Source organism: Garra rufa, chromosome 13 (assembly GCF_049309525.1).
Source record: "Garra rufa chromosome 13, GarRuf1.0, whole genome shotgun sequence".
NCBI classification, from domain to species: domain Eukaryota; kingdom Metazoa; phylum Chordata; class Actinopteri; order Cypriniformes; family Cyprinidae; genus Garra; species Garra rufa.
In genome coordinates this window covers 10,098,529-10,170,617 of record NC_133373.1, presented here as the reverse complement: position 1 = coordinate 10,170,617, position 72,089 = coordinate 10,098,529, and the positions used below count along the sequence as shown (strand labels likewise).

The window sequence follows — 72,089 nt, the reverse complement described above, 5'->3', positions numbered from 1 at the left end:
GTACGTTTCACTAAACTGAAACTAACCTGAACAAACTGTGCTTCAGCGCTGATAGTGAGGAGCTGGCTCTGCCTGATGATCGCTGCTTCATTCCACTTTGCACGTAACGTTATTTTTCGTTGTGAAGAGTCGCTTGATAACGTGCATCATTACTACAACACTGCCTTTAGGTTCTGGCTTTGGTTCACACAGTTCCCGTAATTTTCCAGAATCAGCGCGCATTGTGAAAGGGGCTTTACTAAAGCAACAGTTATGTAGCCTACTGCATTCGGTGTTTGTAAAAGAAAAAACATTAATGATCATTCTAAAATATCCCGTTGAGTATCAGCTCTCTCTATTGCTCTGAGCTCGCTTACGCTTACAGCATACATGACCGTAGTTACCTGTGATTGGCCTGGTTGTGCGTCACTCAGAAAACAACAGGCCAATCAGAAGAGAGGCTCATGAATATTAATTAGATGGGCCAAAATCGACCTGTTTTTGACAGAGCTCCTAAAAAAGGAGCTGTAAAAATATATTGAGATGGATTTTGGCACTTATACCGCAAATATATATTCTTAAGGACATCAACAAATAAAATAAACCTCCAGAAATGTGTACGATATAGGACCTTTAATTAATTGTATAAAGGCCAACTTAAACACTGTAGGAAACCAGCCGACCAGGATCGGGTTTGGACACCATGGTATAGGATCTAGTGCAAGCATAAGATTTCTATGATGCCAGTTGCTTTGTGCCATTAAACTGGGGTTAACGTTTATTTCTTTGTTTTTCCACCGTAGACCTAACAACGCTGAAAGAGGAGAAGGAAGTACTGAATGAAACCGAAGAGAAAGATCAGTTTGAGAATCTTCATGATTTTGTATCTGGAGAAAAATCAGTTTGTTCCTTAGAGTCTGCAAATACTTCTAAACAAAAAAGAGCACAAAATACAGGAACTAGGAGTAATTTCACTTGCTTTCAGTGTGGACACAGTTTCACTCTAAAAGAAAACCTTAAAAGGCACATGAGAATTCACACTGGAGAAAAGCCTTACACATGCAAACAGTGTGGAAAAAGTTTCAGTCAAAAAGGACACTTTAACATTCACATGAGAGTTCACACTGGAGAGAAGCCTTACACATGCAAACAGTGTGGAAAAAGTTTCAGTCAAAAAGGACACTTTAACATTCACATGAGAGTTCACACTGGAGAGAAGCCTTACACCTGGAGAAAATGTGGAAAAAGTTTCTGCAGAAAATTGAAACTTAAAAACCACATGTGTATTCACACTTTGGAGAGCCTTTTTAACTGCCAACAGTGTGGAGAAAATTTCACTCGTAAAGGAAACCTTAACACACACATGAGAATTCACACTGGAGAGAAGCCTTACACGTGCCAACAGTGTGGAAAGAGTTTCGCTCGTAAAGGATGCCTTAACAGACACATGAGAATTCACACTGGAGAGAAGCCTTCTACATGCAAACTGTGTGGAAAGAGTTTCACTCAAAAAGGACACCTTAACATCCACATGAGAGTTCACACTAGAGAGAAGCCTTACACCTGGAGAAAATGTGGAAAAAGTTTCTGCAGAAAATTAAAACTTAAATACCACATGCGTATTCACACTTTGGAGAGCTTTTTTACCTGCCAACAGTGTGGAGAAAATTTCACTCGTAAAGAAAGCCTTAACAAACACATGAGAATTCACACTGGAGAGAAGCCTTACATGTGCAAACAGTGTGGAAAGAGTTTTGCTTGTAAAGATAACCTTAACAGACACATGAGAATCCACACTGGAGAGAAGCCTTACACGTGCAAACAGTGTGGAAAGAGTTTTGCTTTTAAAGAAAACCTTAACAGACACATGAGAATTCACACTGGAGAGAAGCCTTACACGTGCAAACAGTGTGGAAAGAGTTTCATTCAAAAAGTAAGCCTTGGCAAGCACATGAAGATTCATAATAAAAAGAAGCCTTATTAAGGGTTCCAAATGGAATCCTATACAGGGCTTCTACAATGCAATTCTAATTCACATTTTAAAGCAATGTGTTTTGTCCATGGTACACTTTACCGTGTCAACTTGAAATATGGACTATGGACAAATGGACTCTTGTCTACGGTGTAAGAACTTCACATTTGAATGTCATGAATTGAAGAGAGATCTTACAGGAAGTACACAGTTTTTTTGGTTGAAGCATATAAAAGGACACTGTTAGCATTTTAACATCAGTGTGTATGGATTTAATTTGCACACATCAGTTACTTGCTCATTTCTACTACCAACATTGGCGGTTTTGAGGAAGGCTTTAATAATCATATTTTGGAACCATTCCTAAAGGACTGTATTAGGAATTGTCTTTTAGGATTGTCTTGTAGACCTTTTTTCTGAACGCGGAAGTCACGCCTGACTAAATTTTTAGCATTTCCGGTCTTCTATGTCTCATGTCAAAGTAGCGTATAATCCGAGCTGTTAATCTAATGTTAAACCTATAAAAAAAAAATAAAAAAGCACATGGCTCCCTAGCACCATCACTTTGCCATGTCGCAATGACCGTCATTTGTCAGTGCCTCAATTTAGGTTTAAACTTTATTGTAAAACAATCGTTGTTGAAGAATAAAAAACTGTTACAAATTATTGTCCTATTTTTCTTACAAAAAAAGAAACAAGAGTAATAATAATAGTCGGGTATACGTACATACAAAGATACCTCTGAATATACACTGTAAAAATGTTGGCTTGTTTTTTTAACCCAACTGCTGGGTTAAGCCTGTTGGGTCATTTATTTGGGTTGTTTTACTCAGTGTTGGGTTGTTTTTGTGTAACCCAACATTGGGTTACTGATTTTATCCAATCAAGTGACAGTTAAGAGAGTAAGCCACTCCCCCTACTCGACGATCCAAGCGCTACCTTTGGGGCCATTTTGAATCACCTAAGGAACAACCGTCCTTCAGCGACGACAGAAAAGGTATGTTTGTGGGTTTTTAATGTATGAAACTAATACTGTACATCAACAAATGCTAAAATATACCAAATTTGGCGTTTCACATTACATTAACAGTATTAAAAAGTATAATCTATCTCGGTTCGTTTTGGTTTGCTAATCGGTAAAGGTATGCCTGTTGTAATTACGTTACAGCCTTTTCCTGTCTAAGTTATATTCAATTTTTAGTGAAAATGTCTTTTTGGTCAACATTTCCTCTGGAATATGTGAATTGGTGAGTCGTGTAATTAACGTGTCTTTATATATTATATGTAATTAGATGTTTTAGCTGATGTGAGTTAAATGTAGCATGTCTGTTCACTTCGACGCAATTCTTGTGTAAACAAAAAGTTTAAACATTGCATTTGCAGGGAGTTTGATTTTTTAAAACAACACTGCTTCATCAGTAACTGATCTGACAGGAATATTCAGTGTTTTAATGTGAGTAATGAGTATGTGTCAATATTGCACTGCAAAAGACCGCTTGATCCTGATTACTCGTAGCCTGCGTGTCTATTCACAGAAACTCTAACGTAACTTACTACGCAAAACTCTTATGGTGCGTTCACACCGGAAAAAACATTTGAGTTTATTCGCGCACGTGACATTTTCTTCACAACAGACGCGAATTCGCGTCATGGGAGGGGCTTCTGCCACTCGTCAGCGGGAAAGTAGTTGTAAAATAGTTGAATGAGCTCAATTTGCCAGCTTTAGCTTGCTTGTGGTCTCAATATGTATGTATATGTAGGTCAAATTGAGTAAAGAGCGTTTTTTAAAACTAACCAGATTGTCCGACCACTTCACTCACTTTCTTCCTAGCCAAATCCTTTTTATTCCTGTTTATACAGAAGTCCAAAGATGTATTGTACAGCTCCGAGTAACCACAGACAGCAACGGTGATTCTGTCCTCCATTGTTGTTTCGGGATTTCTGCCTCCGTCACTACTAGAGCAAGCTCCTGATTGGTTAACGCGGCTCGGATTTTCGCCAAAGTTCAGATTTTTGAACTCGCGCGAATGGCGTGGCAATCGCTTGAAACGCTCAATACGCGCCGCTGGACGGCTATTCGCGTCTTTGCATTGACTTAACATGTAAATCACTAGTGCTTGCCGCTTCATTCGCATCCGGTGTGAACGCACTGTTATCCAATCACAGAGCTGTAGGCGTTTACTTCAAAGTCTTCAGTGCAAGACGCCCATTAAAATCGATCGTTTCTGGAGCCTACCTCAAAACCAGGGTATAAAATAACATATAACTTATTGGTTCTTATGATTTTTTTATGTAAAAACCACACAAATATCATAACTAGACATCAGACTACAGTATTAATTAAGAAAAACATCAGCTCAGGAGAGATTTAAATTAATTATTTGTCATGGATTGGATTTTGTTTAATGCTGCATTGTGTGTGTAAAGTGATTTGTATGTTTTTAACGTTCTTCTGTTTTTAACAGGTTGGCACTAATGGTTGAGTACCTAAAGGAGGCTGATCTCGCAAAACTTGCAGTAACTGCCATCAAGCCTTTGTTGTTGTCGGCAAGCAGGCACTTCTGCGAAACACACTTATCTGTGCTGTGGACACATGCTTTAAACTTTTTTACGTGTTGGACGTCCATTTTCCGAAGCAGTGCGCACCAGTGTGGGAATTTTTGCAGTCTATTGTCTACAAACTACCAGGAACAGAATCCCCTTCATGTTAAGTGTTACTGGACAACAACTAACCCTCTCTAAAATGTTGTTTACATGAAGAGGAAAGTTGTCAGATTAATATATACAGGTCCTTTTCCGAAAATTAGCATATTGTGATAAAGTTCATTATTCTCTGTAATGTAGGTAGATAGGAATTTTGGGTTTTCATGAGCTGTATGCTCAAAATCATCCATATTAAAACAATAAAAGGCTTGAACTACTTCAGTTGTGTGTAATGAATCTAAAATATATGAAAGTCTAATGTTTATCAGTACATTACAGAAAATAATGAACTTTATCACAATATGCAAATTTTTGGAAAAGGACCCTACATATAGAACCCTTTCTGAAATGTTGTGACTTGATATTTACATATATTTATGTGCATCTACAATGTGAGTTTATAAAGTTAATATGGGTTTATATGAATTGAAAAGTTGTCATTTAAATGTATAGAACCCTTTCTAAATGTTGTGACTTTATAGGGGGTTGTTAGAGTTAAGTTGTCAGACTTACATATATGTATATATATATAATATGTATATATAAAAATGTATATCTTAAATGTTATGTGAGTTTCAAATTAATATAGGTTTATATGAAGAGGAAATAAGTCAGACTACTTAGATTAGAATCTTTACTCGTGCCACTTTGTTAAACATACTTCTAAAATTTATGAGTTTATAAAGAAGAAAGTTGTCTTACTACACACACACACACACACACACACACACACACACAAACAAACACATACATGTATATTTTAACATTTATTAATGCAAATTGTATTTTTTATTTTGCATTAAAATAGCCTTTTATAAATTCATTTTGTCTCTTTTTTTGTTGTCTTAAAGGGATAGTTCACCCAAAAATGAAAATTTGATGAATGGTGATGCAATGCATCAGACTTACGTTAATGATTATTTAATTTACATTTATAGAAAGCATAGAAAAACACTTAAAGCAAAATGTATTAAACACGTTTTATTATTAATTAAAAGGAACAATTCTTGAATGAAAAAACTAATAAAAAATGTAACAATTAATAAGTGATAAAACAATTAATAAAAAATTATAATATATATATATATATATATATATATATATATATATATATATATATATATATATATATATATATATATATTGTGGACTGTGTACTCCTCATACGCATCAGACAGCAGAACTGTGGCACCTCCGTCTCCCTCCAACACCCCGATGAAGGTGAGCTCCACCTTTACTGGCTCAGCTACAGTCTTCTGAAATATAATAACATGAACGGAAGTCTCAGCAAAGGAATGTCATTACATGAACACTATTAATGTTTGTTGACCACATGATCAAGAAAGAAAAATGATTCTGAAGAATATATTATTTATCTTTGTTAATTTCAACATTAACTAAAACGTTATGAAATGGAAAGTTTTGGAACTGTTGTATTTTATTAACTAACATTATGTGTAACAGATTGACAAGTTCTGTACTTGGTCAATGCATTGATATTAACTAATAGTGCCTAATTCTAAAGTGTTACCAATATAAGTTATTACCAATGAATACACACTCAGGAGTGTAGGAAGATGCAGAAAGATCAATTAGAGAATAATTAGGTTACATGATGCATAATGTTGTGTACCTCCACAGCTGAATGGCTGGATGAGTTCAGCTTGGGATAAGGTTTGAGGCACGAAATCTCAATGTGATCTCCCAGGCTGAGCTCCACCAGGGCACCGTCACGCCACAGGGACACCTCCATCACCACCTGGCCACACCATGGGGACCTCTCCATCAGCCACTCGGGTCATCCTGGGGACCTGCAACTGCATGATCACAAGGGTAGGATTGTTAATGCAATGCAAGTGAATACAGTTACTAGTGCTTAGACATAATCAAAATAACATTGGCTGTTAATCTGATTAAAATGCGTCTTTAAACAAAACATTACCTTAATTCAACCTGTATTAAAACCTTAATCACTTAATCGCACAAAAATGCAATGAAATGATTGCAGAGAATATCTTAATATTAATAAAAAATAACGTATTTGTGGCTATAGAAATACAGTTTGGGAGAGGCACTCTTTAAAAAAAAGAAAGTTGAATTTATTAAATAATGTTGGTAAATTTGCTTACTTTTTTCAATTTCTCCCTTCAGCGAGATGAACCCTCCCCTTGTGAATAGGTCCTGCTCTTCCCCAGACAGCAGGGCAGTTGGTGGATTCAGGAGGTATTTCGCTGACCTTTCTGCCTCCTCTGGCAACTCGAAGGAAGCAGTTTGGAATTTCTTCGAGTTGGGTTTGAGAAATATACACTCCCGTCCAAATTTGTGGGACAGGGTGTAATTTATGATGTACGCCCTCCCGGTCCCAAACAGTGAGATTTTCCTCATCCACAGGAGCAACAAATGCCCTCACGCCATCGCTGAGGGCACTTATTGTAGTGGTTTTGTATGACGCTATTTTAATTTCATTTTTGGACACCTCGTATGACTTAGCCTGACGGTTTGTGCGATTGTCCACACAGGTGATCCGGGTGGGTGTAGGCCTGCTGTATGGTGAACTTGCCTGTGATATTGCTCTTTTAGTCAGGCAGCACACCAGCAGGGAGAGAGTATGAACTCGCAGGAACAATTCTTCTTAGAAGTCGGCTCGAGCATGTAGAGGCTCTGAAAGCGAAAATCTGACTGACTGGCTGCATGCCGCCCTCTTATATACCCGTATGTACTCGGGAGTGGCTTGGCATGCAAATGCTACTCGCCAATTTTCATTGGCCTTTTGAATAAGGCTCAGAGATGATTGGTCTCTCAGGCGATTCCCAATGTAACGTCTCCGTTCCCTCCTTCAGAGAACGAGGGTTACCTTCGTAACCTAGACGTTCCCTGACCTGAACCATGTAGAAAATGAGCGGGGTGAACAGAGGAGGAGAAGCACCAACATAGAGCTGGAAATCTGAAGGCTCTGGAGAGATTCTATGTGAAGGAATAGCCTCTGATCTCTGATCTCAGAGCTGTCATCGTGGCAAATGGAGGCTGCTAAATCAATGAATATGAGGGTGTAATTAATTGTGGCCAATGTGAGGAAATTAGAGGGAAAAACTCAATGAGATTTCTCTCTTATTTTAAATTGTTTTTCTACAATGAAAGATTACATTTTTGTACATTTTTAAAATAAAAGATCAAAAGGATTAATGATACAGATTTATTTTCACAGCCTACTTCTACCATATTCACCAAGGGTATGAATAATTGAGCACAACTGTATATTAAATGCATGCAGCTCTAAAGTGACAGTAGACCAATATAACTAACTTTAATGTTAATTAAACAACAAAACACAAAGAAAAATCACACACTGCTCTTGATTGAAGAATGTTAATACATGCTTTATTAAGAACCAGTTGATAATTTATAGTTATGTTTATATTGTGTTTTATTTTTATACTCATTCAATTTCTTCAATGTTACTGCTAAACACACCTCCTGTACCTGAAAAATAAAGCACTATTTGTTTTATTTGTATATTATGTGTATTTGTATGTTTCTTTGTAAAAAGCGTTAGCAATATAACAAAATAAACTAAATGCACAGTTTAGGGGACTCTAGGGCAAATACTGAGGCTTGTATATATTTTATTTTTTTTTATTTTGTTTTTTGTAACTTATGAGTGTGAATAATGACACAGTGGCTTATTCTCTTCAGATTATCCAAATGTTGCATTGTAATTTCTAGTGGTAGGAAAAATAGTTGTCACGTATCTGGTCTATCCTTTCATCATGAACTCTTGCACCACACTTAATGGACTTCATTCCCCACAAGCCACTGCACTAATCACTGCATTCACCTGCTCTCACTTTACTGATTACCGCTCACAGCTGCACCTCATCACACTGACTGCATTTAAGCTTCTCACACACACAGCCACTCTGCGAAGTCTTATTGTTCCGTATGGTCTGTATTTCCGAGCGTTTCTTCCCGAGTTTGTTTTCCCTGTGTTTGATTCCTGGACTCCCTCCCGTGTTTGATTCTTGCTGCCAGCCCCGACCTGCCCGGCCTTCCAGAGCCTGCGCTGGTCCAGCCCAGCTTTCCAGAGCCTCCGCTGGTTCAGCCCAGCCTTCCAGAGCCTCCGCTGGTTCAGCCCAGCCTTCCAGAGCCTCCGCTGGTTCAGCCCAGTCTTCCAGAGCCTCCGCTGGTTCAGCCCGGCCTTCCAGAGCCTCCGCTGGTTCAGCCCGGCCTTCCAGAGCCTCCGCTGGTTCCGCCCGGCCTTCCAGAGCCTCCGCTGGTCCCGCCCGACCTTCCAGAGCCTCCGCTGGTCCCGCCGGGCCCTCCAGAGTCTCCGCTGGTCCCGCCCGGCCTTCCAGAGCCTCCGCTGGTCCCGCCCGACCTTCCAGAGCCTCCGCTGGTCCCGCCGGGCCCTCCAGAGTCTCCGCTGGTCCCGCCCGGCCTTCCAGAGCCTCCGCTGGTTCCGCCCAGCCTTCCAGAGCCTCCGCTGGTTCCATCCAGTCGTCCTGAGATTCCTGTCTGCCCGGTTCTGGTCACGGAGCTCATGCATGGACTGTTCCCACCCACCCTCCCTGCTGCTCCAGTCCCGCCACCTCTGTCTCCTGACAGTCCCTCTGCTCACCCACATCCCACCTTCGGTGCAGAGGACTTGCCGTGGGACTGCCAGTCTCCATTGGTGTCCAGACTGAAGGGACCCTCACCATCACCTCCAGTCTCAGAGTCCTGGACTCCACCTCGGCCCTCCTTCCCTGCGGTTCCACCCCGGCTTTGTGCTCCCTCGTCTCCGTTGTCGGCCGTCGGCCCACCAGCTCCTCCGGGCTCCATCGTCTCTCCGGCTCCGCCCCGGTCAGTCGTCGCCCCACCTTCGCCTCTGGACTCTACTCCTCCGGCTGCGCCTCGTCACTCCGTCCTGCCGGCTTGGTGGACTTCCTCCCTCCCGTGGTCACAGCCTCGATCCTCTGTCACTCCGGCTCCGCTGCGTACCTCCGGACCTCCATCTCCGCCGGGGTCGCCAGAGCCTTGGGTTCCGCCTTGGTCCTCCGGATCCTCTGTGTCGCCCAGGACCATCGACTCTCCAGTTTCGCCTCGGGCTCCACCGGCTCCATCTCCGTCGGTCGGCCCTAGGCAGGAGCCAACCCTTCCTCCACCATGGCTTCTCCCTCTGTCGGCTCCTCCTCAGTTCATGGTTCCAGTACCCCTACATGGACCTGGCCCTCCATCCCTCCCCCTGTTCTGCCTCCGCTCCACCACCCTCCAGGTTGTATTAGGTGGTTAGAGCGTCTGGAAGCCGCTCCTTGGGGAGGGGCTCTGTCACATATCTGGTCTATCCTGTCATCATGAACTCTTGCACCACACTTCATGGACTTCATTCCCCACAAGCCACTGCACTAATCACTGCATTCACCTGCTCACACTTTACTGATTACCGCTCACAGCTGCACCTCATCACACTGACTGCATTTAAGCTTCTCACACACACAGCCACTCTGCGAAGTCTTATTGTTCCGTATGGTCTTTATTTCCGAGCGTTTCTTCCCGAGTTTGTTTTCCCTGTGTTTGATTCCTGGACTCCCTCCCGTGTTTGATTCTTGCTGCCAGCCCCGACCTTTCTGCCTGTTTTTTGACGACAATTTCTGCCTGCCCCTTTGTGTTTGTTTGGTGTTACCTAATAAATGCTGCAAATGGATCCGCACGTCTCTGACCCTCCTCGTGACAATAGTTTTAAATTCTGTAGGAAAGTTAGTAAAGAATTAAATTGTCTGTTGCTTATAGGGATACTTAAACCAAAAATGAAAATTGCCACCATTTACTTTCCCTCATTTCTTTCCAAACCCATAAGACATTGGTAAATAGATGAGAAATTAATGGTAAAGAAAACAACTACTGTGAAGCACACAGAATTATATTTTTATTGTTAACAAACAGTTAATATTCTTTACAACAAACAATATACAAACTAAACAAGAATAGACAAAAGCAGAGCTTTACACATACATCAACAATATCAACTGTTAAACACAAACTAAACAGGTAGCAAGATGCAGACATAGCTATTTACATTTTAGTCCTTGAATTTCTAAAATACAGCGGTTAATATATTTTAGGATCAGCCTCATGGGCAGCCTTGAGATCAGGTTTTCCACATTACCAACATAGAGATATTGGAGAATGACCACAGAGTCACTGGCCAAGAAAGGGCATGTGTCATGGATATCCGAGACACTGATTATTTGTTCTTCGGTTTCTTGGACCCTCCCTTCAGCAATCTTTAAGTTTTACAGAGAAAAAAAAGGAAATATAAAATAGTATAATATAAAGTTATACTGTATCCCAATTCACCTACTTATACTATGCCCTAAAAGTATGTACTCTTTTTGTGAACAAAAAGTACATGCTTTAGAGTGTGTAGCAGAAGATTAGGCAAGTTTTGGGACATACTACTTTTGTCATAAATGCCTCTTTAATGGACTACTCTGCCACTTTGTTACTGTTTAAACTGCCATTTATATGTAATCCAGTGAGATTTTTGTCTCATCATCATCCATTCTGTCTGAATGACATGATGAAACAACAAACTGAGACGGACTATAATAGGTCTAGCCCAGCCTAGGGATTTTGGAGACTAGCTAAAACCAGGTGTTTCCAGCTTAAACCAGCTAAAACCAGACAATCTGTATTTGTCACGTTGAGCAAGGAAGGTCAGGGTCCAAAATGCAGGGAAGTATTTTTAATTTAAACAAAACACAAAAGAACACAAACAAATCAAAACCAAAAGGCCAACACGGCACACACAACAGGAACTGAGCAGGAGCAGGAACAATCAAACATGAACACAATACCTGAGACAGACATGGAAGACAATGCAGACACGATGAAGAGTGGGAAATGAGAGTTCTTATAGTCCTTATCCTTAATAGTGAGCAGGTGGAAGTGATAATGACATCTAGACAGGTGATAACAATTAGCAGTGCAGGGAAAAGCGACCTCATGTGGCTGAGGGAAGCCCCACAGCCCAGATCATGACATTACCCCCCCTCAAGGGAACGGCTTCCAGACGTTCCCAAACAAAACCCTGGAGGGAGGAGGAAAGGTGGAAGGTGAATCAGGGGGAGGGACGGCGGGCCAGGCCCGTGCAGCGGAGGATCGTGATCGGAAACCTCCGCCAGAGGAACGTGAGCTGGTCTCGCCGCCAGAGGAACGTCAGTGGTCACCGCTGCGTCAGGAACAGAGAGCGCGGTCACCGCCGCGTCCGGAACAGAGAGCGTGGTCACTGCCGCGTCCGGAACAGAGCGAGCTGGCCTCGCTGCTAGAGGAACGTCAGCGGTCACCGCCGCATCAGGAACAGAGAGCGCGGTCACCGCCGCGTCCGGAACAAAGAGCGCGGTCACCGCCGCGTCCGGAACAGAGAGAGCGGTCACCGCCGCGCCCGGAACAGAGAGAGCGGTCACCGCCGCGCTCGGAACAGAGAGAGCGGTCACCGCCGCGTCCGGAACAGAGAGAGCAGTCACCGCCGCGTCCGGAACAGAGAGAGAGCGGTCACCGCCGCGTCCGGAACAGAGAGAGCGGTCACCGCCGCGTCCGGAACAGAGAGAGCGGTCACCGCCGCGTCCGGAACAGAGAGAGCGGTCACCGCCGCGTCCGGAACTGAGAGCGCGGTCACCGCCGCGTCCGGAACAGAGAGAGCGGTCGTCCCCCCCCCCACTGCAAAGCAGGGGCGCTTCTGCATAGCCTCGGCGATACGAGCATCCACCGCCAGGCAGGCGTAGATGTATTCGAACCTTGCGGCCGACGCCGCCTCGAAAGACATCCCCTCCGTCTTGGGAGCAGAGGGAATGGTCGCCGCCCCCAAGCGGGGGAATGCCGCCTCAAAAAAAAATTTCTTCCCCGCTGGACCCATTTGTGGTGTCTGCATTCTGTCACGTTGAGCAAGGAAGGTCAGGGTCCAAAATGCAAGGAAGTATTTTTAATTTAAACAAAACACAAAAGAACACAAACAAATCAAAACCAAAAGGCCAACACGGCACACACAACAGGAACTGAGCAGGAGCAGGAACAATCAAACATGAACACAATACTTGAGACAGACATGGAAGACAATGCAGACACGATGAAGAGTGGGAAATGAGAGTTCTTATAGTCCTTATCCTTAATAGTGAGCAGGTGGAAGTGATAATGACATCTAGACAGGTGATAACAATTAGCAGTGCAGGGAAAAGCGACCTCATGTGGCTGAGGGAAGCCCCACAGCCCAGATCATGACAGTATTGTTACAAGCGCTATATAAATAAAGGTGACTTGACAACCAGCCTTTCAGCAGGGACACTGAGTCAATCACATTTACACATTGCCTCCGAAACGTTCATCTGTCATAATTTTTTTTAAATCAGGTTCAATTATCTGAATTTTAGCATCCATAGGAACTATTTTGATAGGAAAGTGTGACGAATACGAAAAAACACATACGAAAATTTCTAACTCAGTGTGCAATGTCCTCAAATCCAGAAGAACTGTGGCAACATCTCCAAGATGCTTCAAGAGACCTACTACCAAAGCTACCTGAAAAACTATGCGCAGGTGCACCTAGGACAGAAGCTGCTTTAAACGCAAAGGATCTTCACACCAAGTTCAGTTAATAGAAGTGACATTGTTTTTGACAGTGTCCTCATTTTACAGCATTTTTTCACAAGTGAAAAAACAGTACTTTGCAGGTAGGTCTCTTGAAGCGTCTTGGAGACATTGCCATGGTTCTAATGGATTCAGTCGGTCTCAGTTTGTTCTGTTTCTTCATGTCATTTCAGACAGACCAGATGATGATTAGATCACATCTCTGACTGTGTGGAGCTCTGGCTGTTGGCAGACTCCTGGTGCAAACAAAAATCTGACTGGATTATTACAATTAATAGCAAAAGGAATGTTTGGAAATGTAAACTGATATTTCCAACCCACCATCGATCAGCTGGTGAAAATACTAGAGTTCTAATAATTTGTCGACAATTCTGTTACATTCTTGTTTATTGACCTGTTGTTTTACAACAAAGATGGGAACATCAGATTATATTTGTGTCCATATTCTGAACAGCTGCACTGTTGATGTGATATTTATTAATGGATATTTGGAGTAACAGCTCCAAAATGCATGTTTTATGGCACAGCAAAATATATTTGTTGTGCATTATGTACCTTCACAGTGGTGTACATCGAGGAGTGACATTTTCCTCAGCCGTCGTTGAGGATGCAGGAATGAAGATAAGTAATGATCACCTCGTCGCCTACATACAGGTCTGTTAGCGCCTCGTCCCTCCACAATGAAATGTCAAAAACATTTTGACCACAGATCATGTTTAGATCCAGGATAAGAACTTGAGTGTGTGTCATCCTCATCACACGCATCTGGAAATTTGAATTCAAGTGAGTGTAGGATTTCTCACATTTATTCTGAATTATCCAAAAATCTAAATCTTTACAAATAGTGTTGAAGATGCCCTGCTGGAAAAAAAAAACTGCTAAAACCAGCCGAGACTGGTTGGCTAAGACCAGCCTGACCAGCCTGGCTAGGCTGGGAAAGTGGCCAAAACCCCTCTAAAACCAGCCTGGTTGATCAGCTAAAACCAGCTAATCACCCTAGGCTGGTTTTAGCTGTTTTTTTTTTTTTTTTTTTTCATCAGGATTTGCCTTTTCCATCATTCACTTTACTCTGTTAAATGTAAAATATGTAATGTGTCTTTACATCTTAGTCTTTCACAATCACTTGAGGATATTATTATTTGTAAATCGTGCATTTCTACAAACCCCATAACACCATTAAATAGGAGTAGATTCAAAGTAATAATAACAAAAATAGGTAGCAATAATAATATGATATTATAGTGTTTTTGGTTTTGGTTTGATCTTATCTTTATTACAGTCTGAGTTATTCTGAGTTTTCACTCTCAAGCATCAATCTTGACACAACAATGTAATTTAAGCTAGCAGTTATTTTTTAGCTAATTATTCTACGCAAGTTAAAACTGGTAGAGGTAACACTACTTAACTGGTAAGTTACTTAAAGCTAGGCTCTTGACAGAATGAATTTAATACTGAAAAATGTACCAGATCGAAGAAAACGGATAGACATTTTTACTCACTTTTTTGATCTGCTCTTAGAGGATGAGGGTAGCCTGTCACACTTGCTGAAGGTGGACAGAGCAGCTCATGCAGCATTATGTGCCTCTTCACTGATGTCCTGTGGCACAGTTTTGAATTTTAGCATTCCAGGTCCGACAAACAAATACATTTGTCCATATTTGTGTAGTTATGGAGGATGTAACTCACCCCTTCCTCAAATTCAGGGCTGAGGCCTTCTTTTTTTTTTATTATGGTAAACTCTTGCACTATCCCTTAGTGTTCTAAACATTTCAGTTTTCACTTTGGCAACATCTATTTTTTTCCTTTCATTGTGTAGGTCAGTCCTCGAAGGTTGAGTCTGGTGTCCACACACTTGCACCTTAAAAATGTTGGAGAAGTTAAAGTTGCCATTCTGTGGAATAGAAAAAGATACTTGTCAAAATAGTTTGAACAAAAAAATGTAAAAAAATGTTTTTAAAGTTCTTTATGCTCGTCAAGGTTGCATTTATTTGATCGAAAAAACAGCAAAAAACTAATATTATGAAATCTTATTACAACCTGATATTTTCTAATGGTTTCTATTTTAACCAACACATTTTTTAATGGTAGTGTATATTGTTTCAAAGGATTTTGAATGGTAGTGTAAATAGCCTTTTTATAAATTGTAATAATATTACACATTAATACTGTTTTTTTTTCTAATAATAATAATGTAATAATAGACGGTGGGCCGAGGGTCCGTATCTGCTTTACTTTTCGAAATGGATGATCCCCATGGAGGGAGAACCTGGATTTGTAAAGTAGGGACGGTTGTTTTATTCTCAACGATATGAAAAGTGTTGCCACTCCCATTTATTGCACATTTTCCACAAATCATAATGCGCGACCCGTAAATATGCAGGCAAACGCAGTTGCCTACTATATCAGTTGAGCCAATAGCGTGGCAAGATATTGACACGGGATTATTATTAACCAATCAGATGTAGTTTATTTAGAACAGCTGTTACACGGATGATTTAGCTGTCAGACACGAGAAGCAGCAGCTGGGCATTGATCATCGTCAAGGACATTCTTTGTGTGATTGCAAGTATTAATTTAATTAGAATATGATATCTATATAAAATGTTTGTTTTGTACACCTGTAAGCAGGTGTGGGGCCCGCTTGGACGTGTAGAGATCACATGCGTAAGATCTCAGAGCTCGTGTTTTAACTGGAGTTACCTCACCATCCTCTGCCTACCATTACAGATCTGGCCGTTTAAAATGCGCGCGGGAAGTAAAGTGGTCTCGCGTGACGCCGGTGTATTCCAAGGGAACACGGAAAATACAATGACATAGGAAAGACATGATCAGTAGGGGGCAGTCATGTAACGCACTGGACTGGAGCAGGCTGAAAACATTGCTGCAAACTAAAGGGTACGGTAACCTGGAGGGGACACCTTCGGTTCACTTATGTTTGTCGTGGCCACACAAATGAATTCGTAGGAACGTCATATTACTTTTTGTCATTGCCACGAGATATTAATTCCTGGGAATGTCATAATATGTCGTGGCCACAAGATTATTTTGTTGAGGTAACGACATCCTTATGTTTAATGCATAAACAAACCTGCGTAACCATAACCCAGGATTATCAGAGATAGGTTTGTTAATATTTTTTATTTTGAGTTAAGAAATGATTATATTAATTGTTATAGAATTTAATGCAATATTAAGTTATATATTAACAATAGGCAATGCTGTATATGCGAATGTCTGTGCGCGATGTAGACAGCATTCAAAAGTTTATCAAGAATAAATATTACATATAAGTACTTCAAATTAAATAGCCCTGCAAGAAACATTTTATGCATCCTAAAGTCTTATCCATTAATTGATCCTCTTTTTTCTGTAATAAATTTATTATTCGTTTATATTCATTATGTCCCCCTTAATTTCGATCTCTTAACATTCCGAATCTAAATGATAAATGCTGGCATGCCATTAAAGCTTTGATTATGCTATATGGCTGGGATTTTAAAAATATATATATATTCATTTTTAGTCTAATTATAACCTTTATAGTGTTGCATTGTCGAGTGAATCATTCACGTTCCATTTGTAAATCGTTTATGGTCACACACGGGCATTAATACAATCATAAAGTCAAAACTTTATTGGCATAATTGTCGTTCACAATATTTGCTAAATATATGCCAAATAGCATATACAGAAAGTTATTTAGGTTAAGCGATTCACAATAAAGAAAAAAGAAGATAGCTCTAAATCACTTATTATTTATTATTATTATAGGTTATTATTATTTCAATACCTGGTTAGGGCTATTTATTTTTAACGCCTGACAATTATGCCAATAACGTTTTGACTTTTTGATTGTATTTATCCCCGTGTGTGACGATAAATGAGCATGTTTTCATTTACAAATGAAACTACGTGATGATTCATTTCTCAGTAAAACAGTTTAGTATTTATATAGTCTAGTCTATTAATTAGACGAAACAAAATAAAATATGTTCAATTCAACCTTTAAACTACATTCCAGTAAAAATCAGTCATATCATATGTCAAGCATTTACAGAATCATTTACATGAACGTTAAAGAGAGCCAAATTAAGGGGTGGAAACGCACGGAAATAAAAAAATATATACAAAAATAACAGGCTAATAAAAATAATATTAGTAATAGTAATACTAATGATAATGATAATGATAATAATATTAAGACAAATACGAAAAAAAGACTATTAGTTAATAGAAGGAATGTAGGCCTATTTTACTGTGTGACGATAAATTATTTCCAAATGAAACTACGTGAATGATTCACTCTTCAATTATTTGTCTATTAATTAGACTAAATAAAATACAATATATGTTAAATTTAACCTTTAAACTGCATTCCAGTAAAAACCCCAGTCATAGAACCTTTACAGTATCATTTACATTCAGAATGTTATGTAACGAGATCAAAATGAAGGAAAAAATAACGAATATAAACGAATAATACAAATATTACGAATATTAAAGAAGGTCAGTCAATGGACAAGATTGTGGGATGCATGAAATGTTTCTTGCAGGGCTATTTAATTTGAAGTAGGCCTACATGTAATACATGTAAACACTTGTGAAAGCTGTCTACATTGCGCACAGACAGCATTAGCATATACAGCATCGCCTATATAATTATTTAATATTGTATTAATTTCTATAACAATTAATATAATAATTTCTTAACTCAAAATAAAATATCTCAAATAATTCTGGGTTACTAATGTCATGCAGGTTTGTTTATTCATTAAACTCGTGGCCACGAGAAATGCATGTTGAGCAAAAATACATTTCACGAAAATAATATAAAATTACAAAACAAAGAAAACAAATGGAATGAGGGATAAGCTTTAAAGTTCACGTAAAAGCCAAATATTAAGCGGCATCCTTCATGTTTTCTCTATTCAGCAAATACTTTACAGTTTTGAATTATGTTCAGCTTCTGTTTTTATGACCATAAATGACAGTTTTTTTTTAGTTTTTTTTTTTTTAGAAAAACGTCCGAACACCGGTCTCAAAAGTAGAAGCGAAAGTCTTGTTTCCACCAGCGCGGCATTTTTTTATTCACCGTAATTGATGGATGTCTAAAACAAAAATAAGGAGAATCCTAAAACATATAAATATACATTTCTTAAAATAATAACATCTGAACTTCGTACACAACAATACGGCAACAACTTTACAACAGGACACATTATTTTATTTTAAAGTAGCTTGTACACCAATGGATTTCAGATGTCAGGATATTTCAGACCGCATCTCCACAGCATAATCACTCTAATATTAAACATACGGGTCAGGAGGCGGGTCGGGTACAATATTTTTTTATTCGGCGGTCCGAGTTGCGGGCGGGTTAGTTGAAAACGTCGGTCGGGTTCAGGTTTTTTATCCACTGACCCGCGCATCACTGGTGTCAGGGCCGTGGACACTAATGTTTTGAAAAAAGTGGAGCGAGTGGGGAAAGCTTTTCCCTTCTCCCTGGCATGCATTTGAATGCTGAATTCGAAATGCAACTGAATGCAGTCGGAATCCGCCCCCAGCACCCCCAAAATAGTCTCCAAATGTTGATTACAACAAGGCAACAGACAGCATTCAACACCCCACCCCACCCCCACTCTGCCATTCATTAACATTTCGCTCTTTATACTGCATGCCGCTTAACGCTGATGCCTCATTAACGGCTACTTTTCAGAAAACTGAAAAAAAAAGAAAAAAAGAAAAAAACACTTCCCTTTGGTTTCCCAGAACAGACTTAAGCCTAGTTCCAGGCTTAACGAACTTCTTCGAAATAGAAGAACTACTTTTCCACTTTAAAAAAAAGAAAAAGAAAAAAGGTGGGGAAAAATTGCATAACTCACTGGAGCACTTTTGATACTTAACAACTGTATTCGTTGTCAGTCATATAAGCTTTATTGTTTTGAAAAGTGAGCCTTCTGTTTATTTGTCTAAATTATTTTCTATATTAGGATATAATACTAGGCTATAGTATTTACATGGACATTAGGCCAAATCTACATGGGTTTATTCCCTTTCACTTCAATTAGTTTTTAAGAAAAAAAAAAAAACTGCATGGGCAGTGCGCCATCTTAATGTACAGCATCAAAAATGTAAGAACAAATCTAAAGACAATAATAATAATAATAATAATAATAATAATAATAAAATTAATTATTAACACTCCTAAAAGTACAGTATAGTGCTCAGATACACTTAAGTTAGGTGACCTAACCCTAGTTGATACTTTATTTCAACTTTTCAATTATTTCATTAATTTACAAATAAACAAATGCCTTTCCGATATGATATAAGTGAAAAGGGAGACGATTTCGAAAATGATTTCACCAAAAGGCGGACGCGAACTCGGGTCTCCCGCGTCAAAAACGATATGTTACTCGTATTATCACTTGAGCCACTGAAAATGTTGCACAATAGCCTTTTGTAATATTTATAAATATGGCCTATTTGCATTGTGTAAAAACATTAAATAAAAGGCACCAGACTACAGAAAATGGCATATACTAAAGTATTTTTTTCTGTTTTTACATTTTTACATTTATTTTGCTTCCGACGCCCATGCTTGATGATGAAGTATAGTCTATAGGATATAACAAAGTGCTTTTCCAGTCCCGATTCGACGAGGTTTTATTCCGCATCCACCCGCTCCCGCTATATTAACTATATTATTTGCCCGCTGCCTGCTTAGAATAAATTTCTAAGCACCAAAATCGCAAAAACAAATCAAAATAATAATAATAATAATAATAATAATAATAATAATAAATTAATTAATTAATTTTTAACTCTATAAAAACTGTAGTTTATATTTATCCTCTCCATTTCTATTTCTCTCTACTCAAATTAATTGTCAGTGTATCTAAAATTGTGTATCTTAGAAAAAGAAAAAGACGAACTACCTCTTAAACATGCATATCTTAATTTGATGTTGCTTTAAAACGCTGAAATATATAATGTATTTTATTCTGAAGGTGAAAGTTGTCGAGTTATTCAACTGCCCGCGGCGCCGTCAGGATCACTTTTTTCCCCCTTTAATTAAGTGGATACAGCTTACAATACTCCTTCAAGAGTACGGGATTGCTCAAAACTATGCTATTTTACATATTTCTGTTATTTGTGTACAATCACAATGAAAAAACAGATGTGTATGCTATTTGTTAAAAAAAAAAAATGGAAACGAGATGCTAGTTTAAGGGCGCATCACAGAAATTGCCTACAATTCTGCATATAGGCTTGCTACTTATTAATTTTATTTTATTTCGTTTTGTTAAATTATTATTCATTAAGAAAATTATATTTCGCATATGGGCATTTTTATTTATTTTACATACAGCTTTTTTGGGGTTTTCTCTGTGCATAAGCTCTGCGCGTGACGTTCTGATGTTTCTGCTGCTTTTTGCTTGTGTACAATTAACCCCTCAAAACGAATTTAGCTGTTATTAATGTGACACAGCCACGTTTCAATTTAAATTTAAATGTAATTTAACACAATCTGGTCGTTAATAGGCTAATAACTAAACGCGTCGGTTGTCGTTTGAAAAAAAAAAAAAACAGAAATTAACATTTCTATTTTCAATGCAGTCTAATAAAAGTTCATCAGGAAAAAAAGAAAAGAAAATAATAATAAAACTGCTCCTGCTTATGAATAAATTTTTGCTTGATGATGAAGTATCTAAATAGTCTATACTCTTCTCTATAGGATATAACAAAGTGCTTTTCCAGTCCCGCTTCCACGAGGTTTTATTCCGCATCCACCCGCTCCGCGCTATATTAACTATATTATTCGCCCGCTGCCCGCTTAGAATACATTTCTAAGCTCCAAAATCGCAAAAATACTGTAGTTTATATTTATCCTATTTATCCTTTACATTTCTATTTGTCTCTACTCAAATTAATTGTCAGTGTATCTAAAATTGTGTATCTTAGAAAAAGTAAAAGACGAACTACCTCTTAAACATGCATATCTTAATTTGATGTTGCTTTAAAACGCTGAAATATATAATGTATTTTATTGTGAAGGTGAAAGTTGTCGAGTTATTTAACTGCCTGCGGCGCCGTCAGGATCACTTGATTTTTTTCCCCTTAATAAAGTGGATACAGCTTACAATACTCTACTCTAAAAAAAAAAACAGATGTGTAGGCTATTTGTAAAAAAAAAATAAAATAATGGAAACAAGATGCTGGTTTAAGGGCGCATCACAGAAATTGCCTAAAATTCTGCATACAGGCTTGCTACTTATTAATTTGTTAAATTATTATTCATTCAGAAAAGAAAAACATATATTTCTTATATGTTATATTTTATTTATTTTTATATATAGGTTTATTGGGTTTTTCTCTGTGCATAAGCTCTGCGCGTGAGGTTCTGATGTTTATGCTGCTTCTTGCTTGTGTATAATTAATCCCTGAAAACGAATTTAGCGGTTTACGTCAGTTGTCGGTTGGAAAAATAAAATAACTGAAATTAACATTTCTATTTCCGATGCAGTCTAAAAAATGTTCGTCAGGAAAACAAAGAAAGAAAAAAAAATAACAATACAACTGCACCTGCTTATGAATAGGCTATCTTTTTGCTATTGGTTTGAACCATAATTTCAGGAAAGAGGAATCATTGAACTATTGTACTGGTATTTGTGACCAACGCCCCCTAGAGCTGGCCATGGTGTTTGGCTACAGAATGTTGTTCCTTGCGCCACCTGGTGGATATTATATGAAGTGCAACAACGTTGTAAAAAAATCAAAAAAAGCCGCTGCGGTAGGACGCGTGCCCATGCGTGCCGAATTGCAGGCTGGCGCGTGAAAATAGACGCATTTTTAATGGCCAGATCTGTAAAACTGCAAAACAATAGATTTAGGTTCTTCACCCTTCCTCGCATCACTGATTAAAGAAAAAAATCCTTCCTTCATATCTTTCTTTTTTCTATCTATCCTTCTTTCTAACCTTTCTATATTTCTATCTAACCTTTATTTTTTCTTTATCTATTCTTTCTTTCGACCTATCTATCGAACTGTATTGCCTTAACTTTCGGGCTAGGCCAAATTTCGTGTAGTTTTTTGTACTAATCTTATATTGTTACTGCAACTACACTGCACATATCTGTATATGTTGTTCATCTATTCTGCTCTTATATATAATATATTTAATTTATAGTTTGTAAACCATACTATCTCAACTGTATACTACTGTCCATACTGCACTGTACAGTACAGGTCTAATTATATAAATCTTTACTATCAATTTTTATCAATTTAACACATCCTTGCTGAATAAAAGTATTGATTTTATAGCAGCAGAACTGTTTCCAACTGTCACAAGGACAGTCTGAGACGAGCGGATCCATTCGCAGCATTTTATTGGAACAGACAAACACACAGGGGCAGGCAGAAATCTTAGTCAAAACACAGGCAGAAAGGTCGGGGCTGGCAGCGAGAATCAAACACGGGAGGGAGTCCAGGAATCAAACACGGGAAAACAAACACGGGAAGAAACGCTCAGAAACGCAGCCGGGGCAATACAAGACCTAGCGAAGAAGCTGAGTGTAAGAGTGGCTTAAATGAAGTCCTTGAAATGAGGTGCAGGTGCGAGCTGTGATCAGTGCAGTGAGAAACAAGCAGCAGGTGAATGCAGTGATTAGTGCAGTGGCTTGTGGGGAATGAAGTCCATGATGTGTGGTGCAAGAGTTACTGATAACGGAGGTTCAATCGTGACAGAGCCCCCCCCACCGGCTTCCAGACGCTCCAAATACTTGTGACAGTTCGGGAGAGTGATGGAGTGGGCCTGGCACAAAGGCATGAATGGAGGCCCCGGTCCATGTGCAGGTGGAGAACCAGGAGACTGACACAGCCGACCGACGGATGTGGAGCCGGTGGAGCCCGAGTCGGAACCAGAGAGTCGATGGTCATGGGTGACACTGAGGATCCGGAGGGCCAAGGCAAAACCCAAGGCTCTGGCGACCAAGGCGGAGATGGAGGTCCGGAGGTCACGGCGGAGCCGGAGCGACAGAGGACCGAGGCTGTGCTCGCGGGAGGGAGGAGGTCCACAGAGCCGGTAAGACGGAGTGACGATACGCAGCCGGAGGAGTAGAGTCCAGAGGTGAAGGTGGGGCGACGACTGACCAGGGCGGAGCCGGAGGGACGATGGAGCCCGGTAGAGCTGGTGGAGCCGCAGGGTCGGAGGGCCGAGGCGGAGTCCAGGACTCTATAGAGACTGTGTCTGTTCCCCGAGCAAAAAAATACAAAAAACGCCTGAATCAAATCAAGACTAACAATTTAATTGATGTTCAACAAATAAAATATATATATAATACAGAGAAACAATTGATAAAGCTTGGCTTATTGAATATCAGGTCCCTTTCTACGAAAGCACTTTTTGTAAATGATATGATCACTGATCATAACCTAGATGTACTCTGTTTGACAGAAACCTGGCTAAAACCAGACGATTACATTATTTTAAACGAGTCCACCCCCCAAGATTACTGTTATAAACATGAACCGCGTCTAAAAGGTAAAGGAGGAGGTGTTTCTACTATTTATAGAAGTATTCTCAATGTCTCTCAGAGAACGGGCTTCAATTATAACTCGTTTGAAGTTATGGTGCTTCATATAGCATTATCCAGAGAAACAAGTACTAATGATAAATCCCCTGTGACGTTTGTGCTAGCTACTGTATACAGGCCACCAGGGCACCATACAGACTTTATTAAAGAATTTGCTGATTTTCTATCCGAATTAGTGCTGGCCGCAGATAAAGTCTTAATAGTGGGTGATTTTAACATCCATGTTGATAATGAAAAAGATGCATTAGGAACAGCATTTATAGATATTTTGAACTCGATTGGGGTTAGACAACACGTGTCAGGTCCTACTCATTGCCGAAATCATACTCTAGATTTAATACTGTCACATGGAATTGATGTTAATGGCGTTGAAATTCTGCAGCAAAGCGATGATATCTCAGATCATTATCTAGTCTCTTGTATAATCCAGATAGCTAAAACTGTTAATTCAATTCCTTGCTACAAATACGGTAGAACCATCACTTCAACTACAAAAGACTGCTTTGTAAGTAATCTTCCTGACTTATCTGAATTCCTCAGCATATCCAATAGCTCAGAAAAACTTGATGATGTAATAGAAACTATGGACTCTCTCTTTTCTAGCACTTTAGATACAGTTGCTCCAGTGCGCCTAAAAAAGATTAAGAAAAACAGTGTAACACCGTGGTATAACGATCATACCCGCGCCCTAAAGAGAAAAGCACGAAAATTGGAACGCAGCTGGAGGAAAACAAAACTAGAGGTTTTTCGTACTGCTTGGCGTGAATGTAATTTATCTTATAGGAAAGCATTAAAAACTGCCAGATCGGATTACTTTTCATCTCTCTACATAACCCTAGGTATTTGTTCAATACTGTGGTTAAATTAACTAAAAATATAGCAGCAACAGGTTTAGACATTTCCCAAAAGCACAGCAGTAATGACTTTATGACGTACTTTACCTCCAAGATAGACACTATTAGAGATAAAATTGTAACCATACAGCCGCCCGCTACAGTATCGCATCAGATAGTGCGTTGTAGATCTCCTGAGGAACAATTCCATTCATTCTCTATTATAGGAGAGGAGGAATTGTATAAACTTGTTAAATCATCTAAACCCACAACATGTATGTTAGACCCTATTCCATCTAAGCTACTAAAGGAGGTACTTCCAGAAGTCATAGATCCTCTTCTGAATATTATTAATTCGTCACTATCATTAGGATATGTCCCCAATACCCTTCAAAATAGCTGTTATTAAGCCACTCATTAAAAAACCACAACTTGACCCCTATGAATTAATTAACTACAGACCAATTTCGAATCTCCCTTTTCTGTCAAAGATACTAGAAAAGGTAGTATCCTCACAATTATGCTCCTTCTTAGAGAAAAATGGTATCTGCGAGGATTTCCAGTCAGGTTTTAGACCATATCATAGTACTGAGACTGCTCTAATTAGAGTAACAAATGACCTGCTATTGTCAAGCGATCGTGGTTGCATCTCTCTATTAGTGCTACTGGATCTTAGTGCCGCATTTGATACTATTGACCACAACATTCTTTTAAATAGACTTGAAAATTATGTAGGCATTAGTGGTAGTGCACTGGCATGGTTCAACTCATACTTGTCTGACCGTCATCAGTTTGTGGCAATAAATGAAGAGGTATCATTTAGATCGCAAGTGCAGTATGGAGTACCTCAAGGCTCAGTGCTAGGGCCATTACTTTTTACGCTTTACATGTTACCCTTGGGAGATATCATCAGGAAACATGGTGTTAGCTTTCATTGTTACGCTGATGATACTCAGCTCTATATTTCTTCGCAGCCCGGGAAAACATATCCATTCGAAAAACTAACAGAATGCATAGCTGATATTAAAAACTGGATGGCAAATAACTTCTTACTGTTAAATTCTGAAAAAACAGAGGTATTAATTATTGGACCTAAAACCTCCACAAGTAATGACCTAAAACACAGTCTAATACTAGATGGCTGCTCTGTAAATTCGTCATCATCAGTTAGGAACCTAGGCATCCTATTCAATAGCAATCTCTCCTTTGAAAGCCACATTTCTAGCATCTGCAAAACCGCATTTTTCCATCTTAAAAATATATAGAAATTACGACCTATGCTATCAATGTCAAATGCTGAAACATTAATTCATGCGTTCATGACCTCAAGGATAGATTATTGTAATGCTTTATTGGGTGGTTGTTCTGCACGCTTAATAAACAAACTCCAGCTGGTCCAAAATGCAGCAGCTAGAGTTCTTACTAGAACCAGAAAGTATGACCATATTAGCCCGGTTCTGTCAGCACTGCATTGGCTCCCTATTAAACATCGTATAGATTTTAAAATCTTGCTAATTACTTATAAAGCCCTCAATGGTTTAGCTCCTCAGTACTTGAACGAGCTCCTATCGTATTATCGTCCTTCACGTCCGCTGCGTTCTCAAAATTCTGGCAATTTGATAATACCTAGAATATCAAAATCAACTGCCGGCGGCAGATCATTTTCTTATCTAGCGCCTAAACTCTGGAACAATCTACCTAACACTGTTCGGGATGCAGACACACTCTGTCAGTTTAAATCTAGATTAAAGACACATCTCTTTAACCTGGCTTACACATAAAATCATTAACACACTTCTATAATTCAAATCCGTTAAAGGATTGTTAGGCTGCATTAATTAGGTCAACCGGAACCGAAAACACCTCCCATAACACCTGATGCACTCGTTGCATCGTAAAAAGAATGGCATCTACGCTAATATTAGTCTGTTTCATTCTTATTCCGAGGTCACCGTAGCCACCAGATCCAGCCTGTATCCGGATCAGATGGTCACTCCAGTCCCCCGGATCCAGTCCGTACCCAGCTTAGATCATGGATCACCACCTGAAGATGACTTCAATAGCCGTGGATGTCAACCAGATGAGCTCCAAGGCGGATTATCAATAAAGACCTCGCCAACCTTGACGGCCATCGGCGCTACACCACAGGATCCTGATGAGTTCTCTACAATCAGACATTGGTACAAACTGTTGTTTGGTCTGGCCAGAGGAGAACTGGTCCCCCGACTGAGCCTGGTTTCTCCCAAGGTTTTTTTCTCCATTTCTGTCACCTGTGGAGTTTTGGTTCCTTGCCGCTGTCGCCTCTGGCTTGCTTAGTTGGGGACATTTTCCAGCGATATCGTATACTATTTGAACTGAACTGACAATGATATCACTGAATTCATTGATGAACTGCCTTTAACTGAAAATTGATTGTTACAATAATGCGTTACTTACACACTATTGTGCTGTTTAAATACTGTGCAGTTGCTTTGACACAATCTGTATTGTAAAAGGCGCTATATAAATAAAGGTGACTTGACTTGACTTGACTCTGAGGCTGCAGGCGATGGTGAGGGATCCTCCAGCCAGGGCACCGATGGAGACTGGCAGTCCCATGGCAAGTCCTCTGCACCAGAGGTGGGTTGAAGGTGAGCAGAGGGACTGTCAGGAGACAGAGGTGGTAGGACTGGGGCGGGAGGGTGGGTGGGAAACTCGACAGTCCATACATGACTTCCGTGGCCAGAACAGGGAAAATATACTGATAACGGAGGCACAATTGTGACACCAACTTTGATAATGAATCATATTAAAATGATTTCTAAATGATCATGTGATAATGATCCTAAAAATTCAGCTTTAAATCACAGAAATAATTTAAAGTATAATAAATTGAAAATCAATAATTTTAAATTGAAATAATATATAACAATGTTAATTTTTTTTCTTTTCTTTTTTTTTTTTTATCAAATAAATAAAAAATACAAATAAATTAAAAAAACATAAAAAATTTGGGATGCACCGAATAATCGGCCACCGAAAATATTCGAAAGACTTTTATCACCGAAACAACAAGGCCGAAACAGTATGTTGATGCAAACAGAAACCGCGATGGATATATTATATATCCCGCGGTGTGGACATATTTCAGTAAATCTGAGAGAACTTGTAATGCCGAAATTTCAAGAGGGGGTGTGTCTGCAGTCGTGCGTGCAGCCAGTGATGAGAACAGAGATCGTCACATTGCACGCAGACAGATGTAGCTTTCAGTGAGTGAAAAACAATGGCTTTATGTTGGTGTTATATCGCAATATTTTAAAGATATGTCTTTTCTATATACTGCATTTTTATAAATATTTATGTTTTAAACCACACAAGCAATATGAAAACTGTGCAATATGTGAAAGTGAAAGTAAAACTGACAGTTCTTTCAGCATCTAATGTGCTTTCTCTCAGATACAATGGGAGACGATTATACTTCATATACTGATATTAAAGCCCCCTAATATTTTTCTTGTGCCCCGAACATGGTGGGGAAAAAATGAAAAGAAACATATTTTGTGTAAGGTTTGTTTTTGAAAGTCGGTTGTTGAAATAAAGCTCTTAATTTAATTGGTGACTGCAGTGTTATTGGGGGTTAAGAAAGTCTTAATTATGATTTCAGGTGGTCTTAAATGTGGCGACTGAAAGACAAGAATTGCGATGAAACTTCAAAAGGCTATTCATTGAATAAATATGAGCGCTGCATGTTTCAGTCATTTGCTGCTCTGCTTGGTGTACCATTCTGACAGCACCTCCGGCTGGAAGAGAAACACTTAGGCCTAGTTTCCCGTTAAGGGCTTAAAATAAACCAGGACTAGGCTAATTCTACTTAAATTAATCCACACTAAACAACTGACTTTCTGAGATGTTGCTTAAATTTGGATTAACTAGTTCTAGAGTCTCAGATTATGGTAATCAAGGACAAGTGAGATCATCTTTTGGAAACCTGATTAGATTAATGGCATGCACATGTGGCTAAAGAGAGGTTGCTATAAAAACCTGGTATGGAATACTTGTAGTTCATTAGTCTTAAGAAGTGTGTGGAACAGGAGTCACTACACTTAACCAAAAAATGGATAAAGGCCGAAGAAAACAAATTTTAGAAGACACTTTTTAAACAAATTGTTTCAAACTATCCTGTAATTGAAAACAAACAGCATGATTCAGGTACATAAAACAAGAAGAAGAAGGCATGGATTTCCATATTGAATGAATTCAACTCAAATGAAATAGTAACCAAACGGACACTCCAAGTTCAGGAAAGATTTATTGTTGCCCCATTTTTACAAATCAGTCAATTATGTTTTCATTAATGAAATTTAAAAAAATAAAAAAATAAAAAAAATATATATATATATATTATATAGAGCTCCTACTTACCCACAATTTCCACCAGATGCGTAACGGCTGCGTTACGGCTCCGGCACGGCGTCGGAGTCAATAGGTTTCCATTAAAGTCAATGAGTGTATTTCCACTGAATGCGGTACAGCTGCGTTCCGACTCCCGCGATCCGCAGCCCTCCGGAGCAGATACGCAGAGCTTCTATTTTTGCCGGATGCCGGAGCGCTCCGCAGCACTACAGGGCAGAGTACGCAGGACAGGAAGTCGAGTGACGAAACAGAACAGCCAGAAACAAAATAAAAGATCCGTTTAATTTTCAAAATAAAATACCGCGCTCATATTTCCCTACACTACACCTTGAAAACGTCATAATGGGCGGAGACAGGCTTGTTGAAGTTTTAACCCCGTTGACACAATGGATGAAGAAATGCTGATTATTGAGGTACAGAATCAACCCATCATCTATGACCCCTCACATCCTTTTTATAAGGACAACATTAAAAAGGATGCGGCGTGGAAAACTATAGCAGAAGTGATTGGTGTGGATGGTAAGTCACTATTTTTGTCCAAGAAATAAAGATAGAAAGCAAATAGCTAGTTATGTACTCGTAATGAGGAGTTATATAGCTATACAAGTTAAAAACACATTAAAATTGTGATTTAAGTAGCCATTGCAGGATTGTTTGATTAGCATGAAGAACTTTATTTACAAATATTATGTTATGTAACGTTAATGAAATATTAAATTTGAGTAAAGTTATAAATAGAATAAGGATTTTAGACATTAATTTATTTATATATTGTGTGTGTATGTTTGTAATATATATGTAATCTAGCCATTTTTTTAATATTGTGCTTGACATGACAAGAGTGGAAAAAAGTTTAAACTGTGTGGTTTACTGTATAAGTTTATTTTATTGTGTGTGGATGGTTCACACTGCTAAATGATGGGGCTGACACATAGTTAGCAAACCGATGATGATTCAATAAAAAAGAAAAAAAAAACACTCAATTCACAAAACTTAACTTTATTACAATAAAATACTTCACACCAAAAAAAAAAAAAAAAAAAAAAAAAAAACAGTAAATGCATACACACAATCCAAATATACCAGTTTCAGTCAGTAAAGATGTTTTATTAGATCATTCTGTCCTGCCATGACACACTGCCCTCGGGCGAGTTGAAGAAAGTTGCAAAGCTCTCCCTGATAGCACAGGCTTCTCTTGAAGCCCTGTTTCCCCCCATGTTCCTCACTGGTGCCATGCGTCTCCCCAGTTCTGATGCCTCTTCCAGCAGTTGAACATTTTCTGTTGGGGCAAGGAGGAAATTGTGCAAAATGCAAGCTGCCACAACAAGAGTGTCCACATTTTTGGGCCGAAGGTTAATCCTTCGATGGAAAATCCTCCAACGTGACGCCAGAATGCCAAAGGCATTTTCAACTACCATCCTTGCCCTTGAGAGTCTGTAATTGAAAATCCTCTTCCTGTGGATGAGGTTCTGTCCTGGGTAAGGTCGCATTAGGTAGGGCTTCAGAGGGAATGCTGCGTCACCCACCATGACATGTGGTACGTTCCCAAGGTGAGCAGCACCAGGCAGAGCGGTACTAGGAGGAACGTGTAGTGTGTTTCCCTCCATTTCCATCCCCAAATCTGACCCTGCATACACCCCACCATCAGATGTTCGGCCAAAGTCCCCGACCTGTATGCACCTAAACCGGTAGTCTGCATCCACAAGTGCCAAAAGCACGATGGAGAATGTCTTTTTCTAGTTGAAATACTGACTACCGGAAAGGGGTGGTGCTTGAATAATAATGTGCTTTCCATCCAGTGCTCCTAGGCAATTTGGGAAGTTCCATTTTTCCCAGAACCGTTGTGCAACCTCCTTCCATGAATCTGCAGTCGGCCGGGGCAAAAATGACTGCATCATGTGTTTTTCAATGGCAGCACACACCATATGTACGGAGTTCATTACAGTTGTGTGGCCAAGGCGGTAGCTAAATGCAAGGCTGATCAATGAGTCACCTGAAGCCAAGTATCTGTAAATGGAAAAAACAAAACAAAGATTAGTTATATGTGTGAATATTATTTTAATCTGCCTGTCTCTTTTATTTTTTAGTTGATCTTTGCAAGGCAAAATGGAGAACTCTAAGGGACAGTTTTGTGAGGCACCGAAAAAAAGTGCTTGCAAGCGGTTCAGCAGGAGGAACACAAAAGGAATGGAAATATAGTGAAATGATGTCCTTTATTTTGCCCCACCTGCTACCAAGAAGGTCTGTATTTAATTAAATATCAGTATTGTTGACAACATCATTGTTAAATTCAATATCCACATTTAAAAAAAGTGATAGATATTTTTGTGTGTATGACATAATTGTGTCAGAAGGTCAACCAATTATTAAATTTTTTTTTTTAAGTTCCAAAAGCAATTTGAGCAGTGGTTTGTCCGAAGAAAGATCTTCAACACCACTCTCAATGTGTGGATCTGATGAAACGGGTCCTATTAGTTCATCAGTGACTCAGGGCAGCCAGGGACCAGAGACAACCACACCATCGGGCAACACTACATCTGGGGTTACAGACAGGCACCACAGGTCAAGGAGCCCAAGGGATAGGGTGCCTCAAGTCCCAACTGCCACTGAAGCAAGGAGGAGCCACAGACTACAAACATCAGATGTGGAAGAGCGGCTTCTCTCCATCTTACAGGAGCCGCTTCCCAAACCAGAATCTGCGCTTGATGAAAGTTATCATTTTGCCTTGAGCCTGGTTCCACTGCTCCATAAACTAGATCACAACAGGAGGCAGCAGGCCAAGATTGGCATTTTAAACTTACTGCAACAAATAAAAAGCAGCCCAGCTTTAAGGCAGGAAACAGCAGCACATTCAAGTGCATTTCATTCACACCCTCCCCCTATGTTCCACACCCCCACTGCAACCTTGTCTAGGCCAGGTACTTTCAGGCCATTAACCCAACCCCCATCAATAAACCCAACCAGAACATTCACACAGATGCTTTCCTCTGATCAAGATACACAGTGGGAGTAGGGCAGCACTCCTAAACAAATTTTGTATATTACCATTTTATGCTGTAAATAGTTATTTTGCTGTGTTTTTTGCTATTTATAGATATGTATATGTTTTAGATAAGATTATTAGTAACAATTTGTAAATTCTGTTTGTAAATGTTCCTATCTTGTTTAATTTATTTTTGTTATTTTGGAAATAAAAGTTCAAACCTATTGTGATATATTGTGTATGTAATCTGAAGCTCACCTCAATCCAACAGCCAGTCTCTGCTTTGGTTCTATGGCGGACCTGTAGTTGGTATTCTGTCTGGTGAGTTCAGGGCCAATGATTGAGAGAAGCTCATCCATTTTCTCTGCACTCATCCGAAAATACTGGTGATGCCGTTGACTGTCCAAACGCAGTTCTTCCACAAGATGATAAAAATCTCCTTGTTGAGGCCTGCGCTGGTTCAGTGGATGGACCCAGTATTGGCTCCTTCTCCTACCCCTCCTCCGTAGTCTTGCCAGCAGAAGTAAAAAAGCAATTGTTCTCCTCCTAGTAAAGGGAACTGAAATACACAGAATAATTTATTGAATTAGTATATTAAAAGTAAAAAATCATTTTACCATGAACACAATATACATGGGGTGACTATTCAGTGTGCATTCAAATGCTTACTGTTAAGCAAATTTTTAATATTTCATGCAGCCTTAACTTCTTATCTGTAGACTATATTTAAAAATTAATTTTGTAAAGTTATACTATAAAAGTTTGTTACTTATTATTGTCACTCATCAGTAAAACATTTTTTATTCCAATTCAAACAAGAACAATAGTTAAAACTTTATTTACTCAGCAGGCTACTTTCCCAGTACATTTAAAAAGGAACAAAAAATAAACAAAGCATTTTCTAAGTTAATTATTTCAATTTTGTAGGCTACTTACCCATTGTAGAATCAAAATCCACAGAAAAGAGAGATCGGTATGTAATTCAGAAAAGAGTTCTATCCAGATGGAAAACTGTTCCTGGTTTGGTAGTTCTGTTTATAGAAACTACATATCGCGCGATCACACCAGAATTCGCGAGATTACATAGGGCCTCGTGACGTCAGCTGTCAGTCATGACCGCAGCCGTTCCGCAACAAATCCGGACCTGGTGGGTATTGACGGACGATGGAACACAGAGCTGTCACGCAGCGGAGCCGTAACGCAGCCGTTACGCATCTGGTGGAAATTAGGGGTAACGCTGCCTTCAATATCCTGCTTTCACACTGAGAATTTGTTATTATGACATCATGCATTTATGTTGTAACATTAATATGGAAATAAGCCTTAAAGGTCCCATATCGTACACATTTCTGGAGGTTTATTTTATTTGTTGATGTCCTTAAGAATATATATTTGCGGTATAAGTGCCAAAATCCATCTCAATATATTTTTACAGCTCCTTTTTTAGGAGCTCTGTCAAAAACAGGTCGATTTTGGCCCATCTAATTAATATTCATGAGCCTCTTCTATTGCTCTGAGCTCGCTTACGCTTACAGCATACATGACCGTAGTTACCTGTGATTGGCCTGGTTGTGCGTCACTCAGAAAACAACAGGCCAATCACAGGTAACTACGGTCATGTATGCTGTAAGCGTAAGCGAGCTCAGAGCAATAGAGAGAGCTGATACTCAACAGGATATTTTAGAAAAGTGATCATTAATGTTTTTTTCTTTTACAAACACCGAATGCAGTAAGCTACATAACTGTTGCTTTAGTAAAGCCCCTTTCACAATGCGCGCTGATTCTGGAAAATTACGGGAACTGTGTGAACCAAAGCCAGAACCTAAAGGCAGTGTTGTAGTAATGATGCACGTTATCAAGCGACTCTTCACAACGATAACGTCACGTGCAAAGTGGAATGAAGCAGCGATCATCAGGCAGAGCCAGCTCCTCACTATCAGCGCTGAAGCACAGTTTGTTCAGGTTAGTTTCAGTTTAGTGAAACGTACGCGTCGCATTACATCTCACATCCAAACGTCACATGTCTTTATGGTTTGTGTGTAAAGCAAGCACAGATTCCGGAAAACAACTGTGAATGAACCAAATTAAACAATTCCGGTGTTGTGCCTTTTTTCGACCCCTCTAAACCTACCTATACTGGGGGGGTAGTAATCTGGCGGGGGTCAGAATTGGGCACTACACCGGAACAAATCGTGGGACACATTATGCATGTATTTACCGGAATCGCTGTGTGAAAGAGGCTGAAGTTGACGTGCCGCTGGTCTCTTATATATTAACGTTGTTCTGAAGCCTGTGTAATGATCGTAGCTTGACATCTATCGACTGAACAGGGTTTTCTCAACTTGTTTTCCTGTTGTTGTTGCTCAATGGAATGGATGCGTTGTTGTCTGGGGGTTTGACAAAAGGAGGGTGGGACGTTGGTTTGTGACTGAAGGCGGTGACTTGAGTCGATCGGACATCACATCGTTACGGAAGTCACAGCTGCTCCTGAAAATGAACAGCTACTTTAAGCAGGCTGTGTGCAGTTTACTATGGATTGACTGTTTTGAAACTCATATGGTAGTTAGATAGCCCCTAGACCTTAGTTATCATGAAAAAAGCCAGGAAATTTTGATTTTGATGATATGGGACCTTTAAAAAACATATTTTTGCAGTAATATTAAACCCAATATCTGCTTCTAATATTAAAACCATTGAAAGCACTTTGGTTAATTATGCAAAAGTATCTAAGAAAATTATTTGCACAAACCTTGAAATGTAAGTGATCACATTTGGCTACTGCATGCTGACTACATTTGTTTTTTTTTTAAAGTATTTGTTAAGCAAATATAACAGCCAGTGGACAGTAAAGCTAATATCTAAATTAATCCGGATATCAATGGAAAGGTGTGTTTTTTTTTTTTTCTCCATCCACACTAGCCGCTAAGCGTTTTCGAGCATTTTCCAAAAGTTTCTCATCCACACTTGAACGTAAGAAAGAGTTACATTTGCCTTTCTGTGCATACCTGAAACCTTATTAAAGCTCACTGAGACTATACAAATGGAACGGATAATACTTTTTCATGCAATTTCCTCTAGTAAGATCATTTCATTTGCCGAAAAAAAAAAAAAAAAAAAAAAAAAAATATATATATATATATATATATATATATAGTTTTAGACAATGTCGGACATACAGAAAAACAGCATAAAATAGGAGAAACAGAGCTGTAAATATAAAGCAAGTCTGACAAGAAAACAAACAAAAAAAATTGAAAAAGAGGAAAATAATTTTAATAATATTAATATAGTATAAACCAATGGTTCTCAAACTGATGGAGGGGGTACACAAACAAAATGCTGAGCTTTGGCATTCATTTAATTCTATCCCGACTTTAAGTAAAATAAAGCAAGTACTTTTCACTAGCAAAATGCCACTTTTAGTATAAAAACAGGAAAATTGGAGTAAACAATTTAATGACATTAGTTTTCCTTGATAAAAATGCCGTCTCAGTGTGGATGGAAGGCCAAAACAGAGAGAGAGAAAGAAAAAAAAAGCGTTTTCAAGGTTCCATTCTTGGGCCTATTTTGTTCTCTATATATTTGCTTCCCCTAGGGTCCATCTGTAGGAAGTCTGGCATCTCGTTTCATTTTTATGCAGATGATTCTAAGCTTTATCTGCCTTTGAAATAGAAAGATAAAAAGTCGTAAGCACCATTGTTGGACTGTCTTGAAGACATTAAACCTGGTTGGCTCTAAAAATGTTTTAAAGTTTAATGAAGAAAAGAAAAGTTGTGGTATTTGGATCTAGGGGTGCTTGTGACTCTTCTCAGTTGGATCTTGGTGCTTTAAGATTATCTGTGAAGCCCAATGTAAAAAATGTGGGTGTTATTATGGAGTGAAAACTGGATAAAAAGGTTAATTCAGTAATTAAAGCTAGTTGTTTCCAGTCTTTTCTATCTTTTAGTGACTTTGAAAGAGTTATACATATGTTTAGGTATTAACCAGGCTTCTCTCACACATTTGCAGTTGGTACAGAATGCTGCTGCTCGTAAGTTGACAGGAACACACAAACGAGAACATATTACACCAATTCTGGCACCTCTCCATTGGCTTCCTGTTCATTTTAGAATTGATTTTAATCGATTTTAGTTTTAGTGTTTAAATCACTAAATGGACTAGCATATTCTGACTTAATACAGCTATACACTCCAACAAGAGCATTTAGATCCACCGAGCATTTACTTTTGGTTGTTCCCGCCACAAGGTTAAAAACCGGGGGAACCTAGTCTTAAAACTCATCTTTACACTTTGGCTTTTAACACAGTATGAGTGTTAAGTTTTTATGATTGTGTTGGACTCTTGTCTGTTTTACAGTGGTGTGAAAAAGTGTTGTTCTTTTAATGAAGGGAAAACAAAATCCAATCCCACATGTCCCTGTGTGGAAAAGTGTTAAAACATAACTGTGTTTTATCACACCTGAGTTCAGTTTCTCTAGCTACACCCAGGCCTGAATACTGCCACACCTGTTCACAATCAACAAATCATAAATACGACGCTGCCTTGGGTCTCCAGCGAGACATTATCCACAAATGGCGAAAACATGGAACAGTGTTGAACCTTCCCAGGAGTGGCCAGCCGACCAAAATTACCCCAAGAGCGCAGCGATGACTCATCCAAGAGGTCTCAAAAGACCCCACAACAAAATCAACTGCACAACTGCATGAAAGAGACTGGGCAAAAATGGCCTGCATGGCAGAGGTCCAAGACAAAAACCACTGCTGAGCAAAAAGAACATAAAGGCTTGTCTCAGTTTTGCCAGAACACGTCTTGATGATCCCCAAGATTTTTGGGAAAATACTCTGACGAGGGACTGATTGATTGCAGTTGTTGCTGCTAAGGGTGGCCCAAACAGTTATTAAGTTTAGGGGGCAAACACTTTTTCACACAGGGCCATGTGGGTTTGGATTTCCCTTCATGATAAAAAACTCCATCCAAAACTGTATGTTGTGTTATCTTTGATTAATATCTAAATTTGTTTGATGATCTGAAACATTAAAGTCTGACACATGAAAAAAATAAATAAATAAATAAAATCAGGAAGGGGGCCAACACTTTTCCACACCACTGTATGTGTTTATTGTTTTAAATTTAGTATGCTTGTACAGCACTTTAGTAAACACTTGTTGTTTTAAAGGTGATTTCAATTAAATAAATAAACTCTCTAAATTTGTTGCATTTTATTCCCTAGGAGACAAAAATGGTACAGAAACATTGAGATCAGTCTATATATATATATATATATATATATATATATATATATATATATATATATATATATAGATCCTAAACTCTGTCATTAAATTTTCTAGATTTTTTTTTATTATTAATTGTATAATGGCCAGCCTAAACTCTGTAGGGTACTGGCTGAGCAGGATCAGGTTTGGACACCGTGGTATAGGATCTAACATACGTGCATTACATATCTACATCTTTTGATGTTAATTGTTTTGTGCCACTAAAATGGGGTTAACTTGTATTCCTTTTTTTCCACCTTAGACCTAACAGCGCTGAAAGAGGAGAGAGAAGATCTGAATGAATCTGAAGAGAAAGATCAGGTTTTTTGTTCCTTACAGTCTGAAAAGACTTATAAACAAAAAAGAGGTCAAAATACAGGAACTAGGAGCTATTTTTCTTGCGTTCAGTGTGGAAACAATTTCACTCAAAAAGGAAGCCTTAAAACACATATGAGTATTCACACTGGAGAGAAGCCGTACACCTGCCAACAGGGTGGAAAGAGTTTCATTCTACAAGGACACCTTAACAGACACATGAGATTTCACACTGGAGAGAACCCTTTTACCTGCCAACAGTGTGGAAAGAGTTTCACTCAAAAAGCACACCTTAACACACACATGAGAATTCACACTGGAGAGAAGCCTTACACCTGCAAACAGTGTGGAAAGTGTTTCAATCAAAGTGGAAACCTTGAAGTCCACCAGAAAATTCACACCATGGAGAGCCCTTTTACCTGCCAATGGTGTGGAAAGAGTTTTAAACTAAAAGGAAGCCTTAACATTCACATGAGAGTCCACACTGGAGAGAAGCCTTACTCATGCCAACAGTGTGGAAAGAGTTTCAATGAAAAAGGAGCCCTTAACAAGCACATGTTAGTTCATACTGGAGAGAGGCCTCACACATGCAAACAGTGTGGAAACTGTTTCAGTCAAAAAGGAAGCCTTGACAGGCATATGAAAATTCACAATAGAGAGAAGCCTAACAGATCCCCTTAGTGTAGAAAGAGTTTCAAACTAAATGTATAGAATGGAACATTCTAATTATGTTTCTCATTATGTTTTGTCCATTGTACACTTTAAGCTCAGCCCAACACAATATAGCTAGTTGACTCGGTAATGCACAAAAGCTCAAGGAATAATATGGATTATGGACAATGCGTTTGCTCTGTCTACAGTGTAAGAACTTCACATTTGTATATCATGAATTGAAAAGAGATCTCACAGGAAGTGCAGTTTTTTGGTTGAAGCACAATAAAGGACATTGTTAGCATTTTTAACATCACCGTTTCGGATTATAACTACAACCCTTGTTCCCTGAGAAAGGGAAGGAGACACGAGGACATACAGAGACAGGCTCCTCCCTCCGTCATCTCCACCTTGGACTCTGTTCGTCATCCTCCTCCTGGATGTCCATTCTTCTCCTTCTGTTGTTCCATCAGTGCAAGGATGCGCCTTCCAGAAGGGGGACGATATGCCAGGAATATGGACCTGTTTTTGTTTCTGTGTGCCCTTTTTTGGTTGCGTTCCTTTCCTTTAGTCCAGTTAGTCATTCTATGCACCCGTGTTCCCCAGTTACCCCATATATTAGAATCAAAGTCTGTGCATTCTGTCTCTGTTGGGTCTCTATTGTCCAAATACATCTGTCTTCCCTATTTCCTTGTGTGGATTACCCTGTCTTTGGACTATAATAAACTCTGTTCCTTTGATCTACGTCTCCGTCGTTCCTCCCAGCACAGTATTGTGACATCAGCTTGTTCAAGTATTGGAGCAATTTTATTAATCACTGTCACACCCCCCGTCAACCACAACACACTACACCACATCCAGCATTTAGGGTCTGTCCACACGGAGACGCGTTTCGCTGTATACGTATACATTTTTTATCGTATTGGTGTTTCATCCACACGGATCCGGCGTTTTAGGAGACTGAATCCGCTATTTTTTGAAACCTGGTCCCAAAGTGGATAAATCTGAAAACGACACCCTCGCGGTTTCGTGTGTACAGCCAATCCGTATATTTTCTGAAACGATGATGTCATCACATCACGTGTCGGCTGCGTCACACGTAACAGCAACAACAATATTGGCGGACTACATGATTGTGTTCGTGTTGCTACTAAGCCTGCTAGCTTTATTACAGCAAAATCTATTGCTTCTATGCAACTGTTATGAGCAACAAGCGATAATATTCACATCTTCGTCTTCTTCTTCTTAGTTCGAATCCAGCGCACAAGGTTATGCGCATGCTCAAAGTCTTCTTCTCCGTGTATAGTGTATATCTATGGCAGAATTACAGCACCCCATACTGGTCTGGCATATATACTACACCGTTTTCAGTGGTTTCGTGTTTACGGAACTTTTTTTTAGAACGAGGGAAAAAAATGATCGGATAGGGCACGCACCGGCTTCGTGTGGATGGAGCCTTAGTGCACTATAGCAATGCAAGGCAAATGTTTGAAATCTTTGATCTTCAATTGAAGCTTCTGAATGACTCTTGTGCAGATTTAAGTCTCAGATTTCTCTCTTAAACACTCACTCTAGTAAAAGTTTTCTTCCCACTTACGAGGAAGCACTAGGGACCAGAAATAAATTCTAGGGCCGCCAAATTATTTGGCTGGTTGGTGGATACAGGAGGCCCCTTTAGCGTCCTAAATGCTGGGTGTGGTGTAGTGTGTTGTGTTTGGTGGAGGGTGTGACACAGTCATTGACAAAAGAGGAGCGGAGCTGTATTCTCTCCAATCAAATGAACAGTAATGGTTTATAGCAGGGGTCCCCAAACTAAGGCCCGCGGGCCGAATGCGGCCCACCCCCACATTTGGACCGGCCCTCTGAACAATGCCAGAGACATATTTTGAAAATGAAAAATGAAAATTAGAAGTTGTAAATATATGTTTTACTTTTATCATATCGGTATTTGATTATAAAGGTTGGCTTAATCTAATCTAACAAAAATTTCCCTCAGTTATTATCATATAGCCTAATTATTTGTTAAATTCACCTACAGATTGGTACATTTAACATACTGTGTCATCACAATCGAACAGGTGATGCGCGAGGCAGCTAGAAAATTCAGAGCAATGACAAAATGACTCAATAGCATTTAAGGTGAAACTTGCACTGCTTGTGGGACAGGTGCGAAAGCAGGACTTCACTCATCTCCCAGTTTCCCAAAGTTTTTCAGCTGAGAAACCAGTGGCCCCATTTCCAGTTGAAATGTCTGTGGAAGTGCTGAAAATGATGAAGGCAGAGTTTGACGTGTGATTCAAAAAACACAGTGGGTTCTTGAATCGATTTTGCTTGACAAGCCTCTCAAGGCTGGTGTTCTCTCGGTTGGTTGTTCATCTTTTTCTTCTACACTTTTTCCTTCCACTCAACTTTCTGTGAACATGCTTGGATACAGCACTCTGTGAACAGCCAGCTCTTTTGGCAATGAATGTTTGTGGCTTGCCCTCCTTGTGAAGGGTGTCAATGATTGTCTTCTGGACAACTATCAGATCAGCAGTGTTCCCCATGATTGTGTAGCCTAATGAACCAAACTGAGAGACCGTTTTGAAGGCTCAGGAAACCTTTGTGGGTGTTTTGAGTTGATTAGCTGATTTACATGTCACCATATTCTAATTTGTTGAGATTTGTTGTGAATTGGTGGGTTTTTGTTAAATGTGAGCCAAATCATCACAATTAAAAGAACCAAAGACTTAATAGCCAAACTCCAGGACCCCTCTCCACATTACTTAAGTCAATTCTTACATGCAAAAAATCATGATCACTTTCACTGTATGGCTTATAATAAATTTTCATAACGTAGTTTTCTATCTCTTTACCGCTCAACAACAAATCAATTCTGCTTTGCTTTAAAACTTTGTTTACTATTTGTTGTCTTGAAAATTCCCTTTTAGGTCTATTTCTTTTTCTCCAAACATCTATTAAGTTATATTTTTTAATCAGTTCAAATAATTCATTTCTTCCTCCATCCCTCCTAAACACCATACAATCACTAACATCTACTCTTTCTAATACAGTATTAAAATCACCCAACAAAAAACATTTTGCCATCCTTCAATTAATACATTCAAATTCCTATAAAATATTATCTTTTGTCCCTCTTCGTTTGGTGCATGTATGTTACATATTATTATTTCTTTATGCATCTTTATTAATTTTACTGCCATTATTCTCCCCTTCTTGTCAGAATATATTTCATTTATTTCTTTACTCACACCCCTTCTAATTAGTATCGCAACTCCCCTTTTTTTACTCTGATCATTGTTAAAGTAAATTTCTCCGTCCCAGATCTTTTTCATACCTTCCACAACCTCTTGATTCCAGAAAGATTCTTGTAAACATAACACATCACAGTCCTTAATCAAATACACCAATCTCTGAAATTTCTCAGGTTTCGATAGTCCTCTTGCATTCAGAGATGCAATCCATAAAGAACTCATTAAAAGAAAGAGTTGAGTGTACAAACAACTACTCATCAATCTAATTCAGTTTCTCCCGAAGCTACAAATGTGGAACCACTCATTTCAGCTCTTCTCTTTTCCATCATTTCATTATGCTCTTCTCTTCTTATTTTCTGTTTCTTAAGTACCTTTTCAATGTCTATAACACTTTTTACTCGTTTTTAAACCTTTGTTCAGTCTTTCCTTTATCTTGACTTCTGTTTCAATGCTCTTCTCCCCATTTCCTGTTTCTCTTACCTCATACTGCGGTTTTGTTTCATTGTCATCAGTTCTCTCTTTTCCATGTGTCTTTTGGTAGTCCACCTTATTGTTCTCCTCAGGCTCCTTGTCCATCCTAGTCCCACTCCTTACTGAATTCTCCTCTAGGTTATACTCCTCCTCTTCTACATGAGTTTGTTTGTCTTCTCTTCCTTCAGTCTGTTCTAATATTTGATTTGATGTTTCAGTTTGAGTGCCTCCCATCTCTTCCTGTATCTCCATATCCATTTCTTTATTTTCCTCATCGTCCGTCTCACATCTGCACCTTATCATTGCCCTGTTGCAGCCTTGGCACCACGGAGCTGTACAGTCCCGCGCATAATGCCCCTGCTCCAGGCAATTCCTGCAGAGAAATTGAGGGCAGTCCTTTAGCTCATGCTCAGTACTTGTGCAGATCCTGCATGTTTTCCGTTGATTATTGTGGATCACTCTGAAATACTGAACTCCTTCCTCAGTCATAAATTTTGTTGTGTATGGTAAAGATGCCACCTCCTTTGGGAACTTTACTCTCAAAAAGCATGTTCCGTCTGCCACTGTTGTTCCTGGGTGATATCTCCTTCTCACAGGAAGAATGGGAGTTACACCCCAACTGTTCAATTTTTGAATGATTTCCTCATCTCTGGTGGGACTTGAACCCACAACCTTTGAATGGCCTCATCTGGCAGTGACTTAGAGGATGCATGAATCAACACTTCAAACATCCTGTTGCGTGGGCAGAAAGACAGGTCCTCAGGTCTGTGCACAGTGGAGGCACGCTTACTGGACTGGAGCACCACCCAACGCACCGTTGGGATTCGAACCCAGGATCTCCTGTGTACTAGAGAGGAGCTTTAACCAACTAAGCCACGGCGCCTCCTCAGTGGGACTCGATAGCCTGGGATGCTATCCTCCAAAAGCAGGTGAGAGGGTAGTGCAGCAAGTGATACCACCCGCTGTCCTCGAGCTCCTCTGTGTCACCGTCCGTTTTTGGGTAAAGCACGAGCTCGGCGCGCAACCAAAGGACCATTCGAACCCAGGATCTCCTGTTTACTAGACAGGCGCTTTAACCAACTAAGCCACGGCGCCACCCCGCATGCTAGGCGAGGGGAGGGCGGCTTAGAGGATTCATGGATCAACACTTCGAACGTCCTGCTGCCTTCACTTGATGCAAGACAGTGATTGCCATACCTCACTGAATTGGATCTTGGGCATGTTTTGCTACCTTTTAAATATGATTGACATTTTTTTTTTTAAATCAATGTACGCTGAGAACAGGAGGCCTCAAAATGGTTTCTGCTGTCCGAGAGCAACACTGCACAGTACGGGCTTAACAAAATGCCAAAAAGCACGACTCTGGTGGGACTCGAACCCACAACCTTTGAATGGCCACATCTGGCAGTCTAGAATTCCTATGCGCTATCCATTGCACCACAGAGCCGGTCGGTATGCCAGGCTGGGCCACTGAGGGCTTTTCCTAAAGATTTGTGCTCGTCCAGCTCAACCAAGTGGCACGCTGTGTGGGCAGAAAGACAGGTCCTCAGGTCTTTGCACGGTTCAAAAAAAGAGCGTCGCCGGGGTCCCCATTCAACAGCGAGGCCAGAGACAGCCACCGGTGGAAAGGCACCGCTGGGATTCGAACCCAGGATCTCCTGTTTACAAGGCAGGCGCTTTGACCAGCTAAGCCATGGCGCCTCCTCGGTGGGACCTGTTAGCCTGTGATGCTATCCTCCAAAAGCAGGTGAGAGTTTCAAGTTTCAAGTTTACTTTATTTATATAGCACATTTCCAACAGCCACAAGACTGACCAAAGTGCTTTACACTTAGAAACATCCACAAGAAACATTTACACAAGGAAACAAGACACATAATTAAGAAAAGGAGTAAACAAAATAAGACCTAATAGGCCATTGAAAACAAATGAGTTTTTAAAAGTGATTTAAAAATAGTCAGATTAGGAGCCGTTCTGATCTCAACTGGCAAGTCATTCCAAAGACGAGGCCCAATTACTGAAAAGGCCCGGTCACCTCTGCGCTTTAGTCTAGAGTGTGGAATTAAAAGGAGATTGTGGCCACAGGATCTCAGACTTCTCAAAGGGGTATACTGGTGGAGCAGTTCGGATAGGTAAGTGGGTGCTTGGTGATGCAACGATTTAAAAACAAATAATAAAATTTTGAAGTCTATTCTGAATTGGACAGGCAGCCAGTGAAGGTCCTTCAAAAGCGGAGTGACATGATCCCATTTTTTCTTTTTTAAAAGAAACTTAGCAGCTGCGTTCTGGACCAATTGAAGACCGGCAATTTGCGATTTAGAGATGCCACAATACAAAGAGTTACAATAGTCCAGACGCGACGTAATAAAAGCGTGAATGGCCATCTCCAGTGTCTTATCGGTGAGAAAATGTTTAATTTTTGAAAGTGTGCGAAGCTGATAAAAACTGGATCCAATCACGGTGGAAGTTTGTTTGTCAAATTTTAGCGAGTCATCCAGCAAGACACCCAAATTCCGTACCTGTGAGGACCTAAAAGCAGGTAAAGGTCCTAGGTCAAAATCAGAGGCCTTCATATTGTCTGATGGACCGAAAACTATCACCTCTGTTTTTTCTTCATTTAGGGACAAGAAATTATGAATAACCCAGATTTAACTTCATCTAAGCAAGACAACAGAGCATTCAAGGCCAAAGGATCGTTTTTCTTAAAAGGTAGATAGATTTGAGTGTTGTCAGCATAAAAGTGAAATGACATCCCGTGTTTCCTAAAAATGGAGCCTAGAGGTAGCAAGTACAGTGAAAATAAAGTGGGAGCTAAGACCGAACCTTGAGGAAGACCACAGGGGAATGAGGACGTGGAAGAGAAGAATTCTCCTAGCCTCACCACATATTTCCTATCTGACAGAAATGACTGAAACCACTTTAAAACTGTGCCAGAGAGACCAGCCAGAGATTCAAGCCTGTTAATTAATATGGAGTAGTTGATAGAGTCAAAAGCAGCTGATAGATCTAAGAGAACAAGGACCACGGAGTCCCCTGTATCAGTGGCTAAAAATATGTCATTTAACACTCTTAAAAGGGCAGATTCGGTAATGTGAGCAGCCTTAAAACCAGATTGAAAGAGCTCGAACAAGCTGTTTAAAGCAAGAAAAGACTGAAGTTGGAAAAACACAATCTTTTCCAAGACCTTAGAAACAAATGGTAGAACAGAGATAGGACGATAATTTTTTAAAACAGACAGGTCGAGTGAAGGCTTCTTGAGGTGAGGTGTGACAGTAGCCACTTTCAAATAAGCGGGAACCACACCTGTTGAGAGACACTTATTAAGAAAGGACACTAGGCCCGGTCCGACTGAATCAACAATTTGTTTTAAAAATCTAGGATGTATAACATCATATGGAGAGGAGGATGGTTTCAGTTTAGCAATAGTGTCTTTGAGTGACTGAAGAGAAACTGGTTCAAAAACATTCCAAGATGCAGACAACGACGGGGGAACAGACAGCTCGGTAGAGGAATTTTGAACTACCAGTCCGGGTTTACTTACTTTATCCTTAAAAAACCTCGAGAAGCTTTCACATAGAGCGACAGAGGCAACTAACACAGTATTTACCGGGGGGTTAACAACAGAATTTATGACGGAAAACAAGATCTTAGGTCTAGAATGATTGTCTAAAATTAAATTGGAGAAATAGGTCGCCTTGGCCGATTTGGCGGCTCTCTGATAAGCCAATAAACTGTCTTTGAACAGCTGTAATGAAATGTGTAAATTGTCTTTTTTCCACTTTCGCTCAGCCTTTCTACATGTTTGCCTTAGTAGCTGAGTCTCAGCGGTATGCCACAGTTCAGATTTAGGTTTGGGCTTAAAAGGTTTAAGAGGGGCAGTTTCATTCATTACATCAAGCCAAGCACTGTTTAACAGACTGAGATGTTCGTCCGCATCCAAGTCTGATAACGGAGAATCCAAAAGTAGGTGAGAGCAGGACTTTGTGAAACACTGTCTAAAAGTGACATTAAACTGAGGCGAATAAACCCGAGACAGAGATGTCACTTTAGAGGAAGCGTGAGAAGGACTAGGAAGGCCCATGGAAAATAAAATGGGCTTATGATCAGAGAGCATATAATCAGAGACAATAACATCAGTAATATCAACTCCATAGGAGAGGATAAGGTCCAAGGTATGTCCGTGAATATGAGTAGGACCTTTAACCCACTGTGTCAGGTTAAAAGCCTCAATTAAGTTAAGAAATTCCCTCGAGAGAGGGTTTGACTGACAGCAAACATGAACGTTAAAATCGCCCATCAATAAAAAGCGATCAAATTTTGTGACAATATTACCAATGAAGTCAGTGAATTGCTGAAGAAAGTCCTTAGCTGAATGTGGAGGACGGTAGATCAGCCCTAGGCAAATAGGACCGTTCCAGTCAAGATGGATAAGTTGAAATTCGAAGCTGGTGTAAATATCCAGAGAGATGGAGCGACACTGCGCGCGGTGAGAGTTTTTCATAACCGTCACTAACCCACCCCCACGTCCGTTTTGACGGGGGGAGTTAAAAAATGTACAGTCAACCGGCACCAATTCGGAAAAAGGGATAAGATCGCCATCCTTAATCCATGATTCAGTAATAAACATGAAATCCAGATTTTGTGAGGAAAAAAAGTCATTCAACAGAAATGTCTTATTTACTACTGAGCGAGCGTTGATTAAGACCATATTAGGTGGAGGAACGGCGCCGGGAGAGAGTGGCGCTCTATCCAGCGGACGTAACATACCATGAGCCGCTCCAGTTCTCCGGAGATAGCGGCCGATCCGAGGGAGTCCAAGCCGGGGGGCAGAGGGTGGAAGCAGGGGAAGGACAGGTCGAAGCCACCGGTGCGCTTGATCCACGAGACGCCAAACCACAGAGCCGCCATATTGCAGCTCGGGGTACGGGCTTGGAGTACAGCCCGCTAACAGACGGGCTTTCAGCTTGATCGCAAGTCCTCCCCGACACCCGCGTTTCCTCCGGCGCTTCCTCCGTAATTTCTTTAAAGGCCAGCGGCGAATATCGTCCGGAATGACTATTTTGAGACTCTCATGTTGTTTTTTGAGAACACACTCCACATCCGACTTGTGAAAGTTAAAAAGAGTTGAACGAATATCCAAAAGGGACTGACGATCATAGACTACGAGGGCTCCACAATTTGAGAACCACTCAAGCATATCATACTTCAAGTGAGAGGGTAGTGTTGCAAGAGAAAACTCCCGCGGTCCACAAGCTCCTCTGTGTCCCCGTTCACCGTCCGTTTTTTGGTAAAGCACGAGCTCGGGTGTATTGTGGCACGCAACCAAAGGCACCGCTGGGATTCGAACCCAGGATCTCCTGTTTACTAGACAGGCGCTTTAACCAACTAAGCCACGGCGCCACCCCGCATGCTAGGCGAGGGGAGGGCGGCTTAGAGGATTCATGAATCAACACTTCGAACGTCCTGCTGCCTTCACTTGATGCAAGACAGTGATTGCCATACCTCACTGAATTGGATCTTGGGCATGTTTTGCTACCTTTTAAATATGATTGACATTTTTTTTTTTAAATCAATGTACGCTGAGAACAGGAGGCCTCAAAATGGTTTATGCCAGGCTGGGCCACTGAGGGCTTTTCTTAAAGATTTGTGCCCGTCCAGCTCAACCGAGTGGCACGCTGTGTGGGCAGAAAGACAGGTCCTCAGGTCTTTGCACAGTTCTTTGCACCGCTGGGATTCAAACCCAGGATCTCCTGTTTACAAGACAGGCGCTTTGACCAGCTAAGCCACGGCGCCTCCTCGGTGGGATCCGTTAGCCTGCGATGCTATCCTCCAAAAGCAGGTGAGAGGGTAGTGTTGCAAGAGAAACCTCCCGCGGTCCACAAGCTCCTCTGTGTCGCCATTCGCCGTCCGTTTTTTGGTAAAGCACGAGCTCGGCTGTATTGTGGTGTGCAACCAAAGGCATCGCTGGGATTCGAAACGCAGGATCTCCTGTTTACTAGACTAGCCTGGAAGCACGTTCGCCCTACGGGAAGGCGACTCAGACGATCCAGGCTTCCAGAGAAGAGGCCAGGGGTTGGCTGACTGGGCGCTGGACAGCCTTAAGGCGTTTGCCGACAACTGAGTCGGGGCGGTTAGCAAAATTAACCACTCGCTGCCCCTGCTTGCGGGTCGCTTTCGGAAAGAATTGCGCTTGCTGGGCTGGAACCCCGCCCAAGGCACCGCTGGGATTTGAACCCAGGATCTCCTGTTTACGAGACAGGTGCGTTAACCAACTAAGCCACGGCGCCAAACCACAAGCAGGGTTATCGGGAGAGTGACTCAGAGGGTTAAAACATCCAGAGGCGGATGCTAAAAGAAAATGTCTACAAATTTCTACTGCCTGAGGGCAAAACTCCACAGTATGAGAGCTACCAGAAAGCCACGACTCTGGTGAGACTTGAACCCAAAACCAGTGAATGACCTCATCTGGCAGTGACTTAGAGGATGCATGAATCAACACTTCAAACATCCTGTTGCGTGCACAGAAAGACAGGTCCTCAGGTCTGTGCACAGTGGAGGCACGCTTACTGGACTGGAGCGCCACCCCAGGCACCGTTGGGATTCGAACCTAGGATCTCCTGTGTACTACAGAGGAGCTTTAACCAACTAAGCCACGGCGCCTCCTCGGTGAGACTCGATAGCCTGGGATGCTATCCTCCAATAGCAGGTGAGAGGGTAGTGTTGCAAGAGAAACCTCCCGCGGTCCACAAGCTCCTCTGTGTCCCCGTTCGCCGTCCGTTTTTTGGTAAAGCACGAGCTCGGCTGTATTGTGGCACGCAACCAAAGGCACCGCTGGGATTCGACCCCAGGATCTCCTGTTTACTAGACAGGCGCTTTAACCAACTAAGCCACGGCGCCACCCCGCATGCTAGGCGAGGGGAGGGCGGCTTAGAGGATTCATGAATCAACACTTCAAACGTCCTGCTGCCTTCACTTGATGCAAGACAGTGATTGCCATACCTCACTGAATTGGATCTTGGGCATGTTTTGCTACCTTTTAAATATGATTGACATTTTTTTTTTTAAATCAATGTACGCTGAGAACAGGAGGCCTCAAAATGGTTTATGCCAGGCTGGGCCACTGAGGGCTTTTCTTAAAGATTTGTGCCCGTCCAGCTCAACCGAGTGGCACGCTGTGTGGGCAGAAAGACAGGTCCTCAGGTCTTTGCACGGTTCAAAAACAGAGCGTCGCCGGGGTCCCCATTCAACAGCGAGGCCAGAGACAGCCACCGGTGGAAAGGCACCGCTGGGATTCTAACCCAGGATCTCCTGTTTACAAGACAGGCGCCTCTATGTCGCCATTCGCCGTCCGTTTTTTGGTAAAGCACGAGCTCGGCTGGGGGCGCTAGTGAGCACCGCATGGATCAGACGCTTCCTTGAGAGCCTCCTGAACATCCTCGCTAAAATTATGTTTAAAATTAACATTTGCATCGCATTAGTTTAACTATGAGCAGTTCCAGCAGATCTCAACATAGGGGGAAAACTATTAACCCAAAAGTACCCACCAAAAAGGACAGCGAAGCTACTTTCACCGCTGAAGAGGGCAACGAAGCTAACATCCGCACTGAGCTAGCTACAGAAACTACCACCACAACCAACGCGGCCCCAAATCAACAACCCACGCTAGCTAGCATCCTGGCGGCTATCGGAGAGATGAAGGACGACATGACCACCAGATTCAACACCCTTGACTCAAAGTTACACCTTCTCCAGACCTCCCTGGCTGACCATGCAACGCGTATCGCCGACCTAGAAGGGTCGGCTACCGATCATGAGACCCGCATCTCAGCCTTGGAACAGCGCTGCCAGGAGCTGATGGATGCCAACAAAGCCACGAAGCATAAGCTGATTGACCTCGAGAGCCGCTCAAGACGCTCAAACATTAAAATCACCGGCTTACCCGAAAATATCGAGAAAGGGAACCCGACGCAGTTTACGGCCGAGTTTCTGCCGCGGCTCCTCGGGTCCGACAGCTTCCCCAGCGGCCTCAGGGTGGATCGCGCACACCGGATAGGCGCACAACTCTCATCAACACGACCCCGCACCATGATCGCCAAAATCCACCACTTCTCTGAGAAGGAGAAAATCCTCAAACTTGCACGCCTGCAGTCTCCCCTGTCTTTCAACGGAGCCCGGATCAGCATATATCCTGACTTCCCACTGGAGATATCGGAGCAACGCCGAGCTTATGATGGATTAAAGAAGAAATTGCGAGAGGCTGGAATCAGACATGGTCTCCTCTTCCCGGCGCGCCTGGTCTTCACCTTCGGTTCTGAACGGAAAATATTTCAAAACCCTGCTGACGCCGAAGCATTCATAGTCAGGTTTGTTACACCTGCAACCACGGCTCCCTAACGAGCCTGACCCGCTGCGGGTCGCATCTCCTTGCTGATCCTTCGTTGATGCTATTCGCCCGCTTGCTGTCCTATTTTTTCCACACCTTCATGTTGATCGCTGCTCGACTCTACCCGTATAAGCAAATGTCACTGTTATAGGAGGATGGATCGGGTTAGTCGGCGAGGCCACCTTTGGGGTAACGTTACGACATGTTTGCTTCACGGACCTACAAAGTTAGTCTATACAGACATTTCCTTGTAGGGTTAAGCTGCTTCCCACTGTTTATGAGGGTATTGATGTTCTGCTTCGTTTGGGGAAGTAGATGGGGGGAGGGTTTAATGTATATTTCAACTGTTGTTGTTTTTTTTTTGTTTTTTTTCTCCTTTTTTTTTTTTTTCTTCCTTTCCTTATTTCTTTCACCTGCTCTTGTACTCATTGCCAGCGTTTTTATCACCGCCAGCACACCACAGTATTTTGATTATGTTTTTTCATGGCTGCTAGTTGTTCCCTTATTCCGCCAACAGGCGGCAGGTTAACATTGTTAAGCTGGAATGTCAGAGGTTTGAGGACCAATTTAAAGAGAGGCAAGGTATTCTCCCATTTGAAGTCCCTACATGGAGATATTATCCTTCTGCAAGAAACGCATATAAAGCATATGGAGCAATGGAGGCTAAAATGCAATTGGATATCACAAATTTATCAGTCTACATTTTCTTCTAAGGCTAGAGGTGTGGCGATTTTATTTCGTCGGAACATCCCATTTCAGCATATTTCAACCATCTCCGACCCAAATGGGCGCTATCTAATTGTAACAGGCCACATTCTGTCACGCCACATGACTTTTTTAAATATATATGCACCCAACTTTGATGATCCGGCTTTTTTTAGGAAAGTTTTCAACCTTATCCCAGACCTTTCCACTACCCACCTCATCGCTGGGGGAGATTTTAATGCGGTATTAGACTGTTTCACTGATAAGCTTTCCACTCGCTCAACTGTTCCTTCTAATTCCACCATCACTCTGAACAATCTAATTGGATCTATGAACCTTGTCGATATCTGGAGGTTACATCATCCTACCGACAGAGACTTTTCTTTCTTTTCTCACGTGCACAAATCATACTCACGAATTGACTATTTTCTAACAGATGCCAAATTGACTACTGATATAATTTCTACCAAATACCACAATATCCTAATTTCCGATCACAGCCCAGTTGAGCTCAGTATAGACTTTGGCTGTGCAAAACCTACATTTGACTGGCGTTTTAACCCATTATTACTCAACGACTCACACTTTCGCCAGCAAACAGCCAACTGGATCACAGACTACCTGTCCCACAATGACACCCAAGATGTCTCTGACTCCACCCTCTGGGAAGCTTTTAAAGCTGTAATGCGCGGCCATATTATAGCCTATGAGACCAAAGTGAAAAAAGACAGACAAAAGGAACTGTTAGAAGTTACAGCACGGCTGTCTACCCTTGAAAAAGACTACAGAGCGTCTCTCTCACCCTCTAAGCTGAATGAAATATTGCAACTTAAATTTAAGTATAACACTATTCTTTCTAATCAGGTGAGCACAATGCTATTAAAAGTGAGACAAAAACACTTTGAACTGGCTGACAAGCCAGACAAACTTCTAGCCCGTCAGCTCAGGAACATCCAGGCTAGCAGAGCGATTCATAAAATTAGAACCAAATCAGGCGCCATCTCCACTGACCCTAAAGAAATTAATGAATGTTTTCGCAAATTCTACGAAGACCTTTATACATCAAAGACCACTGCAGATCCGACACTAATTTCTGAATTTCTCCAAGCCCTTCATCTTCCTAAATTGAACCCTTCCGACCAAGTGGAGCTAAATGCAAACATAACGCCGGAGGAAGTGGCGGGAGCAATACGTTCTTTCCCCAACGGGAAGGCCGCTGGCCCGGACGGGTTCAACATTGAATTTTACAAAGCATATCTGGACAAAATCACCCCTTTAATGCTAAGAATGTTCAACCACTCTATTGCTACCGGTAGACTCCCCGACTCTCTATATTCAGCCAACATCTCTCTGTTATTGAAAAAAGACAAAGAAAAGACCGACCCAGCCTCATATCGTCCCATTGCCCTCCTCGGATGTGACCTCAAGGTGTTTACCAAAATACTTGCCAATAGACTTAATAAATGCATAACAAGCATAATCCATCATGACCAAACTGGATTTATTCCAGGAAGATTTTCCTTTTTTAATGTCAGGCGACTGATGAATGTGATGTACTCCAGATACGACAAAGATTCCAAAATTTCCATTCTAGCCCTTGACGCAAGGAAAGCTTTCGACCAAGTGGAATGGAAGTACATCCTAGCTGTAATAAAGGAATTTGAGCTGGGCGACAACTTTGCTTCCTGGGTTGAAATGCTTTATGCCTGTCCATCTGCTTCAGTCATCACCAACTATAACAAATCGCCCACTTTCCCTTTACAGCGCTCCTGTCATCAGGGCTGCCCTCTGAGCCCGCTGCTTTTTGCGATTGCAATGGAGCCTTTCGCTATCGCTGTAAGAAATCATCCCTCCATTGCTCCATTAATTCTTGGTAAAGTTGACCACCGTATCTCGCTTTACGCAGATGACGTGGTCTTGTTTCTTTCCCGCCCCGAAGAATCCCTACCTCACGTATTAAATCTTATAAATAAATTTGGCAAACTATCTGGATACACCATAAACTGGGATAAGAGTGAATTTATGCCTCTAAAAGGAGTACTGGACCCAAACTTTATTAATAATTTGCCCTTCCGCGTCGTCACTGACAAAATTAATTATCTAGGAGTGGCTGTCCCCAAAAATCCCAAACAGATTTTCAAACTGAACTTTTTGAGCATGATAGAAAAACTTAAATCTAACATTGAAAACTGGAGACTGTTACCATTGTCTATGATAGGACGTGTGAATGCGATAAAAATGATGGCACTCCCCAGGTTTCTTTACCTCTTCCAAACTTTACCCATTTTTATACCCATGTCATTTTTTAAACTGTTGGACTCCATTATTCTTGCCTTTGTATGGGGTTTCAAAACACACCGCATCTCCAAAAAACATCTGACCAAGCCTAAATCCGCAGGAGGCCTCAGTCTGCCTAATTTCCAACATTATTACTGGGCCGCGAATACTAGAGCGCTGATGTACTGGCAAGGTGCGTACCCATATATAGTCACTGATTCTACCCCTGCATGGCTTGCGATTGAACAGGATCTCCCCAAAACCTCGCTTCCTGCCCTTCTCTTCACACCAACCATCTCCCCTAAATCTGTCATAGGTAACAACTTCATGGTTTCCAGTTCTTTGAAGATTTGGCGGCAAATAAAGAAGAATTTTAACTTTCCAGACACCTCAGTGTACGCGCCAATCTGCTATAATCACAACTTCCCCCCCTCACTTACCGACAATACCTTTTTGCTCTGGAAAACTAAAGGCCTTGTCACCATAGCAGACCTGTATGTTGACAACACTTTTGCCAGCTTCGCACAGCTACAGGCAAAATACACACTTCCTCCTTCACATCTCTTCCGTTTTCTCCAGATTAGAAATTACATCCGTACTAACATACCAAACTTTGAATCCTTTCATACCCCCTCTGACTTTTATACTATTATTAAGCGGGCCCCCGGCTCTAGAAAATTGGTCTCTTGCTTTGTTAATTTTTTTGCAGCCCACAACTCTGCCTCTACGCAACATTTAAAGGAAGCCTGGGAGGTAGATCTTGGTGTTGTAATCAATGATGATGACTGGGAAAACTGCCTCACTGCTATCCATGGCTGCTCTATAAACTCTAGACACCAACTTATACAATTCAAAGTACTTCACAGACTCCATTACTCCTGTACCAAACTGCATTCTTTCTACCCCTCTGTCTCTCCGATCTGCACAAAATGCAAAATCTCCGAAGGCACCCTAGGGCACCTTTTTTGGTTTTGCCCCAAACTACACTCATTTTGGACAGATATCTTTAAATGCCTAACTACAATACACAATTGTGACATCTCTCCAGACCCATGTACTGCAATACTGGGCGGGTCTCAACAACTCTCATCTCTAACCCATCCCCAACAAAAGACAATAGAATTCTGCATGGTCATCGCAAAAAGGAACATTTTATCCCTCTGGAAAAGCGAGGACGTACCTTCTTTTAAGACCTGGCTAGCTGAAGTAACCAGCTTATTGCATCTGGAGAGGATACGACATAGTATCTCCTTAACCTCATCATCCTTTGACCAAATGTGGCAACCTTTCCTGTCTTATCTGTCAACAATGTCCTAGAGACATTTATTTTGTGGCTGGCACTGTTTATTATTGCTATTGCTATTAATCTTATACTATTTGATTTTAATTATTTTTTTTTCTTCTTTTCCTTAGGGTGGGTGGGCTGGGAGTTATTTCTATACTTTTACACTCATGTTTATGTTCCTGTTGTTTACTATTTGAAAATCTATAAATAAAGTAATTAAAAAAAAAAAAAAGCACGAGCTCGGCTGTATTGTGGTGCGCAACCAAAGGCATCGCTGGGATTCGAAACGCAGGATCTCCTGTTTACTAGGCTAGCCTGGAAGCACGTTCGCCCTATGGGAAGGCGACTCAGACGATCCAGGCTTCCAGAGAAGAGGCCAGGGGTTGGCTGACTGGGCGCTGGACAGCTTTAAGGCGTTTGCCGACAACTGAGTCGGGGTCGGTTAGCAAAATTAACCACTCGCTGCCCCTGCTTGCGGTTCGCTTTCGGAAAAGCTTGCGCTTGCTAGGCTGGAACCCCACCCAAGGCACCGCTGGGATTTGAACCCAGGATCTCCTGTTTACGAGACAGGTGCGTTAACCAACTAAGCCACAGCGCCAAACCACAAGCAGGGTTATCGGGAGAGTGACTCAGAGGGTTAAAACATCCAGAGGCGGATGCTAAAAGAAAATGTCTACAAATTTCTACTGCCTGAGGGCAAAACTCCACAGTATGAGAGCTACCAGAAAGCCATGACTCTGGTGAGACTTGAACCCAAAACCATTGAATGACCTCATCTGGCAGTGACTTAGAGGATGCATGAATCAACACTTCAAACATCCTGTTGCGTGCACAGAAAGACAGGTCCTCAGGTCTGTGCACAGTGGAGGCACGCTTACTGGACTGGAGCGCCACCCCAGGCACCGTTGGGATTCGAACCTAGGATCTCCTGTGTACTACAGAGGAGCTTTAACCAACTAAGCCACGGCGCCTCCTTGGTGAGACTCGATAGCCTGGGATGCTATCCTCCAAAAGCAGGTGAGAGGGTAGTGTTGCAAGAGAAACCTCCCGCAGGTCCATAAGCTCCTCTGTGTCCCCGTTCGCCGTCCGTTTTTTGGTAAAGCACGAGCTCGGCTGTATTGTGGCACGCAACCAAAGGCACCGCTGGGATTCGAACCCAGGATCTCCTGTTGACTAGACAGGCGCTTTAACCAACTAAGCCACGGCGCCACCCCGCATGTTAGGCGAGGGGAGGGCGGCTTAGAGGATTCATGAATCAACACTTCAAACGTCCTGCTGCCTTCACTTGATGCAAGACAGTGATTGCCATACCTCACTGAATTGGATCTTGGGCATGTTTTGCTACCTTTTAAATATGATTGACATTTTTTTTTTAAATCAATGTACGCTGAGAACAGGAGGCCTCAAAATGGTTTATGCCAGGCTGGGCCACTGAGGGCTTTTCTTAAAGATTTGTGCCCGTCCAGCTCAACCGAGTGGCACGCTGTGTGGGCACAAAGACAGGTCCTCAGGTCTTTGCACGGTTCAAAAACAGAGCGTCGCCGGGGTCCCCATTCAAACGCGAGGCCAGAGACAGCCACCGGTGGAAAGGCACCGCTGGAATTCGAACCCAGGATCTCCTGTTTACAAGATAGGCGCTTTGACCAGCTAAGCCACGGCGCCTCCTCGGTGGGATCCGTTAGCCTGCGATGCTATCCTCCAAAAGCAGGTGAGAGGGTAGTGTTGCAAGAGAAACCTCCCGCAGTCCACAAGCGCCTCTATGTCGCCATTCGCCGTCCGTTTTTTGGTAAAGCACGAGCTCGGCTGTATTGTGGTGCGCAACCAAAGGCATCGCTGGGATTCGAAACGCAGGATCTCCTGTTTACTAGGCTAGCCTGGAAGCACGTTCGCCCTACGGGAAGGCGACTCAGACGATCCAGGCTTCCAGAGAAGAGGCCAGGGGTTGGCTGACTGGGCGCTGGACAGCTTTAAGGCGTTTGCCGACGACTGAGTCGGGGTCGGTTAGCAAAATTAACCACTCGCTGCCCCTGCTTGCGGGTCGCTTTCGGAAAAGCTTGCGCTTGCTGGGCTGGAACCCCGCCCAAGGGACCGCTGGGATTTGAACCCAGGATCTCCTGTTTACTAGACAGGCGCTTTAACCAACTAAGCCACGGCGCCAACCCGCATGCTAGCCGAGGGGAGGGCGGCTTAGAGGATTCATGACTCAACACTTCGAACGTCCTGCTGCCTTCACTTGATGCAAGACAGTGATTGCCATACATCACTGAATTGGATCTTGGGCATGTTTTGCTACCTTTTAAATATGATTGACATTTTTTTTTTAAATCAATGTACGCTGAGAACAGGAGGCCTCAAAATGGTTTCTGCTGTCCGAGAGCAACACTGCGCAGTACGGGCTTAACAAAATGCCAAAAAGCACGACTCTGGTGGGACTCGAACCCACAACCTTTGAATGGCCTCATCTGGCAGTCTAGAAGTCCAATGCGCTATCCATTGCGCCACAGAGCCCGTCGGTATGCCAGGCTGGGCCACTGAGGGCTTTTCTTAAAGATTTGTGCCCGTCCAGCTCAACCGAGTGGCACGCTGTGTGGGCAGAAAGACAGGTCCTCAGGTCTTTGCACGGTTCAAAAACAGAGCGTCACCGGGGTCCCCATTCAACAGCGAGGCCAGAGACAGCCACCGGTGGAAAGGCACCGCTGGGATTCTAACCCAGGATCTCCTGTTTACAAGACAGGCGCTTTGACCAGCTAAGCCACGGCGCCTCCTCGGTGGGACCCGTTAGCCTGCGATGCTATCCTCCAAAAGCAGGTGAGAGGGTAGTGTTGCAAGAGAAACCTCCCGCGGTCCACAAGCTCCTCTGTGTCGCCATTTGCCGTCCGTTTTTTGGTAAAGCACGAGCTCGGCTGTATTGTGGTGCGCAACCAAAGGCATCGCTGGGATTCGAAACGCAGGATCTCCTGTTTACTAGGCTAGCCTGGAAGCACGTTCGCCCTACGGGAAGGCGACTCAGACGATCCAGGCTTCCAGAGAAGAGGCCAGGGGTTGGCTGACTGGGCGCTGGACAGCTTTAACCCTTAAAGACCTAGAACATTTTTGGGTCACCTGAGGCACCTGTATATTTCTTTGTTTTTTCAGACCTATTCTAGCAGTCAGCATCAATTGTCATATATCATTATAAACATAAGAACTTGAACTTTATGTCTAGCTAATTTAAAATTACAAATTTCCTTTTGTTTTCTCTAAAAATGAGTGAATTTCCAGAATTTTAGGAAAAAACGCTACCAACAATTGGGTGTTTTTTACTGTGTACTCAAACAAAAACTCCTGAAGTTTAGATTTTTTTCTTTAAAAATTTGTATTTAGGTGTTTTACACTTCCAAATAAAATTTTGTCTATATATAACATTCCCCAAACAAGTTATAGCCAATTATTACAATATTATTTAGGTGCTTTTCAGTGAAAAACAGGCCCATTTCGTTTATTGACAATATAGATCTGTCCAAAAACGTTTCAGGAGTAAAGTCATTGCAGAAACAGTGTTAAATAATAGCAAAACACAGTAAAAAATAATTTACTATTTCATAAATATATTCTTAATCCAAAAGATGAACAATAAACACAAATAGTGTAGAAAGTAGCACAAGAAAAAATGCACAAACTGTCTTGTGCAACAAAAAAATAAATAAACAATCCAAATTATTCACAAACTACACACAAAATGAGAGAGAAATATACAGAGTGCAACCGAAAAAATAGTACAAATAATCTTTAAAAACTATATAATAATTAGTTACATAATATAACAACCAAATAGATGGATCTGCTGGCTGTAGTCTGCGTCAGAATCTATTTTACCGGGACATCGCCTAGTGACCGAAAACCCACATTCCAGTGCTTTATCCGATATCTACTGTTGTTTCATCCTTGTTTTTGGTTTGTTTTATGTCAAAGGGCTCTGTCGTGAGTATTTCTGTACATTTTCAAAGAATGCTGTCATGCAAATGTGTTATTTTGCGTTTGTTTTCATGCACGCAAGACGCACTTTGCTTTCACTTTGCGTCTGTTCAGATCTGCAAAGAAACATACTAATCGGTGGTTCAAAAGACCAAAACCTATGTTTATTGGTTGAATAGATGACAGTTTGAACCAATCGGGGCACAGGGGTGGGACTAAGCATCAACAATCGTTCCTGTTTGGCTCAGAGGACCAAAACGTGTTGATTTCATCTGACCAATTAGTGCTGAGGAAATGTGATGACGTAATCACGCTTACAGCGGAGCCTCTGAATATCCAAATGAGACAAATGCGATATCACCGAAAAGAGCAGACTCTGTACTTTACGAGACTTTTTAAAGCATTCAAATTGGATTAGCGGTTCAAAAGTTATTAAACATTTAAGACCAATAGTTATTTTTAGCCGCCGGCGGCTGTCTCGGTCTTTGAGGGTTAAGGCGTTTGCCGACAACTGAGTCGGGGTCGGTTAGCAAAATTAACCACTCGCTGCCCCTGCTTGCGGGTCGCTTTCGGAAAGAATTGCGCTTGCTGGGCTGGAACCCCGCCCAAGGCACCGCTGGGATTTGAACCCAGGATCTCCTGTTTACGAGACAGGTGCTTTAACCAACTAAGCCACGGCGCCAAACCACAAGCAGGGTTATCGGGACAGTGACTCAGAGGGTTAAAACATCCAGAGGCGGATGCTAAAAGAAAATGTCTACAAATTTCTACTGCCTGAGGGCAAAACTCCACAGTATGAGAGCTACCAGAAAGCCACGACTCTGGTGAGACTTGAACCCAAAACCATTGAATGACCTCATCTGGCAGTGACTTAGAGGATGCATGAATCAACACTTCAAACATCCTGTTGCGTGCACAGAAAGACAGGTCCTCAGGTCTGTGCACAGTGGAGGCACGCTTACTGGACTGGAGCGCCACCCCAGGCACCATTGGGATTCGAACCTAGGATCTCCTGTGTACTACAGAGGAGCTTTAACCAACTAAGCCACAGCGCCTCCTCGGTGAGACTCGATAGCCTGGGATGCTATCCTGCAAAAGCAGGTGAGAGGGTAGTGTTGCAAGAGAAACCTCCCGCGGTCCACAAGCTCCTCTGTGTCCCCATTCGCCGTCCGTTTTTTGGTAAAGCACGAGCTCGGCTGTATTGTGGCGCGCAACCAAAGGCACCACTGGGATTCGAACCCAGGATCGCTGGGTGGGCAGAAAGACAAGTCCTCAGGTCTTTGCACGGTTCAAAAACAGATCGTCGCTGGGGTCCCCATTCAACAGCGAGGCCAGAGACAGCCACCGGTGGAAAGGCACCGCTGCGATGCTATCCTCCAAAAGCAGGTGAGAGGGTAGAGTTACAAGAGAATCCTCCCACGGTCCACAAGCTCCTCTGTGTCCCCGTTCGCCGTCTGTTTTTTGGTAAAGCACGAGCTCGGCTGTATTGTGGCACGCAACCAAAGGCACCGCTGGGATTCGAACCCAGGATCTCCTGTTTACTAGACAGGCGCTTTAACCAACTAAGCCACGGCGCCACCCCGCATGCTAGGCGAGGGGAGGGCGTCTTAGAGGATTCATGACTCAACACTTCGAACGTCCTGCTGCCTTCACTTGATGCAAGACAGTGATTGCCATACCTCACTGAATTGAGTCTTGGGCATGTTTTGCTACCTTTTAAATATGATTGACATTTTTTTTTTAAATCAATGTACGCTGAGAACAGGAGGCCTCAAAATGGTTTATGCTGTCCGAGAGCAACACTGCGCAGTACGGGCTTAACAAAATGCCAAAAAGCACGACTCTGGTGGGACTCGAACCCACAACCTTTGAATGGCCTTATCTGGCAGTCTAAAAGTCCAATGCGCTATCCATTGCGCCACAGAGCCCGTCGGTATGCCAGGCTGGGCCACTGAGGGCTTTTCTTAAAGATTTGTGCCCGTCCAGCTCAACCGAGTGGCACGCTGTGTGGGCAGAAAGACAGGTCCTCAGGTCTTTGCACGGTTCAAAAACACAGCGTCGCCGGGGTCCCCATTCAACAGCGAGACCAGAGACAGCCACCGGTGGAAAGGCACCGCTGGGATTCGAACCCAGGATCTCCTGATTACAAGACAGGCGCTTTGACCAGCTAAGCCACGGCGCCTCCTCGGTGGGACCCGTTAGCCTGCGATGCTATCCTCCAAAAGCAGGTGAGAGGGTAGTGTTGCAAGAGAAACCTCCCGCGGTCCACAAGCTCCTCTGTGTCGCCATTCGCTGTCCGTTTATTGGTAAAGCACGAGCTCGGCTGTATTGTGGTGCGCAACCAAAGGCATCGCTGGGATTCGAAACGCAGGATCTCCTGTTTACTAGACTAGCCTGGAAGCACGTTCGCCCTACGGGAAGGCGACTCAGACGATCCAGGCTTCCAGAGAAGAGGCAAGGGGTTGGCTGACTCGGCGCTGGACAGCTTTAAAGAGCTGGCTGTCTGGTGCAGTCATAACAACCTGGAGCTCAACACGCTCAAGACTGTGGAGGTGCCAACCTGCAACTTATACAGTATAAAGTACTTCATAGATTTCATCTAACTGGACGCAAACTATTCAAAATGGGTTTTACTTCAGAAATATGCACTCATTGTACACAAAACACTCCAGACACCTATTTTCACGCCATTTGGCATTGCACCTCAGTTAAAACATTTTGGGAAAACATAACTGGCTCACTATCAAATCTTCTGGGATGTCACGTCCCACTATCTCCCTCCCTCTGTTTACTAGGCGACATATCACTAACCAACTTAAATAATACAAACACTCAATTGCTCTTAGTGGCCCTAACTATCGCCAAGAAAACTATCCTCATGAACTGGAAATCAAGGAATACTATACATATTGCATCTTGGAAAAACTTACTAATAGAGTACATATCCATGGATAACCAGTTCACTTCAATCACAAAAAATACATCAGAATTACACTCCTCTTGGTTATCTCTTGTAAACTTCCAACAATCATGAACCCACTCACCACTTTTTGTCTGAAACCACCATCTGAATTACAACCCTCTTGGTTAAATCTCATAAACAAGCTGACCCTCTTTGTCTGAAGCCACCCTCAACCATACAACTTCATCAATATCTAGAAGAAAAGAAAAATAAATAAATAAATAATAATTGAGGGGGTAAAGAGGGTTAAGAGGAGGTAGCAACATTGTTGTAATATCACACCTAATTAAGTATTTAAGTTTATTTAAATTATTAACATTACACACTATTATTATCATTATTAATATAAGTATAATTTTTATTTTATTTTTATTTTTTTTCTCTTATTCAAGCTCGCTCTCTCTTTTCTTCAACTCTCTTCCTAACACCACATCTACCCCCCCCCCCTTTTATTTTGTATTTGTTTATTAATTTTTATTTTTTTTTTTCTCCCCTGTTTTCTCCTTTTCTGCCTCTGGGCCCCAGTTGGCTGTGACATCTGTGACCCTGTTCTATGTGGCTCGGATTGGCTGCAGGTGGGTGCACTGGGAGGCCGGGGTCCTTTTACCTTCAGATTACCACTTTATTGCCACTGATTAGCACTACATGTCTGGCTTTTTAATGCTTTATACATTAGTTGACATACACATACATATACATCATGAAGAGAAAAAAAAAAAAAAAAAAAAAAATTTCCACATAGGGTAAGTGTGACTGCACAGGGATAGTCCCACGCTGCACGTCACACTTTTCTTTTAATGCATCTCACATTAGTTGAACATTCATCTATCACAAATAAAAAGGGTTAAATATTAAAAAATAAAAGTACAAACAAATAGGGTAAGCTGGACATGTGTGCATGGTGGCCCGGGGGTGGGAGTTAGGGCCCTGTGCCTCCACGGCACCTCTACTAGATGGCCGTCCGGGTGACGTGAGCAGGGGATTAACTGGGCAGCTGTGTAATAACTCAATAGTGTTTTTTTTTTGTTTTTTGTAATGTATATATATGTATATATATATTTATAATAATAAGGAATACCTTATTTTTATTTTATTTTATAGATATTCTATTTATATATCCTATATATTACTAAATTACTATATTAATAGAATTGCCCTCTTCTTGATCCTAAAACCTCCCCTCATTCTTGATTAAAGTAGTTCATTTAAAATGTTATTATTATTATTATCATTACTATTATTATTAATATTATTATTACTGCCATTTATCATCTTCCTCACCCTGACCACTGAGTACCATTCACACCCTCCATCCTCTAATTTTTGTTAATACTACTATCATCATTTTTATTATTATGTCTGTGGTACTTTTCTACATGTTCCCTTGTGTTCCAACCTCGACACAGTTATAATTACCACTTACACGCACACTCACATGCACACACAAATCATGTTTACAGTCATGTATGTTTTGTTGGCCTTTGATGTATCACCTGTAAATAGTATATTTGTTGGCAATATAAAAAAAAAAAAAAAAAAAAAAAAAAAAGACTGTGGAGGTGATCGTTGACTTCATGAGAAACCCCCCTGCTCTCCCCTACTCACCATCATGAACAGCACTGTCAACACAGTGGAGTCATTCAGGTTCCTATGCAACACCATCTCCCAGGACCTGAAGTGGGACATTCACATAGACTCCATTGTGAAAAAGGCCCAGCAGGGACTGTACTTCCTCCGCCAGCTGAGGAAGCTCAACCTGCCACAGGAACTGCTGAAATAGTTCTACTCTGCCATCGTTGAATCCGTCCTCTGCACTTCAATTACTGTCTGGTTAAGTTCAGCTACCAATTCTGATCTCAGAAGACTACATCGCATAGTCCAGACTGCTGAGTGAATCATTGGTATAACCCTTCCTACCCTTCAAGATCTCTACTTATCCAGAGTGTGCAAAAGGGCTGGCAAAATCACTCTGGACCCCTCACATCCAGCACACTCACTCTTTGAACTGTTACCATCTAGTTGGTGCTACAGAGATCTGACCACCAAGATGACCAGACACCGGAACAGTTTCTTTCCCCAGGCAATCCATCTTATGAACACTTGTCAGTAAACGTGAAACATGCAGCACTATTGTACACTTCATTAATCTATTCAGTATTTAACACCATACCTACTTACATCCAAATTTGCACCTACTATACCTGTACATAGTAATGGCATATTCTGTTTATTGTGTTTTTGCTATTTTTCACTTTGTCTTGTGTACTTGTATATTGTTCTTTTTTTATAATCTATGTCTTGTCTTTTCACTGTCACTCAGGTGCACTGTTGAACTGCTGTCACTAAAACAAATTCATAGTATGTGTAAACATACCTGGCAATAAAGCTCATTCTGATTCTGATAATGTATTAGAGCATGTAGCTTGATCAGAATCGGAAAGGGACATTAATCTACAAGGCAGAATCAGAGACTCATGTAATTTGTGCACAAGAGTTTTATTAATTAAGGACTAACCCATGACTAATCTAAACAAACAAACAAACATACAATCACTCATACATAGAGGAAGGGCAAGTCAGATTGGATAAATTGAGACATTAGAGAAACAAGAAAAATGACTATGAAAAGAGTCAGTTAGCCAACTAAATGAAACCATCAGTGTCATTTTACAACGGGGTTTACAAATTTAACTAAACCTCTAGTTAAATGTATGATACTTGTATTTCCTTGGTCGTTGACGAGCGTTTTGATGCAGTCTCGGATGAAAGTCTTAATGGTTTCAAGGTTTTGGACTTGGGATCACGTTTTTCCATGTTTGAAGAGCGATGAATTCCAAAGTTGTCCTGACTCTGAGGTGATTGGGAGTTTCTTCCAACGTGAAAAGTGAAGAAGAATGATGAGCTGAGAGAGAGAGAGAGACCCAGCTGAAATCCTGTGATCTTTGGGGAATGAAAAGACAAGGCTGCAGGGCCTGGCACAGGCTTAGGGTTCTGGAGAGTTCTATCTCATCTTCCTAGGAGTTCAAGGCCTGCCAGGCGCAGAAGCATCGGCTCTGGGACTTATCAACCAGAAGATGGAAAGGTGATGACACATGGGACTAAAAGAACCGAGAAAAGCCTGGAGAACTGAGGCAAGTCACTGTGTGAAGCCTTTATCTTCTTGGAGGGAAAGTTTACAACTCTTTGTGAGAATGGTATTGGGATTGGTTGTTAATGCAAAAACTACTAAGGTTTCTTAAAACACTAATATGTTGCATAGGTATCAAAAGATAACAAACTATGTTTTAGATCATCAAAATACAAATATAAGGAGACCAAATGTGTTATATGTGTAGTTATACTATGCATGGATTTATCATAACACATTAATAAAAACATTACACAATACTAAAGAAACAGTAATAACATACACAATGATCTAAGGATATGCGTGTTCATTTACAGAAAGTTTTTTTCAAAGAATTAATAGAAGTCAGTTCCTATGGCAGTATGTGTCCCTTTTTTTTTTTTTTTTTTTTGAGTATTAGTTGGAATTATTTAAATTCTCTCTACGTACTTTAGAGTTGTAAAGATTATCTGGTCTGGCAGTGTGTGTCTGATTGGTCCTGACCCTACATTGTTTTTTTCTTCCGAGCAACACATAGGCAACATATAATGACAGTTTGTAGAGTAATTTACAACAGCTTCAGATGTAGCTCAACCAATCAGAATTTTTATACATTTTGGTTGAAACTCTTTCCACACTGAGGGGATCTGTCAGCCTTCTCTCTATTGTGGATCTTCATGTGGTTGTAAAGGTGTCCTTGTTGACTGAAACTCTTTCCACACTGTTTGCATGTGTAAGGCTTCTCTCCAGTGTGAATTCTCATGTGAATATTAAGGTATCCTTTACAAGAGAAACTCTTTCCACACTGTTGGCAGATGAAACGCCTCTCTCCTGTGTGAATTTCCATGTGGACTTTAAGGGATGCTTTTTGAATGAAACTCTTTCCACACTGTTGGCAGATGAAAGACTTTTCTCCTGTGTGAATTTTCATATGGACTTTAAGGTTTGTATTTTGACTGAAACTCTTTCCACACTGTTGGCAGATGAAAGGCTTCTCTCCAGTGTGAATTTTCATGTGGTCTTTAAGGTGTCCTTTTCGAGTGAAACTCTTTCCACACTGTTGGCAGATGAAACGCCTCTCTCCAGTGTGAATTTTCATGTGGACTTTAAATTCTCCTTGTTCATTGAAACTGTTTCCACGCTGAAAGCAAGTGAAAAAACTCCTAGTTCTTGCCTTTTGAGCTCTTTTTTGGGTAGATGTATTTTCTGACTGTAAGGAACAAAATGATTTTTTTCCAGTTATGAAAACATTAAGATTCTCAAACTGAACTTTCTCTTCAGTTTCATTCAGTTCTCCCCTCTCCTCTTTCAGTGCTGTTGGACCTAAGGTGGGAAAACAAAGAAATAAAAGTTTACCCCAGTTTAATGACACAAAGCAGGTAACACCAATCATGTAGATTTGTAATGCATGTATGCTAGATCTCATATCATGGTGTCCAAACCTGATCATGGTCTGGTGATCTATGGAGTTTAAGCTAGCTGCTTGGGGGCAGCCGTGGCCTAATGGTTAGAGATTCGGACTTGTAACCTGTTGGACTTTCAAATAGTCCTCTGCGTGTTCAAAAATGGTTCAGGAGTCAATCTATCAAAGTTTAAAAGTTTTATTCAAGCTCAGCAAATAGGAGAAATCAAGAGCAAAAACAGCGCTGGAGAAGAATTCTGTTCTTCCGAGTTCTTCTGAATTCTCTTTCAGAAACACACCCTTAAATATCATAGTTGTCTGCTATCTATTGACGTCTTCCGTGTATCTTCTCTTGACTGCTGGCGTTGTTTTGGATTTGGATAATAAGGTTGCTATTTACCTGTTTCAAAGTTATGTTATTTGCTTAGTTTAAGTTGATGCCGGATGCTTAGAGATAAGGATGCTTGCAATTGCAAAATTTGCTGTGTAAAGGATGAGTAAGAAACAATTGTGTAAGACATGCTTATGAGTCATTACTGTGTAATCAACCACAAAGGTTAACGAGAGGGTACACAGGGGTGAAGAGATCATGTTGCAACCCCAAGCAGAGCTGAAGCTGATGAAGACCTTGAAGAGGAAACGGATGAGTGCTAGACGCAGACAACAACGTAAGAGACAAAGGAAGGACCACCGTCTCATTAAGAATGACTTGCAGAGACTGGTACGCCTACAGCAGGAAGATTGGAACATACAGGACATTGAGGAATTGATGACTAATATGATGATTAATTGATGTGTAATGGTAATTACCCAAAAAGTTGTATAAAAGGTCTGAGGAGTAAACCACTCTTGAGATGCTGACTGCATTAAGCGTAGAGGACACCTGATTCCCTAACGAGGGACGCTTAACAGCATCTCCAATATTGCTGTTGAAAAGTTTGATTATATAACAAATAGCTTAGCTGATTTTTTTATTTTATTCTTGCATTTAACTGCTTTGTATTGTAACCAATAAATAATAATTTTATTGTTACTAGTGCCTCTCGTGAGATTTTACTTATAACTATTATATAAACCTTAACCACGAACAACCACAAGGGGAGTCTTCTACGTCATTCCTGAAGGACTGCAACCTGCGGGCGGGTGAGTAACTTTTGGTTTTGGCTAGATTTGACTGTCCTTACCCTACCTGAATAATCATAGGGTTAAAGGTGATAAACGCACCATTATTGAACAGCGTCTAAAGCAGAGGTTTCTTTCCACCACCCACACACAGCTCACGTCCTGTTAAACCTTCAAAAGTATCTGTTCTTATCTATGCAGGACATAACAGGACGTGCTATCCTCAGCAGTCTGCAACATTTCTCTGCAGCACCGTGCACATAATATTTCAATTAACCCTTTCAGACAGTTTCACAGTGATTAGCACTCTATAGTTTAGTTATTAAAGCTTTCTTATGCAAATGGAAAATATATAAAACATATTCAAACTGAAAAGTACCACAAATCCCTCTCTTGGCCTCTGAAAGAGGCCACATCTCATAACACAAACATAAAAATCTTCTACAATGCATGTTAATAAACTTTTTTTTTTTTTTCCAAAGTCTAATATGTCCAGACGAGCCTAGGTCGAAAACCTCAGTGAGGAAAGACACCTAGGCGGCCCCCTAGTTGGCGTATGGGCAGCCACCACATGTTCGTCTGACACATCATATCAGACTGTCAAGATACATTGACATTTTACCCTAGTCTACATTGCATACATATGAGTCTACAAAATAAATGTCCCTATATTACCAGTGTGCTCAGACAGGACTGGGCCGAAAACCCCTGTGGGGAAAGACACCCAGCTGGCCCCCTAATTTTAGCAAATGGGCGACCACAACATGTCAGCTGAGACAATCACACTGAAAGTATCTAAGCTAAACATTTCTACACATTCCTTCTAGGCTCAAAACATCTACTTAACATCTCTATATAACACACAATATATGATGAATCAGCATCTGCAAGAAAGCACAGTTAATAGAGAGAGAGACAACATTCGGTTCGTACATTTGGCCTTAAAGGGACAGCGTCCTATAAATACCTGCAGTGAGAAACACTAGTTATTTTACAATTAATTATTAAATTTCCCCTCCTGAATACTAGTGTTATTGATTTTATTACCAACTTTATGTTGTATTCATTTACACTTTTCATTTTTGTAATTGGTCTTATTTTGTTACTGAACTTTAGTTCAGCTAGTAGTTTTTTGCTGTGGATGAGAAGTAGCCTTTTGTTTTTTTGTTGTTTTTTTCTGATCCGAAAAATGATCTGATCCATGACTCAAGATCCGTGTTTGTTACACTGTTACATTGGCTTCATGGAATAGAAAATAATTTCTTCTTCTGGAATAGCGTTTTCTGTTGAATATTCCCAAGAATAATCAGTTAAATAAAATAATAGTTTAAAATATCTTCATAGTTTTGTGCTAGACTTTTGCGGAACTTTTAATTTGGTCTTTTATAGCTTAAGTGGTTTGTAGTCTGAGTCTCACTTCCTATAGCTCTCTCATACCTGGTCAGGGTCTTTTCCTGTGTGTGTGTGTATGTGTTTGTGTGTCACCTGTATCCTCCCTCTCTTGGACCTGTGAAGCAAGGTCCACTCTGGTGTCCTCCAAGGATCTGGACGGCAAATCCGCCGGACAACACTGGCTCAGGTGGTACCACGTATCACTTTTTCCTGCAAGACTAACACAGTGAGAAGTGTGTGCGGTTACCTTAAGTGGAGCAGTCCAACGATGTTCTCTCCATTTGCTCTCGATTGTTTGTAGGAATATGTCAATTTGATCTGTGCACAGATTTTAGCCAATTCACGAATTTGTGTTCTGGGGCAGCAATGTCAAAACTCAGGGAGAAGGGATGTCACATCTGGCTCTGTTTATGGCCATATCTGCATCCTCATTCAATGGTAGGTCAATTCTTTGGGAATGACCAGTGCACTTAATAATAGCCACTTTGCTAGGTAGCGTTATGGCTTCTGAGAGCTCTCTCGCTTCTTTCTCATGAGTAATTGGCCGGCCGGACGAGGTTGTGAATCCACATCTGACCCACACAGGCAGCTCCGCATGGGCTGCGGAAACTGCGTATGCAGAATCAGAGTAGATATTTGCTGTTTTACCCTCAGAGTGTCTCAATGCATTGATCAAGGCTAACAGTTCTGCTTTCTGTGCTGATTGTTTCCCCACTAGGGGCTCCGCCTTTACTGTCACAAATTTGTCACCCTGCAATTCAACCACAGCAAATCCTGCCTTCAATGTTCCGTCATCAGCTCTGTGACAGCTACCAACAGTAAAAAGCGTGATAGGGTTGTCTGTTTCAGGAAGTGGGCTATGGGTTTGCCTCTCGTTGCTGGTGGCAGTCTCTGGCTACATGGTCCTTTCCCCTACATATGTAACACCTTCTTTGGGGCTCTGGGCAGTCTGGGGACCAATGCCCCTCTCTCCCACATGTGAAACAGTTATTTCCCCTGCTTCCTCCGCCTCTCCTGCCTCTACTCCTGCCACCACCCCACTGTTCCTGTTTGGGGTATTGTGTAACACAAACATGGTATTTTACAGAAGTAGGCTGTTGTTGAGGCATCTGTTTCGACTCTCTATCTTTAGCTGACTTCCTCTCCTCGACTTGCAGTCTCAGAAGCTCCTTCTGCAGCTTCAACAGCTCACTTCTTTCTTTCTCTACTCTCTCTACTGCTTTGTCAATAAAATGTACTGCGTACCTTTTCCACTTAGCATCATCACTGCCAGGTACCTCAGGAGACTGTTCCATGGCCTTGGTCACGCCAGCTGGTGCTCCTTGTAGCACTGTTGCCCTGAAAATTCTATTAGTGACAGTATTAGACATAGGATTTTCATCCAACTTTTTTTCTCTTGTTGCGTGTGTTCGCCTTTGCAATAAACCCACTTCCTCTTTTCTGTCTCTCTGAAGCGCTTCCTGTGCTCTTTTTTCTTTTACCCCTACTTTCTGAAACAGAGAACCCTTCATTTCCATACAATCATCACCAAAATGCTCAATCATTTCATGTCTACAAATTTCCAATTCTAGCATGCGTGTTTTCATATCTTTTGGATCAGTTTGGGTTTTTACAATTTCAATCATTTCATCCCACTGTTGTCCAATAGTGGGAAAGTCATATTCCGTACATTCCCTGTCAAATTCACCCTCCATGACGTCTTTTATGGTCTGCGCGCTCCCTACTCTGTCCCTCACTAGCGTCACTCACGCTCTGATGCACCTAAACTGTCCCTAGTTATACTGAGTAAACTTCACTGAAAAACCTTTATTATAGTGAGCAACCTCACTTTTCCAATTACCTTTTTTATAGTGAGCAAACTCACTGCCTCAGTCGGGGAGGTCTTTAGATCTTACGCCAGTACCACCCTCGTCAGGTGTGGAATTCTGCAAGATCCCCGACTAAATTTAGGATCCTACCACAGGATATATTTCACAACACTATCCTACCACAGGATATACTTCACAACACTATCCTACCACAGGATATAATTCAACACTTCATTTAGAATAATCAATCGCAGAATTTAATTAAAAAGGTTTCTGCTTACCTTTTGATTATGAGCCGGCTCTTTGTGTTGAATTCAGATATTTCCCTTTGTCTCAGAAAACTCCGTGAACCATCACGTCGGGGTCACCAAATTGTTGGACTTTCAAATAGTCCTCTGCGTGTTCAAAAATGGTTCAGGAGTCAATCTATCAAAGTTTAAAAGTTTTATTCAAGCTCAGCAAATAGGAGAAATCAAGAGCAAAAACAGCGCTGGAGAAGAATTCTGTTCTTCCGAGTTCTTCTGAATTCTCTTTCAGAAACACACCCTTAAATATCATAGTTGTCTGCTATCTATTGACGTCTTCCGTGTATCTTCTCTTGACTGCTGGCGTCTAAAGCAGAGGTTTCTTTCCACCACCCACACACAGCTCACGTCCTGTTAAACCTTCAAAAGTATCTGTTCTTATCTATGCAGGACATAACAGGACGTGCTATCCTCAGCAGTCTGCAACATTTCTCTGCAGCACCGTGCACATAATATTTCAATTAACCCTTTCAGACAGTTTCACAGTGATTAGCACTCTATAGTTTAGTTATTAAAGCTTTCTTATGCAAATGGAAAATATATAAAACATATTCAAACTGAAAAGTACCACAAATCCAAAGGTTGCAGGTTCGAGTCTCAGGTCCGGCAGGGATTGTAGGTGGGGGGAGTGAATGTACAGCACTCTCACGACTGAGGTGAGTCCCTTGAGCAAGGCACCGATCCCCCAACTGCTCCCCGGGCGCCGCAGCAATGGCTGCCCACTGCTCCGGGTGTGTGTTCACGGTGTGTGTGTGCTCACTACTGTGTGTGTGCACTTGGATGGGTTAAATGCAGAGCACAAATTCCTTGTATGGGTTACCATACTTGGCCTCACTCACCCCCTTTCCTTTCCTTACAGTTTATTTGATCTCAATTATGGTGTACCATTTTTTTAATGTCTCCTAGGCAGGGCCGGCGCTAGCCATTTGGGTGCCCTAAGCACAAATGCTTGGTGGTTGCTTTGGCATTAATTAGCCAATTTTGTCAAAAGAAATGTTCTTGATTACAAGAAAATGTTAAATATGATCAAGGATTATTTTATTTCGATCTACAGTGTAATAAAAGTTAAGAAAAAGATTAGCCTATAGCCATAAATATATATAGACTACAAGCTAATTCCTTTTTTCTTAACTTTTAACTTCTAAAAATGATCAAGAATATTATATCAAATTAATAGGCTAGGTTAACGAATGTTCTTATACAAACATAACGAATGCACTTCAAAACGAAGTTTTCATATGTAAATTCAGGAATCACGAATATGACAAAATAATATTATTTTATATATATTAATAGTTGTATTAAACAAATTTATAGTGCTTTGAATTTATTAAGTAATGTTTAA

At 41.2% G+C, this 72,089-nt stretch overlaps 1 protein-coding gene and 14 non-coding genes across 15 annotated transcripts in view; 1 reads left to right on the top strand and 14 right to left on the bottom strand.

The window, feature by feature from the left end:
• LOC141283844 (uncharacterized) overlaps window positions 1-2,540 on the top strand; it is a 5,968-nt gene extending 3,428 nt beyond the window's left edge. The window contains exon 2 of the mRNA XM_073817163.1: window positions 783-2,540. Within this exon, the coding sequence (XP_073673264.1) occupies window positions 783-1,963 (1,181 nt within the window). The 3' untranslated portion in view covers window positions 1,964-2,540. The remainder of the gene's footprint in view (window positions 1-782) is intronic.
• Window positions 2,541-43,673: 41,133 nt separating this feature from the next.
• Window positions 43,674-43,747, bottom strand: trnat-ugu (transfer RNA threonine (anticodon UGU)). Its single transcript has one exon. It is a non-coding gene; the product is annotated as a tRNA-Thr (tRNA).
• Window positions 43,748-47,369: 3,622 nt separating this feature from the next.
• On the bottom strand, window positions 47,370-47,443 carry trnat-agu (transfer RNA threonine (anticodon AGU)). Its single transcript has one exon. It is a non-coding gene; the product is annotated as a tRNA-Thr (tRNA).
• Window positions 47,444-47,762: 319 nt separating this feature from the next.
• Window positions 47,763-47,836, bottom strand: trnat-ugu (transfer RNA threonine (anticodon UGU)). The gene has a single exon. It is a non-coding gene; the product is annotated as a tRNA-Thr (tRNA).
• A 420-nt stretch (window positions 47,837-48,256) lies between these two features.
• On the bottom strand, window positions 48,257-48,330 carry trnat-cgu (transfer RNA threonine (anticodon CGU)). The gene has a single exon. It is a non-coding gene; the product is annotated as a tRNA-Thr (tRNA).
• Window positions 48,331-48,866: 536 nt separating this feature from the next.
• On the bottom strand, window positions 48,867-48,940 carry trnat-agu (transfer RNA threonine (anticodon AGU)). The gene has a single exon. It is a non-coding gene; the product is annotated as a tRNA-Thr (tRNA).
• A 6,277-nt stretch (window positions 48,941-55,217) lies between these two features.
• On the bottom strand, window positions 55,218-55,291 carry trnat-cgu (transfer RNA threonine (anticodon CGU)). The gene has a single exon. It is a non-coding gene; the product is annotated as a tRNA-Thr (tRNA).
• A 537-nt stretch (window positions 55,292-55,828) lies between these two features.
• trnat-agu (transfer RNA threonine (anticodon AGU)) lies at window positions 55,829-55,902 on the bottom strand. The gene has a single exon. It is a non-coding gene; the product is annotated as a tRNA-Thr (tRNA).
• Window positions 55,903-56,281: 379 nt separating this feature from the next.
• Window positions 56,282-56,355, bottom strand: trnat-ugu (transfer RNA threonine (anticodon UGU)). Its single transcript has one exon. It is a non-coding gene; the product is annotated as a tRNA-Thr (tRNA).
• Window positions 56,356-56,776: 421 nt separating this feature from the next.
• trnat-agu (transfer RNA threonine (anticodon AGU)) lies at window positions 56,777-56,850 on the bottom strand. Its single transcript has one exon. It is a non-coding gene; the product is annotated as a tRNA-Thr (tRNA).
• A 261-nt stretch (window positions 56,851-57,111) lies between these two features.
• On the bottom strand, window positions 57,112-57,201 carry trnar-ucu (transfer RNA arginine (anticodon UCU)). Its single transcript is given in 2 exon segments — window positions 57,112-57,147; window positions 57,165-57,201. It is a non-coding gene; the product is annotated as a tRNA-Arg (tRNA).
• Window positions 57,202-57,381: 180 nt separating this feature from the next.
• Window positions 57,382-57,455, bottom strand: trnat-ugu (transfer RNA threonine (anticodon UGU)). The gene has a single exon. It is a non-coding gene; the product is annotated as a tRNA-Thr (tRNA).
• A 1,800-nt stretch (window positions 57,456-59,255) lies between these two features.
• Window positions 59,256-59,329, bottom strand: trnat-cgu (transfer RNA threonine (anticodon CGU)). The gene has a single exon. It is a non-coding gene; the product is annotated as a tRNA-Thr (tRNA).
• Window positions 59,330-60,150: 821 nt separating this feature from the next.
• trnat-agu (transfer RNA threonine (anticodon AGU)) lies at window positions 60,151-60,224 on the bottom strand. Its single transcript has one exon. It is a non-coding gene; the product is annotated as a tRNA-Thr (tRNA).
• A 531-nt stretch (window positions 60,225-60,755) lies between these two features.
• On the bottom strand, window positions 60,756-60,829 carry trnat-ugu (transfer RNA threonine (anticodon UGU)). The gene has a single exon. It is a non-coding gene; the product is annotated as a tRNA-Thr (tRNA).
• Between the last annotated feature and the right edge of the window lie 11,260 nt (window positions 60,830-72,089).